The sequence below is a fragment of the Salvia splendens genome, chromosome 1, assembly GCF_004379255.2.
Source record: "Salvia splendens isolate huo1 chromosome 1, SspV2, whole genome shotgun sequence".
NCBI lineage: Eukaryota > Viridiplantae > Streptophyta > Magnoliopsida > Lamiales > Lamiaceae > Salvia > Salvia splendens.
This window is the reverse complement of record NC_056032.1, coordinates 14730799-14794482: the sequence shown is the minus strand read 5'-3', so window position 1 is coordinate 14794482 and position 63684 is coordinate 14730799. Positions and strand designations below refer to the sequence as shown.

The following is a 63684-nucleotide window of genomic DNA, read 5'->3' as shown; positions in this document are numbered from 1 at the left end:
TAAGAGATGGAGAGTTATTTTTTTGCCATTTTAGTCCGTCCACAAAATATTGTCCATTTTGTTTTTTTTTCCATTTTCGGTAAGTGGGCCTCACTTTTCACTAACTCAATGCACTCACATTCCATTATAAAACCAATATATAAAAGTGAGACCCACATTTTCCTAGCTTTTTTACAAAGTCAAACAATTTTTTTAAATCCGGGCCGAATGGAGTATATTAATAACACATTTGGCGGACGAAGGGAGTATAACAATAACAATATAACAACAGTGACAAGAAAGCAAACTATTGTCTTCTTCAAGTTGAGTCGAGGTATCCCTCTTTCTGCATACGCCCTAGCTAGTGCTCACGGATTGACGCAATATCCCAAAAGATGAAACGATTTTCCTCCTATTGAGTAGAAGCACCTCAAACTCATAGGCACCGACAAACTTGATTTGGAGGTGAGGATTGATGTGAATCAAATTGTAGTCCTCTATTGGATTATCTTAACAAACTTTTTAAGGTGAAAAATGGACTCATTTTAATATATTGTAGGACAAAAGACCAAGCTCTAAGAGAGAGATGATAAAGGAAAAAATGTTTGACTTTGAACAGTAATCAGCCCTCCAAGATTAATTTCAAATGCTTCTAAAAGGCCATCATTGCATTCATCTTCGAAAGAGCTTCGCGTGGATACCTCGCACGCCTCAATCGGAGTCTAGTAGAAGAAAATATGGTTGTTTTACGAAGATTGCGCATTGTAGTGAAAAAACGCGTGGCCGAGCGAAAATTGTCCGACCCGGCGATTTGGGTGCATATCGCGATACAGAAAAAATGCCCAGCTAGGCAAATGTGACTGGACATGTTTTCTAAGCCCTAACTATTTAAATAGTTAGGGCACGACTTCCAAAGTGTCTTTTGGCGGTTGGAGGTGATTTTTAGAGAGAGAAAGAGGCTTGGAGTCAATTTTTGGGAGGATGAAGAAAAGGCTTGAGGTTAATTCTTCTCTAATCTTGCCCATATGGTAGCATTTATTCATTTTCTTTTATTGTTGCACACTATGAGTGGCTAGATTTTATGGATTACTTCTAGTTAGTTAGGGAAGCTTGTAAATATGAATCTATGATTCTGTTTTGATTGATTTCCGTACTTTGGTTCTTGTCTATGTGTTTATTTCAATCCGTGTTGGGTTTTGCTAGCAAACTTAATCCGGTAATGGCATTAACTTCAATGTCTCTTTAACTTGGAGTAAGGAGCTAACATAGGGAAGAAATCCTAGGACTAAAACTGATCAGGAGATAGTTCGGGGTGGATATTGGGTGTTGAACGTTCGTAGAAGCCAATCCTGAGCTTACTACGCAACTGTAGGAGTGAGGGGTTGGTGGGCTAACCCGAAACCCGAACTTTTAGGGTTAGGGTTGAACTTTTATAACCCGTAAAAATCACAACCCGATTAGCCTGTCACACCTCAACCAACCCTTTGTCGTATATTCTAATTATATAAATATAAAATTTTTAAGCAAATAACCTACATGTAAAATTTGTAAAACATCCATATAAGATAAACTCAGAAATCAATATTAATTTGTTTCATATTTCAAAACATTTTGAACTATATTCAGACTCTCTCACCACTCTATATGTTATACATTGGTCTACATGCAAAAATGACGAAGATGCGAAAGGTTGCTATAATGCATCAGCCGCCAACCCTGATAATACGCGGAGTTTCTAAAACTCATATCAACCAAAACATCAGCGATATCTTTGCCTGAAAAATATTAGTGATTTATATGAGTCACAACTCAGTGTATATAAATTTCACCTTTAATTTCACGTCACAAAAATATCAAGCATATTCTTTAACTATAATATATATATAACTAGAAACAATAAATATCATAAACAATTTCATATTCATATGCATATGCCTTTATGATCCTTTTTAATATTATGTGACTAATAAATTCTGGTATCTGCCCGGGATTTCCATTGTATATGACCCGTAGGTCCCTTATATTTATTTGACCTTTCCATGAATGCCCCTCTTTGTATTGACCTTTCCACGAAGGCCCCTCTTTGCTATTTGTATTGATCTTTTCACGAAGGTCCCTCTTTGCTCTTTTGCTTGACCCGTAGGTCTATTATCATTGTATATGACCCGTAGGTCTATTGCCATTGTACAGTGGCGGATCCAGAAACCGAATATGGAGGGGGCGAAATTAAATATTAAAAAAATAATATAATTTTTAAAAATAAAATTAAATAATATATTAATTGTTTATTTAAACTCTATACAAGTAATAAGAAGCAATAAAAATTACATAAAATAAGTTTTTTAACTAAAAAATTAATAGTATAACAAAATAATATGTGTAAACTAATAAAACTATAGATTCATAAAGTATTTAAACAGTTTAATTTGGTAATGAGAAGTCATATGAATTGATAAAATAAAGAAAGTAAGGTTAAAAGAAAAAAAAAATGGTGTTATTGAGGTTTGATCCATGGACCTCTTGGTTAAAAGTCCAACAATATAACCATTAGGCTACTAACTATAATTCAACATTCATTGAAAACTCATATTTTTTTATGCACGGAGGGGGCGATTTTTGCTATTTTCGACTGGATTATAAGGGATATTTAGGCTCTCCGGACGGCCGGGAAGGGGCGGTCGCCCCCTCTTGCCCCCTGGATCCGCCGGTGCCATTGTATATCAGATACAGAGCAAGACCGCCACATATACTCTTTAATCTCATGATTCGAATAATTCAAATGCCAAACGTCAAACATATCCATTGCACTAATAACATATCCATATATTCTATCAATTAACTCCAATACTATAGATAAACATATGCATTACACAAATCACATATCCACATCATATTACACCATCAATATCAAATAACACATAACCATTTCAGTCTCACATCATATAATTCAAATTAACTTCAATTTAACACATGCCAATCAACCACATAAAAATATGTAAAATTAAAAATGTGATTACGATAGGTTATCAAACTAAGCTTCTGATTTTGCCTCCTAATTTACCACCCTCGATCCTATTATTACGAATTGCAAGATTTTGATCGGTGAAATATATAAATATACATAAGTACATAGTTGGTGATCAATTGTGAAAGTGTTGCGTGATCAACATAAAATATGTATGCGTACGTTTATATCATGAATCTACTCTTCTCTAACCCTCATGTATTTTCTGCTCTCCCGTTCGTCCCTTTTCTTTCTCTAATTTATACTCCTTTTTTCTTTTTCTTTTAATACACTCTTATATGTGTATATATATAAGTGAGCATGCTAAAGTCGGCTAATTATTTCACTTGTATATGGTTTCAAATAATCCACCTAGGTATAAGACATGCAGTAATTCATGGGACTACACGTGCCCTCTCCTATACCTATATATAAAATTGAACTTATTATTTTAAATTATACAAATAAAGCTAATTTACAAAGTCACACTTATCTACTTTAAATACACATTAGATACATGTAGTTTAATATAATTTTACACGACTCACCTTTCTTTAATTGGATTCATTCACATTCTTGAAGGTAAAATAGAATATTAAATATATCTTTGCCATAATTAATTTTACAAATAAGTTAAAATAAAAGTTATAGTAAAAAGATATTAGAACAATTACATAAAGAAATTAAATTTAGTTAGGCTATTAGTACGTACACTTATATACATACACGCACACATTATTACACATACATGCATTTAGATTTAATACTTAGTATTTAAAGCAAAATTACATTATATATGTAATTGATTTTATTTTTTAAAAATCTTTCAGGAATCATAACATTAACTGTTACTATCCATGATATCCGCTTAATATACTAAGACACATATAATTAACGATAATAAATATGTTAATATGCCAAATGATGCATGTCTCGGGTTAGGGATGTCACATAGCACGCACCCGATTGACCCACAATCCGAATAGGGTTGGCCCGAAATTCGGTGGGCTGGCCCGATTGACATCCCAAGACTCAGGTAAAAGACATGAAGTGGGTTAACCCATTATCAACATCTCAGAACTTAATGATAGTGAAGAAATAAGAGACTATCTAGGGTTACTATTTGAATAAAAAAATATCCCTCCAATTTGGTGTGATAGGTACCTTCATAGAGCAACGGTTTTATCAAGAAATTTACCTTGGACCTTAATTGAAACACAACTGACAAGAAATAAGATTGTCACGACCGATCTTTCTAAGGATAGAAAGCCCGGTTGATCGCGACTAGGGGGATAAAAGAAACAGGAAAGAAAGGGGAAAATGTGGCACAACTGAACATGAACTGAAATAACTTGGAATAAATATAAATCAGAGTGCATGATACAAAGAATGTAAACTAGATTTTTACATTGCAGCGGAAGAGTCAAGAGCAGACACGACACATCCAAGTACTATTCTATCGAAGAATCTTCATCGTCTGTGACCAACACCGCCCACCATCATCACTCCTCAACCTACACATTTTTAAAACATATGAAGGGTTGAGTACTTGGTGTACTCAGTGGACACGTGCCGAAATATATTTTACTAAAAATTGGTTCTTGTCAAGTCACTCCTGAGTAAATGGGTTTTATGTGAAAGATCCGAGAACACTAAATCATTTTCTTTTCCTTTATTAAAAGCGATCTGCCGATCTATTTTCTTGGAACATATGTCGTATCTGAACTAAATCCTGGTGAAATGAATTCATGAAACTCCTAGTGAAACGAATTTCACAAAACTCCTGGTGAAATGAATTCACGAACCTCCTATTGAAATGAATTCACGAAACTCCTGGTGAAATGAATTCACAAAACCCCTGGTGAAACGTATTCACGAAACTCCTGGTGAAACGTATTCACACAACTCCTGGTGAAACGTATTCATGAAACTCCTGGTGAAACGTATTCACACAACTCCTGATGAAACGAATTCATGAAACGCCTGGTGAAATAAATTCACAAAACTCATGGTGAAACATATTCACAAAACTCCTGGTGAATTGAATTCACAAAACTCCTGGTGAACCGAATTCACTAACTCCTGGTCTAGTAGGGACATCGTCCTTGCTAGACATTCAGATAGGCAAAGTTCAAAACAAAACCTGGCTTGTCATAACTTTCAAAACTTCATTTTTCTCGTAAACCTATTTGAATCAAAACTCATTTTTATGGGTCAAAGCCGAACACAATGTCGACAAAGGCTAACCGTTCATGTGTACTCGTTAAGTAACACATAATGTCACATAATATAAATAACATCACTCTCACTTTTTGTAAATAACTGCACATACTGCAAACAACTGAAATCATACTTCAAAGCTATTTTCTCAATTCTAAAATAAAGCCCATAATCATATATCAATATAGAAAGCTCGTAAAATACTTTTCGTAAAAACTGTATAGTAACTAGAAAGCCCACCTTATTTGCTTAAAACTCCGTAACTTGAATTTTCCTGACTCCACCCTTAACTCGCGGAGATAGCCTTTTGAAAGCAAACAATGTTCTAATAAGACTCGAGAAATTCATATACTTATAGGAATGCATGCCCCTAATTTATTTCTTTTATCATTTGTTCACCTTTAGAGAATTTTTAGAAACTTGCATATTAATTAAATCAGAAAATTTAATTAATAGCACTTCTTTATTAAATTTAATTATTTCTGTGACTTGAGAACGTCGTCTCCCTCTTTCTTTCTATTTCCTTAGCGGCCGCCTGAGGCGTTGCGGGCGATGCCGGCCGACCATTCGCGTCTCCAACGGACGATAGGTCATCGTCAGTGCCATCGTCTGCGGCATCGGGCACCATTGTGGGCTTGGCGGACGATGGGCGCGGACAATGGCACGCGTTTTTTTATTTTTTTTAAATGTTAAATTCAAAAATTTTGTATAAATACCCCCTACCACACATTCTTTTATAACATTTCATTTCACGATTCCACTCTCGAAACTCACATTTACTATGAAATGGATTCAAGTCCCAATAGTCCGATGTTAAGTGGTGATGCGCGTTGGTTGGGTACAGAACCCGACGAATATCGTGTAACTTTTGTATAATCAATGTAGTCTTCGCCGGTTTTTAGCTACTTGTTGTGTTTTTTAATTAGTTTGCATTAAATATTTGAAAATATTTAAATTAATTAACTAAACAATAGTAAAACATATAGGGCGTGTCATAAGGCGCGCCTTAGGGCGCCACACTGCAGGTGGGAGGGTAGAAGGATAAAAATGATGACGTGTCGGTGCATAGGGCGCGCCTAAGGGCGCTCCATTGCTAATGCTCTCATCTTCCAAACCATTCCGACTCCTTTTTCCCCCAATTTGATTTCTCTCTCAATCTCTCCTTCGACCACTGTCGAGCTCGTCGTCCGTCCCTCGAGTCGGCGCACCAGGCCGCCGGCGCCCTCCGTTCCCTCTCACTCCTTTCCTATTCCTCATAAGCAAATCTCTCTCATTTCCCCAAATCTGAAAATCCCTAATTGAAAACAAAGAAGCAGCAGCACCTCCTTCTTCTTCTTCCTCACGGCTCTTCTTCATTTCAATCTGTCGTCGGACTCTGCCGGCGAATACTCCTCTCTCTTTCCTCCGATTTCGCGGCGCACGGCGCCACCACCAGCCGCCGCACCCGCCGAGACTAAGCCGCTGTCACTCACGGCTGTCCTCGTCGCCGTTGTCCTAAAGCTAAGTTCTTTACCCTCCATCTACTTCTACATAGTCGATTACTACAGATTGTGTGTTGTTATAGTTTCAAGCAAGAAAAGATTGGGATTGTGTATCTAGTAAGCACAGCTCACTAGAAGGAGCTAAATCTTTCGAACTTAAATTGCTATTGCTCCTATGTTCAAGAATCAGCTCGTGAATAATTTGAGTATTGTTTCCCTTTGTCAGTTTCTGTTGGTGCTAAGTCCTATCTTAAGTTCTATATGAAATGCTGTTCTCGTAAAGGAGGGATTACCTTGCTTTGGTGTTCCCCTTGGTTTCTAGATTTCTCCGCTGATTGCTCCCACTCCTCACTCTTGCTTCTATTCTGAAATTTATGGTGTTGGAAAGTGGTGAAGGAGGAGTGGTGATTGTTTGCTTTTATAAGAGAAAAGTCTTGGTATTTTGTGGCTAATTTTGGATAAAGATTCCCTCATCTTTTTTGAATTTAGGCTAAAAGTTTCACTACCCATTTGGTGTAAGTATTGGGAAGGGTGCTCTTGTATTTCTAGCTATGGATTCCCTCACCCTTTAGCATGGTAAAAGAGCATCTTTCCTAATCGGTGTAAGGCATTGGGGAGAGTTAAGGAGATGAGCTCACCATCACTTGGTCCTTAGTTTCTATTACTTCTTTGAGAAGATATGGAAATCACCAAGCATCATTTCTCTCCTTTATTTGATGCATTTGTTGTACACTTGTGAATTTTGGTTGGGTAAAAATCTTACTATTTTTGTGTCTCATTTGATAGGTTGGAGAAGATCTTTGGCTTGTTGTGAGGGTGTAGGAACCGAGAAGGACATGGAAGAGATCTCCTCATAGATCAACTTCCTTTATCAATTGTCTTTTTCTTAATTTATCTTCCTATATAGGCTAGACTTTATAAAGTAGGAGTGGACCTTTTCTTAGTTGCACAACATATGTACCTAAGCATTCCAATTATGCAAGGTGTAGTCCTATAGGTGAAAAGTGGCTTCCATTATTCCCACTTGTATAAAATTCTTGGCATTCCCTTCTTCCAATAATTGTATTTCACAAAATTTGAAATTCCTTGCATTTTAATTCCATAAAGCAAAAGAACAAAACATGACTCAAGTCCTTCTCCTAAGATTAAATCCAACTTAACACGTACAAAATAAAGCCAATCGTCTCTTCGTCCAAAATTTTTTTTATACTCCAAAATCTGTGCACGAAAACTCGGGATGTTACAAAGATGACATACATCAAACACGAAAATATGATTGTAACACAAGGTAAAAGACCATTTTATTGCCTTTTCCATGTTGCGACTAAGGCCACCCGCAACGCGTCACGCGGGTGGCCCGTATTCCGTCACGGAGGGACGGGACGGCGGCGTGACGCGTTGCAGCGTCCCGTCTCGTCCCCAGCCCGTTCCGCGTTCCGTCACGGCGTGACGAGTAGCAAGACGTCTCGCCATGCGCCTAGGCGATGTGGCGCGCCCCGGCGCCATGCGTGACTCCCACTCGCCGGCCCGCGAGTGAGCATCGTCACGCTGACGCAATAAATCATTTTTAAAAAAATTTAAATTAAATAAAAAAAAGTTTAAAAAATTAAAAATTAAAAACGGTAATATTACCGTTTATAGTCGTTTTTCATTTTATTTTATTTTTTATTTTATTTTTTTTCTCTATAAATACTCCTAATTCATCCTCATTTCACACACAACTACACATCTATTCTTTCCAAATCATCTCCATTTCCTCTCCAATTTTCATCTAACATCTCATCACAAAATGTCCGGCAACGGAAACTCCGGCGGGTGGGATCTCAACGCGTTCGGCGACTGGGGGAGCATGTACAACACATTGGGTGGTTCCGGTTCGTCGACGCCGGTGGGGTACCAACCACCCAATTTTGACGTGGATGCATACGCCCGTCCCTCCGCCCCACGGTATTCGCAGGGATTATCCCAGATTCGGGAGGATTATTCCGTTGAACCCACTCCGGAAGACGGCCGAGGCGGGGGAGGAGGCTGAGGAGGTGGAAGCTCCAGGGCGGAGGCGGACGAGGAGGAGGAGGATCTAGGCCGGCATCCACGGCCCCAAAGAAACGTTGGCGGTGTACAACGCCTGGATCAACGTCTCGTATGATCCCGTCGTCGGGAATCAACAACCCCGGAAGTGCTTCTGGGAAAAGGTCACCGATGCCTACCACCAGATTAAGTCGAAGGGGTCCCGCCGCCGCACATATAAGATGCTCCGCGCTCACTTTGACCGAGTCGACAGAGAGGTCAAACGATTCTGCGCCATCCACAAGAATGAAGCGGCTCATTACCAAAGCGGAGCCACGGGAGCCGACATTCTGAGGTCGGCTTTGCGGGTCTACTACGACGACACCGGCAAACAATTCAAATATGTCGATGTTTGGGAAGTCGTCAAAGACGAGGAAAGGTGGGCCGGTGGTGTGCGGTCCAGCACGGGCTCGACCTCGAAGCGCTCGAAGCACACTGCGAGTGGGCAATACTCGTCTGGTAAGGGCGGTTCGGGCAGCGGGCCACAAGAGTTTGCCTCGTAGGAGGTTGAGACCCCAACAGACGATGCCGGGGGTTCCTCCCGTGGGCGTCGTCGGCCGCAAGGGAGAAATGCGGCGAAGGCGGCTAGAGGGAGGAGGGGTCGAGCCGAATCAAGCCAGGCGGGCTCGGGCTCGGGGGACCCCCCAACTCCCTTTGACCATGTACATGACCGCCACAATGGCGGACACTTCCCACATTACGCCTGCCCAATACCAAGCCTGGCTTAACGAAATTAAGTTTATGGCAGCACAACTTGGCATTCCGCCTCCTCACGGCTTCAGTGCACCTCCACCGCCTTCGGGGGATGATTCTCCGACGGAGTAGTTTTTTTATTTTTTATAAAATTGTATTTTAAATTATGTCATTTTTATTTTTTTAGGATTTTAATTATGTCTTTTTTTATTTTTTTGAATTTTAAGTTGTATTTTTATTTTATGTTGTAATTTTATTTTTTTGTTAATAAAGTGTGTTTTTTTTATTGAATTTGGTTGGAAATACAAATAAAAAATGAAATTGAATGAATAGTAATTTAAGGGACAGTTAAGGGACAGAGGGTTACAGGTTCTGTCCCTTAGTTAAGGGATGGAGTAAAAAAGTACAGTGGGGCCCGCGAATAGTAATTTAAGGGACGGTTAAGAGACGGTTTAGTGACAGCGTTGTGGATGGCCTAATATTATAGAATTTTCCCTAGATTTGATACACTTTTAATTATTTTATAGAATCATTAACGTGTCATTTATTTCTATAGGTAATTAGGGGTTTTCTAGACATAATCCCGCTTAACTTCCTTTCACCCACATAAATAAAGACGGTTCATTTTATAAAATAAGAATCTTTTACATGTAGAGAGTTGAGATCCAAAAAAAAAAATCTAAGATCTCTGCACTAATAGCATGTTGAAGATTGATCATCAAATTCATCCACCGGGGAATTAGTCCACATTTGTCATTTGTGTGTTTTAAGATTATACTATATGGTTTAAAATGTTAGCCACGCTTGACCAATTTATTCGGATTAATTCATTTCTTATGGTCTAATTTTATTTGTATTAATTTGTTCTAGGCTTAATAATTTAATAGTTATCTATAAATTGATGTCTATTTAACTCAAATTTGGGACCAATACATAAATTAAACACTTTAAGGAAAATACTATGTTCAAGGGGATAGTTTAAAGGTGGGTCAACATTGTTATACCCGGATTAGAAGTTAATTTGACATCTACTACGCATCTACGAGGGAATATGTTAATGAGGAGAGATTATGAAACATGTTCAACTTATCTTTGTCTCACAATCCTCCCAATAAGAGGTCTCCAAATCGAACCGAACCGGACGAACCGGCCCGGAACCGTCACCGGCGGTTTCGAACCGGAACCGGAACCGTCGGCGGCGGTTCGAACCGGGACCGGAACCGCCGGTTCCGACGGGCCAGTTCAGGTTTGCGAATTTTGAAGAACCGTAACCAGCGGTTCCGAACCGTCGGTCTCACCGGAACCGCCGGTTCGGCGGTTCCCGACAACTCCCGACACCTTTTCAGGCCTACTTCCTAGCCTTTTCAGAAACCGCTCCCGCGGCCGCCGGTTTGGGCAGAAACCGTTGACGGAAACCGCCGGTTTCGATCGAAAAACCGGCGGTTTCGGCGGTTTCGCCGTTGTTTTTAAAAATTTGAAATTGACGAAAAACCATCGGTTTCCACCGAAAACCGGCGGTAAACCGGCGGTTCGGCTGTTATTTTCAAAAATTAATTTTTTTTAATCACAATTTCCCCCTATAAATACCCCCCTCATCTTCATTTCTACTCACCCCATTCTTGTGTTAATAAGAATTTCTCTCTCAATTTCAATTTCTCTATTCTCCATCCTCATTCTCTCAAGTTGTTTACGTTATTTGCGCTCATAATTTACTCACGTTGTTCACGTTATCATCTTCACACAATCACACTACTCTCTATTCTCTACTTTCAATTTCCATAAATATTTATATCATGTCTTCATCTCGTCGTGGTGGTGATCGGGGCAAGGGAATTGCCCAAGATCAAAGTGATACTCGTCGTCGACGTGCCCCTTCTAGAGCACAAGTTGCGGAGGAGGTGGGAAGGCTAGCCGCTCTTCGAGTTCAAGTAAGCTATAATATGTTTTAATTTTTTGTTAATTCATTTTTATTAAATTCATAATTTCATTTTTCAACATCTATGTGTCTATGTGTTTTATTTTTGTGTTAGTATTTTTACTTAGTTGTATAATTTTCGTAGGAGGAAGAAGATCGAAATGCGGCCTTGTTACTTGCCCTCGCCGACGACGACCAACAAGGGGGGGCATTCACATTCGGCTTCGCGTTTCGAGTACGATGTGAATCTATCGTCGGACGAATGCGATGATGGATCGCATCAATTCTCCCCTTCTAGCACCGGCCAAGTTGGCAACAATGATGAGGAGGAGGCCGATGCTCCTCCTCCCACAGGACGACAAAAGAAAAAGATGCCTCCCAAGTTGAAATCCGAGATTTCACCAAACATTTCAAGAAGGTCCCGGTGGTAATTTCAAATCCTAATGATCCGACCACTACCGTGGAGACAAGGGAGTTCAAAGCATATTGCAACTATTGCGATAAAGTCTATCCATTTGTTATCGGTGGGGGATATGGTACTCTCCATCGCCATTTGAAGGCAAAACACCCCGTGGAATATGGGCATTCTAAGTCCCAAAGCCAAATAAACTTCCCCGCCGGCTCATCGTCTCAAACAGGTACGCCGCTATTTAAATATGATCCGAAAAATGTTACCGATGCTATGGTAAGATGGGCGGCAATGAAACATTTGCCGTTCAATTTTTTTAATGACAAAAAATATGAAGTTACTATGCAAACCGCTTTTAATGTTGTTACAAAGAGAATTCCCCCTCTACTGCTCAAAGATCTAACAACCGTCAGTTTTTTGACAAAAAAAGAGAGGTTGGAAAATTTCTATCCACCTTGGGGCACAAAGTTAATATTTGCTCCGATGTGTGGACGGATTCTTTCCAACGAAATTCTTACATGGGAATTTCATGTCATTTTATAGACAATAGTTGGTCTTTAAATAAACGTTTAATTGGTTTTAGACAATTTCCTTCCCCACACACCGCACAAACAATTGCATCTTTAATTATTCAAGTTTTGAATGAGTATGAGTTATGCAACAAGATATTTTCGGTTGGTTTTGATAACGCAACCGCTAACACCGCATGTATATCCGATTTAATTGCGGCTTGCTCCCCGGTGATAAGTGGTAAGTATTTTCACCAACGATGTATTTGTCATATTTTAAACTTATGTGTACAAGATGCTTTGTCTTTATGGCAAAGACATATTCAACCTATTACTACAGCTGTATCCTTGATCCACTGGAAGCCTCAAATTGGCAAGGCGTGGAAGAAGTATTGTCACACGAAGAAAATAAGGTACACAACTTTTACTTTAGACGTGTCTACTAGATGGAACTCTACATATGATATGTTGCATTCTACATTGGAGCATATAGAATATTTAGTTGATTTTTATAGAACTTACCCTGTTGATGATTTATATCTAACATCTTCTTGTTGGGATCAATGCATGAGCTTGTTTAAGTTATTCAAAGGTTTTCGAAATGCCACTATTGAGTTATCGGGTGTGTATTATTGCACATCCGTTCGTGTTTTAGAACATTGCATGATCATATCACTTGGTTTTAAAACTGCAATGAAAAATTCCACAAACAATCTTGAGTTAATGTGTGTTTTATATTACATGGTTGAAAAATGGCTCAAGTATTTCAACGAGATCCCCACGGTTTTTTTGCTTGCCAAAGTTTTGGATCCAAAGTGGAAACTAGTTGGTACTTTCAAAATTTTAGAATTTTATTACAACAATTTGGCTTCTATTGATCTTGAACCACTCCGAGCTTTGCAAACTGACGAGGACGATAACTACATAAACCTAGCCCAAACATTCCAAATAAACCTCCCCCACCTCCCAAGCCTCCAAAGAAGTTTTGAGTTCGACTTGCAGGCTCTCTTTCACGATTACGAAGCCAAGTACAACCGTACCCACCAAGTGAGACCTAGACCCCCCGTCAAACACATAACTTTGGCTTCTTCCAAGTTGATGACCCTGACGCCCAATCCCAATTGGCGGACCTATACGGCTTCAGCAGCGGGGACGGCAAATTCGACAAGTGAGTTAGACTTATATTTTAACTCACACTTTTCATTCAATAAGGAAGAAGGAGGTCTCGTTCCCCAATAAATCGACGTCCTAGATTGGTGGGGATCACACGAGAAAGATTTTCCCATCCTTGCATCAATGGACAAAGAGATCTTTTCGGTTCCGGCTTCCACTGTCGCCGTCGAGTCCGCCTTTAGTGTTGGAGGCAACGTCTTGGACGACAGAAGAAGTAGACTCACCGGGAAAAAGAGTAGGCGCACCGCCAATTCCTACGATCAAGCCAAATAGGTAAGCAAGGTAAGAGAACTACGTGAACTTTGATTCCAAAATGCAATTGAGCATTGAGGATACATAGGCATCTCAACTTAAATTTTAAATTTAGAGTGAACTGCACCAAATGGCCCTAACTTTTCGCTGTGTAACGGCAGAGGCCCCTAACCTTTAAAAATCCCACCAGAGGGATCTAACAAAATATGTAATCACAAAACGTGTATATTTTACTATTTTTCGGACGAAAATGCCCAAATGGGCTGAAGGGCAGTTTAGACCTTTTACGTACTACACCTGCTCCCTATGCCTGCACATAGTCTGCATGTGCAGGGGCTGTCTTGTCAAACAGTATAGTCGTCATAATTCCATTCTCCTATTTTCTTTCTCCTTTCCCTCCCTATCCGTTTCATTTTCGTCTTTCATATTTCCCTCTCTAACATAATAGGCGATTATATTTTGTTCGGCATCTGGTTCGGCATCTGTTCGGCATCTGGAAATTACGGGTTTTCATCTGGATTTCGCTGAATTTAAGGTATCCACAAGGGTTTAAGCGATTTCAGCTGGAATTTTATTTTGCAATTGGTGGTTGATTTTTTTGTTGTAGGGTTAGCATCTGAAAAACTAATTTGTAATTCTTGGTCGAATTTAATGGTTGTAGGGTTACAGTCGGGGCATGTGGAAAATTTTGCTGTTCTTGGTTGAAGTTTACAGTTGGGCGGAAATTTTAGTTTTTGTGCTATGTGCTATGTGCTATCTTTTCGATGAAATTGAATTCAGGCCGAGTTGAATTCTTGCATTGCTGATTTGAATTTTATATTGTCAAATTGAATTCAGGTCGTGTTGCAATGTCTTCTTCTTCTCAATCTTGCGGCTCAAGCTTCAATTGGAATTGGCCTCGTCCCGAAATTGTGAAATGTAATCACGATCTTGATGCTGAGCTTGTGACATCTAGGACGGCTGCTAACCCGGGTAGACGTTACTATCGCTGCCCAATATGGAAGGTTAAAACCATGTATTTTGGTCCTTTTTCCATTAATTTTCTTGGCATAAAGATTAATGAGGAAGTATTATGCAGGAAGATGATTGCAAGTTTTTTCGATGGGTTGATGCGAGTCTATCCCCAAGTCAAGACAGTTACTTTCAGAGAGTGAAACTTGAGCGAGACCAATTCAAATCTGAAGTTCGAGCCAAATCGGTACTTGAAGGTGTTCTGCAGGAAAAATTGTGCATAAAAACTGAGGAGATTGAAACCTTGAAGTTACAACTGGGCATGAAAACTGAAGAGTGTGACGATTTGGCGCTAACAATTGGTAAAACGGCAAAAACTCTCCGACGGTTAAAAATCACTATCTTGTTCTTATGTATTTTAATTTTTCTACTGTTATAACATAGCTATGTCGTGTTCACTCCGTCGTTATCTTCTGCTGTGGATTGATTACGCTTTGCAAAGCTTTGTTTTAATCTATGCCTGAAATTACGAATGAGGTTACTCTTACTCAACTATGACTGAAATCACAACTGATGTTAGTAAAATATGACCGAAATCACAAATGTCTGATGATGATTGTTTTCTTTATGCCTGAAATCACAAATGAAGTTACCCAACTATGATTGAAATCACAATCACATACTATGTAAAAAATGGATACAAACCGACGAAGTACTCTTATTAAATACCACCAAAATATGTCATGATATCATTTCTACCAAAATACTAGAGTAATTTGTTACAATCTAGTCTGTAACATACATAACATACATATCATATCATGACTGCCACCAAAATATACAAACTCGTAGTTACCATACACATCATATCAACACTGCCACTGTAAATTGTTCACCCATCCCAAACAAACACAAAGTTTTAAGATTAAGTAAAGCCCGTCAATCTTGATCACCGCAGCGGCCGCATCTCTGAGGCTGAGTCCTGGTCCGAGTGCTTGGTCCCGGATTCGAAACATTAGGCTGCAACACTTAACAGCATAGTAAGTATATACGAGAAAGCACTGTGTACAATTAGAGAATATATGTTTATTGCATATTACCTCTCGGCAACTATTTGACGATTCTGGCAAAGTACTCTCACCACGTTCACGCGACCCGTTGGGCTGCGAAGTCTCCCCAACCTGAGAACGGGCATCTGTCCGAGGATCATTGCTGCATGTCCTCCTATTATGACCTTCTTGACCGCATCGACGACATTTCATCACGAAGGTGCGACGCAATGACTCACCTCCGTCCGCATGAAGACGAATCTGGGGCTCCTCACGTCTCTGTTTCTTCGGCCTACCACGCTGTCGTTTTGTCCGCGGGGGTGCCAGTTCCAACGCACCAGCACAAGTAGACTTGGGCCACTTGTCCACCCCATTGATGGGGTAAAGGACATTCTCGTACAGCATGATCATTGTGGACTTCAAATAATATCGAGAGACGAATCGCATCACGTCGTCGCCATTCTTGTTGATTGTTGCGATAGCATGCGTGCATGAGATTCCTGTTAGCTGCCACAATCTGCAGGAGCATGTGAAATCACGCATGTTGACTACATATTGGCCAGACGGCCCAGTTACTTGGTACGAAGACTGTCCGTTCCATGTAGCCGTAGAACCTCAAGAAGATAATTGGCCGACATAATTGCATCCATCCCTTTTTCAATGGTCCTAGGCAATAGTAGAACCTCAGGAATCTGGGGCCCACGGCGCCAGAATCCCTCATATTCTCATAATGTATATTAATGTTGGAATCAGGGTGTGTCCGCTCCAATTCAGCTTTGTAGTAGAACAAGTTTCTGTATTGGGTTGCCGCAGAGCCGAATATGCCATCCAGTGCGTGCTCTCTGGCCCGATATGCCTTCATCCTACCTATCTTCAGGCCAAAATCTTCATCGACACACTGCCGTATAGCTGCAAGTGGAATGTGAGGGTTGACTTTGATCTTCTCCATATAACGCTCACCTAGCCACTTTGCCGTCAGCCACTTCGAATCCAACACCTGAGAGCATGTGTGCGCGTGATCGCGTTGCATATTCATCACAACGTAATCATGACCGTTGTGTATTTCGTGCTTCCTCAAGTATACATACCACTCACACCCTTGCCCTTTACAAATGGCTCGAAGCTTGTCGCCGTCATTTCTTTTCACGTGCACCCGCCTTCTAGTCATTATTGTGTACTGTCTCAACACGTCATAGAAGAAATCCCTATGCTTAAAAACATCACCCGGCTTCCACACCGGAAGCTCATTACTCTCGAGCTTGAACGGGGTAAACTTTATGCCGCTCTTCTTCAAACCCTCCAAACCCTCCAAATCCTCGAGGTCATCAACATCTTGTAACTCGTCCACAGCTTCTTCCTCGAAAAGTGGGTTGTCTGTCATGTTCCTCTTGTCCACATAAGGCGAATACTTCCTCCGCCGTTTATCCCCTGACCCCCCTGACCCCGGCTGGTCTTCGCCTTCACCCGGCTGGTCTTCGCGTCCACCTGGTTGGGCTTCGCCTTGACCTGGCTGGTTTTCGCCTTCAACTGGCCGGGCTTCGCCTTGACCCGGATGGTCTGCATTCTCTGGCTCCTGTCTCGCCTGTTGTTGGAAAATGGATTCGTAATATGAGGTGAAAAGCTGCTCATCTCGGCACATGTGTGCCAACGAGATAAAATGGTCCATCTCATCATCTTCATCATCAGTTGGCGGTCCCTCGTTATGTAGATGTCAGCCGTCCGGAACGTACTCAAATGATGGAATGTATACCTCCTCTTGAGGTTCTACTCCCGGAACATCATGTACTTCCGGAATACCTTGTACCTCGGGTCCAGCTTGCACTTCCGGTCCAACATGCACTTCAGGCCCATCATGCACTTCCTGTCCAGCTTGTTCCACATCACGTTCAAGTCCGGGCATTAGCAATTCATCCGGAATCTCCTCTATAATGGGAACTTCCGCCTGCAGTTGACATTGCGGTTCGGCTGAAAAATCCAGGGTCAGGTTGTACACACTATCGTCAACATGCTGAACATCTTCACTATTTAATAGATTGCCCCATCTGATTTAACATAAAATCACAAATGAACACCATACATACAAGCATAAATCACAACTATATTACAAAAGGTGTGCACTAACCTCTGCCACGCTATTAGGGTCTACAATTGCTTCATCTTCATGCAGGAGAATCTGACCAAAAGATGAATCACATATGAATACCAAACATAAACAATAAATCACAAACATATTCCACAGTGGTGTACTAACCTCTGCATGCTCTATAACTGCTTCAACCTCAACCTCAACCTCAACCTCAACCTCATGTTGTTTAACGTGTTCACCTTTGCTACCTTCATCTCCATCTTCTACCTCAATCTCATCTCCATCTTCGCATTCATGGACATCTCCTTGTCCAATAACTCCATCGACTGCATCATTCTCTTCAACCTCCACCACAACAGCTTCTGCTTGGTCTGCACTACATGATGCAAATGCATCCATCAAATTCTTACTTGCTGCATCATCTTCCCTCTTCCATTCGCGACGTTTGTCTTCTAAGCTTTTGGTCAAATACTCTTCAAACTCGATATCCCTGGGGTACCACTCAAGCATCAATAATGGTGCTGATGGTTTCCTCTGCTCCTCGTGCTGATGTTTCTTCCTTTTCAGTTTACTCTTACTCTTCGGCACAATTGGGTCCGGTTCGTCAAGCTCTTCAATGACCACAATGGTTTTTTTACAAGCGTTCACAAATTTTAGAAGCTCCTCCGCTTCTTGAGCAAGGCGGCCGCCTCTGTTAGCTCCACGAGATAAATGTGAACAAGCTTTGTGCTAGTAGCCGCGACTTCGAGAAAAGGGGCCAGATGTGGATCGTCCGTAATGGGCAGCAATGGACCTCCTATGTCCACGCCCATACAACCATAACTGTACATTGGATGAACGTAATAGAACTCACAGATGGTTTTCCTATTGTACCCCAACCGCAACACCATTGCGGAAAGATCTAAGAGCTCGAATTGGCGAATCCAGCAATAGTCGAAGAATGTCAATTGCCCCCCAACATACTTCTTCTGTCCATTGATTTCGAAGATTGACCCTCCGTGATGAAGAGCGACAGAAAACATCCCGACATGGTCCCCTGTTAGGGGGTTTGTATAGAATTAGAAAACTTCCAAATTTAAACCAAACAATTTCACATATAAAGTCCTAATTTCCCAAACGCGACGACATCAAAACAATTTCACAAAACAACCAATTTTCTGAGCCCTAAATCACAGTCAAAATCGCTTGCTTGGAATTTTAAATTTGAACTTACTATATTCGTCTTCCGGAACAAAGAAATCCAACCGAGGATCGCGAAGGCTCCACGTTTCTGGGTCTACGTCGATTATCTCCGGTCGACCCCTTCTACCGTATCCAGGTGATGCCGGGGGTGATGGTGACGCAGAAGATGGCGTTGGCGGCTTCTTTTTACCCCTTGAAGAACTACGGCCGGAACTTCGTCTCCGTTTTGGAGGCATTGATGAAAATGGCGTGAAAGGCAGCGGCGTTTTCCGAGAATTAGTAGAAAATTGTGGTGAGATACGGTTATGCAGACGAAAATGATGCAGTTAAAGTGGATTGGAGGGAAAAATGAAAGAGAAATCACCGCCTAATTGTTTTGGCGAAATGGCTACAAAATTGGAAATTACAATGCAGGTCCGAGGGTTTGAAAATAATAGGGGACAAGAACCATGCTTTGCAGTCACATCAAATCTTTTCGCAGGTCCCATCAACAGTCCATGCAGCAGTGGCGGCCATACAAAAGGCCGGTTTTGCCCTTCCAAGCCCTGAGGGTATTATGGTCCGAAAATACACGATTTGTGATTACATATTTTGTTAGATCCCTCTGGTGGGATTTTTAAAAGTTAGGGGCCTCTGCCGTTACACATCGAAAAGTTAGGGCCATTTGGTGCAGTTCACTCTTAAATTTAAGTTGAGCTCAAGTCATTTTCCTTTATTTTTTCCCCCTTTGTTTCGAATATGTAATTTGTAAATTGTAATCAAGACTTTAAGTCTTTTGTAATTTATAATTTTTAAGTTGTAATTTGTAAATTTTAAGTTGTAATTTGTAGTTTTAAAGTTGTAATTTGCAATTTTAAAGTTGTAATTTGTATCAATAAAATTACATTTGTACATCGCTTTATTCTAATTTTATTTATACAAATATATTTACATTTTTTACTTGAATTACAAATTCACAATGTATAAAAAAAAATTGAACCGCCGAAACGGACGAACCGGCCCGGAACCGGACATGCAACGGCGGTTCCGGCGGTTCACGGTTCAGGAACCGGAACCCCGAACCTTGGCCGGGCCGGTTCAGGTTCACTTATTTTTTGAACCGGAACCGGCGGTTCCGAAGCGTGAACCGCCGGTTCCCGAACCGTGGTGACGTCTACTCCCAATGTGTTTAGCAGATTTTATTTATGATCTTTAATTGCATAAATTTAATCTAGGGTTCAATTTGTTACACGTGTTGAAGTTTGGAATAGTTAGTGTTGCTTTGGTTTTCATATGGTTCTTGCTTATTTTATTCTTTTTAATTTATTTTCAAAATTTTACATGGGCACATTTGTAGAAATTTGTAACTAATTATTGGACTTAATTATGAAATTAATCCATTTACCTGTTTGAACACATGTATTTGTTTGACCATTACATAAAATACTAGCCCATGTTTATTTATTCCACTTATGAAGCCCATTTACATCACCAATTAAAGCTTAATTTAAAAGCGTCGTTCTCACTTCTATCTTCTTCCCCAAATATTCTGCATTTCTCACAAGACTGCAAGTTCTTCCTCCCAAACTACGTTTGTCGCCAAAATTGGACCTGGTATGCATTTCTTTTGCTCGATTTAAAAATAAACTAACATAGGGGGATATAAATGCAATTTCAGAAACTGAAAAAGCAATTTTGCGTTTGCTGCAGTGCAACGCCATATTTGAGTCATTAACGTCTCGGCCACCGCCACCGCCACCACCGCCGCCAACAAACAGTTCACTCGGTGACAGAATCACAAGCCACCTTTGCTAGCTTCGGCCATACTCCGGAGAGTTTGACTATGTGAGTATTAAGAAATAGCGGATTAAGATTTATGAACCACTGTTATGGATTAGGGCATTTATGACATTGTTCTGTAAAATTGTTGCAACGCAGCGAATAATGCTTCTAAGGAATATTCCAAAGCGTTGCATTTACACCGCCGCTGTATTGCCTGAACCGCGACCTTGGCTTTTCGTGGGTTTGGGCAATCCAGGCGACAAATTTATGGGCACCAGACATAATGTGGGGTTTGAATTCATTGATGCATTTGCGAAATCACATGGGATTGCGATGGACTCTGTGCACTGCAAAGCCATATTTGGAAAAGGCACGTTATATATGATTGCTTACACTTGTGCTGAGAATTTAAATCACTTTGATTTTGTAATTAGCTGGATTTGGTTTTCAGGTATTATAAATATGGTTCCAGTTTTCTTGGCAAAACCTCAGACTTACATGAACTTAAGTGGTGAATCTGTAAGAAATTCATTGGGACTTGTTAATGGATACTCTGTTTGTGTGTGTGCTGATGAACTAGTTAAGTTAACATTCTTTTTTGGTGGCAGAGTGGTCCTCTTGCAGCCTACTATAAGCTTCCCCTTAACCGAGTTCTAGTGGTATGCACGAAATTCGTGTTTCTTACTATTATTGGCTTGATACGTTTTCATACTGATGCCCAAATATTTCATTTTTAGCTTCATGATGACATGACTTTGCCCTGTGGAGTTCTTCGTCTGAACCCCCTTGGAAATCATGGAAGTCATAACGGGTAATATATAGATTTAGTGGTGAATTGTGCTAATTGGTTATTTATTTTCTTTCGTGCTGGATTTCGTTACTAATAGAGAAGATGGATGCCTTAAATTTCTCATCTTTCAACTGAATGTTTTAAGCCTATTCATGACAAACTTTTAGGTCTCTTTAGTAAGTAATTTACTACTTTGTTTGTGGCTTCCATCATATTGTTGTGCATATCTGAAGGCCATTTTTATTAGAAGGAATTGTTGGATTTTGTCTTGTGGTGAGTGGGACTTTCTTTCTGCTGTTTGAGCTTTATGATCCATCTGATTTTTCCAGAATGAAGAGTGTTATCAATCATTTTCGTGGGAATAGAGAATTTCCTCGTTTAAGAATCGGTATGTTGGTTTTTCCCAACTAAGGAATTTCTAACGTCTTTTCAACTGCAAATAACACAATTTCCTACGTCTTTTTAACTGCAAATAACGCAACCAAGTGTGATTCTGTTGTTTTATTAGGTATTGGGAGACCTGCCGGTCAAATGGATCCAAAAGCATTCTTACTCCAAAAATTTAATGTCAGAGCTCGAGAGAGGGTATGCCTATGTGCTCATATTTTCTTAAAGTAATATGTTTGTGCGCCTTACATGGTAGCCTTGATGCTCATGACTCATGCATGAAGGACTTTAAAGGAAGGAGAATCCGTCGTGCTACGAATGCATCTCTGAATTTTGAGCTCTATATTTGATAATGCTTTGCTTGAATAGCCTTAACATGGATAGTTTGTTACTATTTGTGAATGCATCTCTGAATTCGTATTAGTCAAAGGTTCATTAGCATTCCCCTTTTAGAATGGCAGATTGATGCTGCATTACAAGAAGGTGTCGATGCTCTAACGCAGGTGTTGTCCAAAGGCCTCGCAGAGAGTGCACGATGCTTCAACAAGGAGCAGAAATACAAACACTTGAGACTACAAACCAGGCCAGTATGACAGAAGTACTCGAGCCAAATTTCATGAATGTTGGTATTTTTTTCTTTCAAAACCTTTGAATTGGATATCAGTATGACATGCCACTTCTCATTTTTATATAAATGCATTCATCACGAAGCTGTGAGGTAACATTTCTTTCTGAAAGCTTTTCTATTTCATTATCTAGGACATTGAGTTGTTGGCAACATGAACACCATCGTTTCCAGACTTGCTGCAAACCCGAGGCCAGTGGAGTTAGTTCCTGTAGCATATTCACAACCCAAAGTAGCTGATGATCCCTCTCGAAGGAAAACAGCGCGTCGTGTAGCTTCACACTGAGCTGAGATGACTAATTAAAAATTCAAAATCGTGAGTATTGTTATTAAAAGGAATATTTTATTTGAACATATAAATGAACTCTTTTTAAAAAGGTGACTAATTCATAAGTGTAAAATACTACGAAATGCACCGCAAGAAAAGGAAGTTACCATAAAAACTAAACTACTAAATAGAAAATTGAAAACAAGTAAAACAAATAAAAAAATGATTTAACTCATCTATTTCGGTTCATTGATCTAAACTTGCTGAATAATTTTCTTTAAGATTCACGTTCAATTAATAATTTGCTCTTTATTCTTTAATTGAATAAAACTCGTTAAGTATTAAATGTGCTACCATAAATAATTTGACGTGTTTGCCATTAAAGATTCTGTTACCAAAAAATAGACAAGGCAAAATCTCCTTAATTTAGGCAGTAGAATAATTTGTGAATAATGAAATCTCCTCCTTATAAAAGCAGAAATAACAAACACGTTTCACACCAAGCCTCAATTGAAAAAAAAAAAGAAATTCGAAGTGAAGCAAAATGGGGAGGGCAAAGTTGAAGATGGAGTTGATCGAGAAGGAGAAATCACGAAACGTAACGTTCAAAAAGAGAAAAGAAGGACTAATCCGCAAACTGAGCGAATTCACAACTCTCTGCGACGTCAAGGCTTGCATGATCATCTACGGGCCGAACCAGACCCGGCCCGAGATATGGCCGCCTCAAAACCCGGAGCAAGTCAGGCGCATCATCGACCTCTACAAGTCGAAAAACAGCGGAAGCGTGAAGAGCTTCGGCGTGGTGAATTTTTTCAAGGAGCGGAAGAAGCAGATCGAGGATGAACTCAAGAAACTCAAGCGGAAGAATCAAGAGGCCAAATACCCGACCCGGCCCGAACTCCTAAACGTGATCAACGAACATCAACTCCGCCAACTCCACGCCGCGCTGACCAACAAGGCGCAGTGCGTGAAATCTAGAATCGAACTGCTCAAGATGAAGCAAACAGAGCAGCAGCTCATGAACCCGATGCTAATGGATCATCGCCGACTGCATCCTAACCCCATGATGATGGGGATTGGATCTAGTAATTCTGCTAATATGCAAATGCAGCGCCAATTCTACTACGAGTCTGCAACCGGATTTTATCAGCCGTATTCGCAGTACATGGTGCAGCCTCAGCTTCCGCCTCTGCCTCCGCAGATGCAGTTTTTGGGGAATCAATAGGAGATGATGATGATGATGATGATGATGAGAAATCAGACGGTCAGGGCTCACAATCTCAATCAGGATGGAGTCAAGTATGAAGATTTCACCACTAACAGGATGTTCTCTTGCTAGGGTTTTGATTTTTAATTTTGAACCAGTTTTGAATTTCGATTATTAGGGTTTAGATTTTCTTACACCTTTTCATATTTTGTTTTAATTCTATGGTCTGCTACAATTTTTGCTTCTTACTAAATTATTTCGTTACACGTTGATTTCTAGTTAATTTTTGTTTTACTTTTATCTTATACAAGTCAAACTTTGTATATAACGGAAATTTTAGTCTCCTGTTTAATGACACATCTATATATAAGGTTAAGTGAATGTTTGAAGATGAAATCATATTAAATGAAATTAAGCTATCACTAATTAATTAGGCCAGTCTTGAGGCATGTTCTAATTTATTTCAATTTTTGTTCACTGTTGTTTCTCTTTCTCAAGGAGGATGAGAATAAGCTGATCTATCTTTTTTTCAATTTTCGTTCACTGTTGTTTGAGAAGCTCTAATTTTTTTTTTCAATTTTCGTTCAATGTTGTTTGAGGAGGAGAATTTCCTTTAAAGGCCTTCACTTATTAATTGTTCCATAGTGATATGACTAAGCGCATCTCCAACCATTTAAACTAAATTCAAACCCTAAAAGAATATTTCCACTTACTTTATCTTTTATACTTTTCATTTAATCCTTATATATTTTTATCTAAAGTACACATTAACCCAGAAACATTTACTCAATAACTTAAATTAAATTAAATTATATATTTGGCTTATATTTTTCTATTTTAGAATTTCCATACTATGAAACTTTTTAATTAATAATGTTTTACTATTATTTTATTATATTTAATAGCATATGTAGTAATTTATTTTATTAATATAACTTATTTACTTACGGCAATATAATTTTAAACCATAGTTTGGTAGGTTTATAAAATTATCCTAAGTTAAATTATCATCCATATAAATTATCTTAATTAATGTGATTAATAGTTTGTTCTACACGTTCGGTAGATTATAGGAAATATTCCTTTATTTTTTACGTTGTTTGATACGTTTTTCAATATAATAGATTAAAATAGGTAAGGACAATATTATCCTTTTTTAATTAACTCCAGAATAATTAGGGTTACTTTCAAATTGGAGAAAAAAAGGCGTATTCTAGCCTCCATCTCCATTACTCCTCTCTCAATTGAGCGCAAAACCTAATTCATAAAGCAGAATTGTGCCAAGGCGCGGTGTGATTTATGACAGAATTGATCGGTAGGAAAAAATCCTCAAAATTATTGGCGTAGGATGACAGAATTGAGAATTGCGATTGTTTCGTTGCAGATTCATATACTTTTATTTTTGTCAATCTGCACATTCTTCGTCGTGGAGTTGAGATCAATTTTTTGTGAATGATGGAACAGATGTAGAGAAATAAAAACAAAGGATATTTGTGTAAAAATATTACGTTAATATGACGGTATTTGTGTAAGAATATAGATTTGTTAGGTTTCAAAAATGATGGAGATAAATAATTAGACGTTGGAGACCGGATAATTTATCTATAATATGAGAGTTTATTATATCGGGCCGTCCTTAATCATATCTAATCTACCGTTATCATAACTACCAAATTATACCTAAATGTACTCTTAACTAATCAATTAAAAACGTGTAATATACTAATATGGGCTAGCCCACTACTCAATAACTAACCTAATATTAGTAGAATTAATAAGGCTATTATTTCTTACTTTTCCTCTTCTTCTTTTTCCAGCGCTAGAAGTTTGCTCTGCATTCTCTCATGTAAGTTTTTTTTTCCATACTTTTTTCGTCTGGGATTTTTACTTCTCTTTCTTTCCTTTTCTTATTTGATAAATATAGATAGATTTAGACTTGAATGCAATCATAATCTAAAAAGTGTTAGCGTAATATAAATTGTTTTTTTCTGAATATTATTATAGTAAATAATTTTGCACTTTTTTTTCTTGTGTAAAGACGGATAAAATTCTGAGAGGGAAATCCTTTTGAATTGGTCAAAACCTAAAAGAGTACTTTTAAAGTTGGAGGTTGGTGGCTGCCTACAAATTAACTCATGTAGCAACTGAGAGGATGTAAATCATGTAACTATAACTGTTTTCTGCTCTCTCTCTCTCTCTCTCTCTCTCAAGTCAATTTATACAATATAGAGAAGTGTGCATCCAATTTATATTGCCATTTCCATGAGCCATATAAATTTCGATTGACACGTTATTGTTAATTAAAACATAAAGAAAAATAGCATAAATGATTGAATCAGGTCTTTGAATTTAATCTATTTCAAATCAATCAAAAGTCATGATTATGTAACCACCCAAATAAAGTATGGATTAATATTGAATGGAAGGTGAAGCTCCAAATATGGTGGGGACTTCTTTCATCATTGCAGCTTCTGCACGCTTGGAACTTAACTAAGTAACCAAATTTGTGCTCCTCTCAAATATTTTATTTATTTATTTACATCATGGCATAATAAGATATTTAATCAGCATGTAGACATGCTGGTGATCACCATATTTTAACAGCTACGAAAATATATAAATGCTGCAATTGAAAGATTTATGTGGCCCTCACTTTCCCAACTCATGATATAACAGTGAATAATGGATGTCTATGTCGATTCCATTTAGAGCATCCACAGTGGGGCGGACGATAGGCCGCCTGATGCCTCGGGCGCGCGGACGATGGCGCGGACGATGCAACGCATTTTCTTTAAAAAATGCGTTTGCCGGGAGTCAAACCCTGGTCTATTGCTTGGAAGGCAATTATCCTAACCATTGAAGTACAAACGCTAGTTGAGATATTTTGAAAACTAATTATTAAAAATGCTTAGTGTCTTACTAATTATTTATTAGCTTCGTCAAAGTAGGCCCATAAATAGTTTTAGATTTACACGAATTTATTCGCAATAAGGTTATATTTAATTAGTATGATTGGGAAAATGAATAAATAAATTTATGATTACAAAGTAGAATTTGTTGAAACGAGAATTTGCTTCTTCGAGTTATTAAGATGATTAATTTTATAAATGAAATGAAGGTTTTTCCCAATTTTTGTAGTTATTTAAATATTCAAATAAAAGAAAATGCTTAGGGCGTCCCATTGCAGGTGGAAGGGTAGGATGATAAAATGCTGACGTGGCGGTACATAGGGCGGGCTTTAGGGCGCCCCACTGTGGATGCCTTTAGTTAATTCTATATCGAGGTTTCAATTTTGAATTATGTTAATTAAGAAATTGGAGAGTGGAATGAAATTAATCCTTGACATAAAATTAGTGGTTAATTTTTTTTGTATGATCGATCGAGTTAGAAGTTATTGAACGACAAAATTATGAAAAATTGAAAAAGGATGAGACCGGAAAAGGATCAACGGCTCTAAAAATACGTCTTATTTATGAAAGATGGTGACCTTAAATTTTGACCAACACTTAAAAGTAGTTATCTTGAAAAACAACATGCATGCCCAATGAGAGACGGAGAGAGTAGGACTAATAAAATTTGAATATCAAAATAGTGAAAATAATAAATAAATATACACTACTACTATAAGGAATTAATTTGGTGGGAGAAGAAAAGTGGAACATTCTTTGACCCAAAAAACAATGATGATATTCTCAATGAGGCCCAGAAATGGACCCTAAAAAACTTTTGCATTTATCACTTATCATGCATACAAGCATTTATTTTTCAATAGAAAAAATAGCAGTGTTTGAGGGTAGGGTGGACCATATATTAAGTTGAGAGATAGAGACAGAATATAGAAAAAGGATCAAATGGTGAAATTCAAGAGGGTATGTGTTTTCTGTGGAAGTAATGTTGGATATAGAAAGATATTCAGTGATGCAGCTCTTGATCTTGGAAAAGAACTGGTAAGTGGTAAAACATGCATGCTCATCAATCTCTTTGGTAATATTTCATATTTATATATAGAATACAAAACAATATAGGTGAAGAGAAAGATGGATCTGGTATACGGAGGAGGGAGCGTGGGGCTGATGGGTTTGGTGTCTCAAACGGTCTACGATGGCGGACGCAGCGTTCTAGGGTAACATAGCCTACCTTATTTTGTTTAGGTCAATATGTATATACTTGAAAAATTAAGCTGATTAATTTGAATGTTTGTTTGTTTTTGGTAGAGTTATCCCAAAAGCTCTTGTCCCTGTGGAGGTAATTACATTTACATCATATACATAGAAATTAAGATGAATGAATGGTTGATGGATGTTGCAGATATCCGGTCACGCAGTGGGAGAGGTGATGGTGGTGGCTGATATGCACCAACGCAAGGCGGAGATGGCTAGTCGAGCCGACGCCTTTATAGCGCTTCCCGGTAGCCAAATAAGTTCATTCAAATTAACTTCTTATTAAAATCTCATACTATATATTTTGATTTATGAAAGGGGGCTACGGAACTATGGAGGAGTTGCTGGAGATGATAACCTGGTCACAACTTGGGATTCACAACAAACCAGTAATCTCTAACCCTACATATATCTTTTTTTTTTAATCTCAAATCATAAACATTGTACTCCTATTAACTAACTCACTTCTTCAAAACCCCACTACCTAAATAAATACTGCAAATCAATCTATTATAAACCTACTTAGGTAATTTCTAAGCATAATTTAATAATTTTATGATTTCATTATGTTTTATCGTAGTAACTTATTACAATAATCTTTTTATATTTCAATTTCTTCAAAATTTAATATGGAGTAATTAGTATATAGATATGCGTATCAAACTAACCTAAAAAAAAGACAAGGCAGAGTCTGGCAGCATGTCTCCTCTTTTTTTTTTGACCAAAATTCGAACATGAAACCTTTCGTCTCAGAAATTAACTTCTCTACTGTTTGGTCAACTCTCAGACAGAGCATGTCCCCTTCATATACTTTGACATAGCTAAACCTACGTGGTACTTGGGCCATTTAATCCTCAAACATTTTTAAAAAATATATAGGGGTATTTCATATTTGGTATTTTCGTGTTATATATATAAATTTGAAAATTATTATTATTGAATTAGCTATTTGATGATTTTGAGATTGATATCTTGTTAAACTTTAATCCCATCACCAATTCCTTAATTTGTTTATTCGTCTCTGCTCCAAAACTACTATCAAAATAAAATGTAACTTTTCAACTTTTGATAAATTTATTTACTATAACTTCTAGTATAATTTGTATTTTGATTTTAATTATAAGGGAGATGTCTTTTAGGCCCTCGATGTAAATATAAAATATCTAGCTGATCTAGCTCAATCCGGTTACCAACTAGCATAGTTAAATTATTAGGAAAGCCCATAATTTTTGAACTTCTAAATTTCATTTGAGAGCGTCTTTATCTTATGAATAAGACAAGAAAGCAAAAAATGAATGAAAATATGAATTTGGACTAGGCAACCACTCCACTACACTTGAGATCCCACCAAAACAATTTGGGTCGAGTTGAGCTGAGCTATGCACAACACAAATCCGACAGTGGAAAAAGACACGTCGATCAACAAACTAAAGCTTTGGATAATTGCAACTCTTAACTAATAATGCAACCAAGATTTGACTTTTGATACTGCCTCCTGATGCATACATTCCAACAAATTTGCATTCAACTGTGATTAAGACTAAAATGATGCTTAAATTAAATAAACATCTGCTAAAAATACACAATAGTCTTCAATAATTCAGCAATGTGAACATCGGGACTTTCTTTCTTTGACAAAGTTTGTGTTTATCTCGAGCAGGTCGGGCTCTTGAACGTCGATGGATACTATGACTGCTTGCTCGGGATATTCGACAAAGGTGTCCAAGAAGGGTTCATCAAACACTCAGATAGAAATATAGTCATTGCTGCTAAGACTGCTGGAGAGCTTATACAAAAGATGGAGGTACTAATTAATTTTCTAACTCACATCACTTCAACCATAAAAACCAAAAATCCCTAAACCATCAATGCAAAGAAGAAGGAAAGAAAGAAAAATATTTGCACAAGTAGCCATAAACAAGCTCATTTAAACCGAGCTGTATGTCAGATAAACCGAGCATGTTCTAGAAACTAGAACACGTCGTCTTATAATCTTACAGTCGAAACCACAATTTCATCTTATGCAGTTTAATTACTCGATGCCCTCTGATCAGAATTTGGAACTGATGTAGGGCCATGAACCGGTGCATGCCCAAGTAGCACCGAGTAGAAGTTGGAACGAAGAAGACCCTGAGCCAGCAAACTTATAGCCGTTGTGGACATTTCAAAGTTTTTGGTCTCACTAAAGCTTTTCTACTTATGGTACAGAGTTATGTGTGGAAGGGAGAGGCGAAACAGGGAAAAAAATGTGAATGAATTTTTCCCCTAAATCGTAATGTTCCTCTTCGTTGTTACTCATTTCTTCAAGAAACTAAATTATAATGGAAGTAATCATATTTGCACATAAACAGTGACATTTTCCACTAGAAATTAACCAAAAGTATTTCAATACAGCACAGATGTATTATGAATGACAAGATCGTTATCAAAGTATACAACAAAAAATATCTGTAGGCACAGAGATCCGAAACAAACTTTTTCTTGAAAACATGACAGACAAAAAGGATATGTGAAACAACATACATAAAGAACGGAATAAATGGAATGCGCTTTAACCTGGTTTAGCACGTATTGATCCCATCCTTGCAATCTGCGGTCAAGTTATAGAACGTCTCCACTCTTGTCTTTGCCCGGAAAAGGACCTCAGTATCCACTTCGACCCTCATGTAACCATCAAACTCAACCGGACGACCACCATTCAACAGAGTTGTCTCATTGTACCATTCACTCGTATTCCCCCACAAATGCTGGTAATCATCGAGCAAATGAACTTTGTAGTGGGATCTAAGCTTATCAAAGTAATTGTAGAAGGGTTCGTTCGTAGCAATGTACAAATTTCTCCAAGGTGCAACCGTCCCCTGTAGTTTAGCAACCAGGGCATCCGGTGAAGTATCCGCATCCAGATGAGGCCATAACTCCTTATTCTTCGCCTTCTCCCCTCGAACCACATGAACTGCATCAAAATCCCAATCCATACTCCCACTGATTGCTGAAACTATATTCATCAATCTTTTTGATTTCCAAAGCGCTTCCCACGGCCTCTCAATGTATTTAGCACTCGGCCCTTCACACACCCTATACCAATAATTCTCCGGCTCAGGAGCATCAAACTGCCTCCATATGATGGGAGTCTTATCTTTCCTTAGCTGCATCGGTGTCACCTTATAGCTAGCCACCTTCCTAACCGGGATTTTCCTCTTATGACTTCTGTCCCATCTCCTCCAGTCTTTCATGAACTCGCCTTCCTCCACGATTGAAGACACCTCTTTCAAATGTTCAAAATCAAAATAGAACCTAAAATCTTTCCCTTCCTCGTCCTTGTTGCTCTGTGTGTACGTAGAAGCTAAACAAATACTCAAATCCATCACAAACGTCCGGTTCAGAAACTGGGCCTCACCAAGACCACACAAGAAGCTCCAGATAAAGTGATTCATTCCTTTGCAATAATCCCCTCCCCTCGAATAGTACAGATACCTTCCCTTCCAAAATTCCGAATCTGATCCCAACACAGGAATTGTATCATTGATCTCCTTGTCAACCATGGGAGAAAACTTACCACTTTGCCCCCTCCCATTTCCTCTAGATTGCATCCATGGACGACGCGCATTCAATCCAGAATGCCAGCGCCCCGGACGAATCACCTTATAACTACAATCATCATTATATCCCAACTTGAATCTCCTAAAATCCCTATACTTCCTCCAAGATTTCTCCTTTTTGTTCCTAAACCTCCACGCCACATCACATTCATCCTCCTTAGAGCCATTCACCGGAGTCTGGTAATCCAGAAACGCAATAGCCTTAAACTGCCTCAAATTAAACCTCTGGATCGCAATCAAAACCCTAGGATCAGAGCAATTCACGACACTCAAATCCTCACAACCAGATTTCAAGGTCGCATTTGTCCCCAGATCCGACTCAGATTTCTCAATTGAAGATTCAGTAATCGGTGACAATGAGTCCTCAGGCGTCGCCACCGGAGAGGAAGCAATGTCCTCACCAGTTTTCAACACGGAATTATCGGCTTTAAAGGTGGCATTTTCGACGTCGGTGAAAATCTTAGTCAGAGCTCTCGACGACTCCCATGGATCAGGGGGTTGGTATGTGATGGCGATTACAGTGAAGACGAGCACAGAGAATGAAAACACAGAGAAACATACATTGCTAATTTGTTTTATTATGTTCTGCCCAATGGGATCTGTTGGATTGAAGTCTTTCATTTGTGCAGAACACTAATTCCACCGATTTACTTAAAGGGGACTCATAAAAGAGAAATCTTTACAGAGACTGCAGATAAATTGAAGTCGAAGAGATTGCGGAGAAAGAGAATCGGAGCTTACAGTAGAGCTGAACTGAGTGGTGTTCTGTTCTTCAATTTTTGAATACAGCCACCACCTCTGATTTGTCAATGCCTTGTTCGAGAAAACTGATTGATGGAAAAATTGGGATCTTGATTGACAAAAGTAGAAGATGAAGAAGAAGAGACTCTTGGGAGATAGAATTCGTAGAGAGAGAGGTGAAGCTTGGGTTGAGGTTTGATAATTAAGCAGCGATTTTACTGAATCTCATTCTCATTATCATTATCTTAGGGTGTCACTATCAAGGACACCCAAATAGCCCTGCCCCAGTTTTTATCCATAGCCTCAATTTTTGTCCATAGCTCCAAATTTTTGTTTCTGCCACTATAGTGGACACCAATAGCCCCAAAATTTTATAATCAATTTTTATTTTAATGTGTCAAGCAATTATGAATAAATTTATCACACTATACGTAATTAGAAGAAAACGACTATACGTGAAGAAATTAAAATTAAACACTAAATTTTCATCGTATTAAAGTACAGGAAAAATTATACAACGAAAATTTAATCTAGTGCAAATCACAAAGGTGTTCACACTGTGTCGCCACCTCCCCTACGTGCCCACACTTCTTCAATCAAATCGGCCTGGAGTGTGGTATGTGATGTGGTCCTGCGCATATCAGCGAAACGTTGGATCAAATATCCATTGCTCCGTAGTACGCCCATCTAGATCGGCGCGGAGGCAACACCGTGACTTGTACTTGGCAATCTTCCGGTGCCCAGCGCTCTGCCGCAAATCATTCATCTTTTATTATCATATTATGCAATATGATACATGCTAACATAATATTCGCGACATCATCTTCATGCTGGGCACCGTATAATGGCCCACCGCGATTGGAGGACACCAAAAGCCCGCTCAACATCCTTCCTAGCACCCTCTTGTTTGCGCGCAATATATTGTTTCTTCGGTCCAACCGGTTGGCGGACAGTCTTGACGAATACGGGCCACCGCGGATATATCCCATCTGCCAAATAGTATCCCATATTGTACTGCGTGCCGTTGGCTACGAAGCTGATTTCTGGACCCTCCCCCGACACTCATCGTTGAAGAGCGGCGATGACTGAAGAACATTGATGTCGTTGTTCGAACCTGCCACACCGAAATACACATGCCAGATCCGCAAACGGTAGTCGGCAACGGCTTCCAGAATCATCGATGGATGTTTGCTTTTGAATCCAGTTGTGAACTGGCCTTTCCATGCCACGGGGCAGTTCCTCCACTCCCAATGCATGCAATCGATGCTTCCTAACATTCCTGGGAACCCGTGGATCGAACCGTGCATATCCAGCAGGCTCTAACACTCATCAGGGGTGGGCTTCCGTAGAAACTCCCCACCAAAAATTTCCCGGATCCCCTTACAAAACTGCCTAAGCACCGTGAGGCTAGTCGTCTCACCCATCTGTAGGTATTCATCGAACATATCGGCTGGTCCGGCGTAGGCAAGTTGTTGGATTGCAGCGGTGCACTTCTGTTGCGTAGACAGCCTGATCCGGTCAGCGGCATCACGCCGGAGGGTGAAACACCGGTAACGCTCTGCCAAATTCGTCGCTATATGGTTGAACAGTCGTTGCGACATTCTGAATCTCCGGCGGAATATCTCAGGTGGATAACGGGGGTTATCCACAAAGTAATCAGCCATTAGACGCTGGTGCGCACCGACGTGGTCTTGTTGGATGGTCCGTCGATGAGTAATCGCACGAGGGATCGCAGCCTCCGCCTTCTCCGCCAAGCGCGCCGCATCCTCCTGGGCGGCCTGGTGTTGCAACTGTTGAATCAGAGCATTCCACGTGTCTTTCCACAAATTGTCCATTTCTGACCACAAATTCTAGTGAGAGAAATTCTGAGTGATGAAGAGTTGGAATGATGTGAAAATAATGAATGGAATGGGGTGCATCTATAGGTGAATTAAATTGAATTAAAAAAAAACACCGCCTACCGCCGCGTCGGGCAAGGCTCCACTATAGCAGCCCCGCCTATTCACCGCGTCCGCCCCGGAGTAGGTGCGTCCTCGCCCCAAACTCGCCGCATGCCCGTCCGCCGCCTACCGCCTCCATTTTCCTCGTCTGCCCCGGGGGCGGACAACACCTCCACTATAGACCACCCCCGCCAGGGCTATAGGCGCGGCGGTCCCATAGTGGACACTCTTAGTCCGTAGAAGATTCGGGGAACTAGATCCTGGAAGATGCAGTAAATGTAAACACAAGATAGAGAGAGAACGAAATAAATTTTCAATTCAGACAGGAAAGGTTTAATAAAGAGTAAAAGCTAAAAGTGGTCCTAAACATATGACGATTTTATGATTTTAGTCTAAAATATTATCTTTTAAATTGTTTGGTCCCGAACAAATAAAAATGGACCGGATTTGATCCATTTTTACGGAACCGTTTATTTTTAACGGTTGACGCACCCTTGGTATCCATCTCCGCCCTCAAAAGCCGCATCGGAGCCCTAACCTCCATCCCTTTCGGCCTCCAGCTCCTCCTTAACAATTCTCGTATCCTCAATGATCACCAGACCCTAATCATCGGCCGATCCGACCGGTAGTCCCAATTTTCTGAAACCCTATTTTGCTATTTCAGTATCAAATTAAAGCAAGATCGAGGCTTTACTCGATGACGTTTGGATGGATTTGGGAAGTTTCGGGTCAGGTCGTTGTTGAAAGGGGCGGCGACGAAGGCGGGGCAGAAGAAAACAAACAATTTTGATGCTTGCAGGGATATGAGTGGGCGAAGGTTGCGGCATGTGAACGTTGAGAAGAAGCTGGAGGAGTGGAGGGCGGAGGAGAGGAAGTTGGCCGTTAAAAATAAACGGTTCCGCAAAAAATGGACCAAATCCAGTCCATTTTTATTTGTTCGGGATCAAACAATTCAAAAGATAATGTTCATGACCAAAATCGTAAAATCGTCATATGTTTAGGACCACTTTTAACCTTTACTCTTTAATAAACCGAGATCAGTAGATCCCACAATTCGTACATTTTTATTGACACGAGTAATTTACTATTTTATTTTAATAACCGGGGAAGTAGTCTCTCTCAAGATTTTTTTTACCAGCAATTCTTACATTGATGATAGATAAGGGCATTCACAATGGTGGCTTTAGACCTGAAGTCCATCTCAGAGTCTATCTAGAGCCTATCTCATTTTTACATCATCATTATTTTATATTTTTTTATTTTTAATTGTTAGTGTGAAATAAAATGATACTACTCCCTCCATCCTCAAATAATATACACTTTGGGTTCGACACGTATTTTAATGTAAAATTGGTCAAATAAGAGAGAAGTAGAGAGAAAAGGTAATTAAAGTATTGTTATTGGAGAATGAGTCTCACCTCTTTAAAGAAAAAAGACTTTCCAAAATTAGAAAGTGCATATTCTTGTGAGACGAACTAAAAAGCAAAGAGTACATATTCTTGTGGGACGGAGGAAATATAAAATAATAATAAAAAATTATTAAAGACAACTCAATAAAATGACAAATTCCATACATTCTACATTTTAAAAAATATAGAAAAAAAACAAACTAAAATCATTGATAAAAATATTGAAAACATTGTGACTAGAGAAAATTAAAATGTAGAATGAGATAGAATGAAGTGGGATGTGTGAAAAATTGGTGGGGAATAGGGATATATATGGGGGATAAAAAATAAATTAATTAAAAAAAGAAATCACCACAATGGGGGCCGATGATGACCGATGGGGTGGCCGATCGCTCCGCGGTGGTGATCGGCCACCATAGTGAATGTTCTTAGTGTTGAGAAAATTCAAACTAGAGGATAATGTCAAATTCAAATTAGAGAATGATTTTTTTTTCTTGACAATGCTTCCTCTTCTTTCCCGCTAATGGAAATGGCGGGGGTGGTACATGATCAGGAAAGTTGTATGGGGACATGGGATCTCAGGTCCGGCTCAACTTTTTTTTTTCTTCTTGCATGGGTGCGCCTGATGCAACCGATCTTTGCTCTTGATCCGCCCCGTGTGCGAAGGTTGTGAGCCTTACACTTCGTCCATCTCTTCGTGCGAAATGCTTGAGCCACAAAGGGTGTTCTTATTAGGAGGAGGATGAAACTCTTTTCCGCTTTTCAAACTAATTAATGTTAAACCATGTCTGGGACAATAAATGCATAATGCTTCACAATAGAAGCAATTGTTTTAAAAATAACATGCATGATAAGAATTTGAAATAGAAAATAAAATGAATTTGAAAAGAACTGATTATTTTCAAAGTAAAATGCATAATTTTTATGAGACAATCAAAATGCACAAGAAGAATTAATTAAACAGACTAAAAGAGCAATGATTTTTTATTCTTTTACTTCCATAAACCAAAACATCATCGTTTGGTACATTTCTATTTCACATAGTTGACACATCATTTAAACAGGAGTACTACATTTAAGTGTCACCATTTTTAAAATTCATATATTAAAGTGCTGGAAATTTTAGCCGGGATGGTTGAGAATAATTAAACTTTGTAATTTGATAATTCGTTTTCAAACTTTATGAGATAGTAGATCAGAAAGCAATGCAATTTCCTTATTTAAATGACAATTATCCCATAAATTCTTACATCAAATTTGCAAGTTGCACACCCCTATTAGTATAATTAATTACAAGCCCAACAAAATAAATTTTTTTACTGGAAGGCATGATCATAGTCATGGTATATGAAAGTCTTGCGGATGAAATGCGAAAGCCATTTTGAAGCCACAAAGCACAACACAGCCATCGAACCCAAATAATACCTCGCAGCAACGGATATTGCACTCTGTTTGGCTGCAGCTACAGCTCCAACCGAAGCAACCGAGATAACTTGGAGGGCGATCTTTAGCACGTTGAGACGTTTATACGCTACGCTACAACTGCTGCAACTCACCGTGTGAGTCCAGTACCTGATTAGGCCATCCACAAAGTGAAGCAACAATCAATCTATTTCTATTTAGTCAGTAAACACTGGGATAAAAGATTGCAACTTTTCTAATTACCTGTCAAAGAGCTGTTCTCTTGGAGGAGTGGGTGGAAGCTCTCCACTATATTTATTTCTCCAATCAACTTGTGTGCCACCATACTTGTTTAGCCACCTTCTGAATGCTGCGGGTAAGGCATCTGCCTTTGTCGGAACGTAGCAAGCTTTATGCCAATTGAGAGGGCCAACATCCCTCAGCTTTCTTTCCTAATGGAGCATATATATATATGTTTCTCAAATAGACCTATCTATGAAACGCCTCTCGACTCTAGATATCATAAGTTCATAACCATTCTATACATTCAATAATACTATTAAAGATTTGACCAAGCTCTAATCACAATACTTGCTAACAGATGTCACAGAATTAAGTAAGCAAATTTAGTATGAGAGAGAAAAAAGAACAAGGTTAAGTCACCTCCACATGAAGAAGATAGAGATCTGAATCAAGAATCAAGTTGGGTAACATATGAATGACCCAGCGTGGAATAATCCAATCCAACCAGACAGCAAAGTTCCTAGGAGCTGCGAAGATCAGCCTGCTGCGACCTGGACTAACTGGAACGCAGTAGAAAATGAGCATAGATTTTTTATCAGAGGGAACATGTGGTAGTACCGTCGGGACAGGGGGTAATCCCACCTGCACAAAGGAAACACATAATGCTAAGATTATTGGGTAGATAAATATGAAACGTGACAAATGGAAACTGCTTACATCTTTTTTTCCATCTGATGATGTCTTTTTCGTGCTTTGATCATCCCCATCGGGAGAGTAATGGCCGTAGAATAGGCAAGGTGCAATGAAGTAGTTGTCCCCAAAGATTTGCTTTGCAGTAAAGCCATCTACATCCACTTTCTGAACACTAATCTTGAGCGGTCTCCCTCCTTCTCTGTCAGCCTTCAAGGTGCAGGATAATATGTTCTGTCAGCCATGTCAAACCCGTGAAATAATGCATGTTGAAAATTATGCATAGATTTACTTATCTCTCTGGCAACTCCCCTGTTTTAAACATGCCATAATGTGCATATGGAATATGAGCAGGATCCATAAGATTTTCAATCAAGATTTCGTACCTGAAAAAGTAAATAGATTAAATTTGAAGTCTTGATACTTAACCATCCCAAAACTCTTGGTCTGGTTTTGGATAGTGTGCAAGTTTTATGTAATACGACGCTGTTGTAAAAGTGGTTATGAAGCTTATGATGGTGTGAGTTAAGGATAGCTGTCAATAGCAGGGTTCCAGCTTCAGTTATGTCAAGGTAAAGTATACAAACTTGTAGTCATTGAGGCTATCTAATTGCAGCAAAGCATGATAATCAGAAGTCAATATAGTATCACGAAAGATTCAATATAAATGATAAAAGAGTATTATTAGCAAACCCGTAGCCTATCTCCCTTGAAATGATCATATTGGAATATGATGGGTCGTCAAGTTCTGGGATAAAATGTGGCTTCTTTGTTGAATGTATGTTCTTAAACTGCGGATCCGAATTAGGCCAGAACCATAAAATGCCGTTTTGAAGGCAACTAGGATAAACGGCTACACACGCCTTACTGGAGGTGTGAACCTGCAAGTTCAATTCCCTTTCATCGTTTCAAAATCTTGAAATATGAAAGTGAGGAATCCCAAAAATACATTACAATTACAAAGTCACATATCAAGCATCCAATTTGCAATACTATTATTTGCATCTAATGAGGCAATCAAGTTGTATTAACAAAGACGAAAATGTCGAGTGAACTCACGGGAGGGCCGTCTCGAGGGGCTTGAGGGATGAATTTGCAGTCACCGGCGCCACCAAAGCACCAGCCGTGGTAAACACACTGCAGCCTTCCCCACTGATCGATCCTCCCTTCTGAGAGCGGCGCCATTCGGTGAGGGCAACTATCTTCAAACACCTTCCATGCATTCTCATTCCTGTCCCACCACACCACCAAATCAATCCCAATCACTTTCTTCGCATGAGGCCTTCTCTTATCCAGATCACACTCCGCACACACCGGATACCACTGCTCGTACCACTCGAATTTCTCCGATTCAATCTCTTCCTCCGTTGAAGGGGTGGTTGGAGAAATGGCGGTGAAACTCCTAAAATTTGATTTCTGGATTGGGAGAATTAGTCGCCGAGATGATGAGATGTGCAAAATGGGTTTAGGGAAAGTGTATGTTGAGATGAGTTGGCGGTGAAGTGATGGAGCTTTTAGAGCTTCCATGGCGGATTCGTTTTAGCACTGATTCAATTTCATCAAACAAATATATTATATATAAACTTACACTGCGCATGCGAAACTAACAACTATACTATTCATGAATATGAATGCGGATACAAGTATTTTTTTTTTAAAGAAAAGATTGTACAGTAGAATTGAAGACTGCTTGTTGTCACTTCACGTAGAAAGCCAACTACTCCCTCCATTGGCGAAACGATGTTCATATTTGATTTACCACGGATTTTAAAAAATGGAAAGAAAAGTAAACATAAAAAGTTAGTGAAAAATTTGAGCGTAACGAATTACTCCCTCCGTTCCACAATAATTGTCACTCTTATTGTGGGCACGTGTTTTTAGAAATAAAAAAAAAGTTGATTGGTAAAATTAGTGGAATATGTGACTTACTATTTTATACTCCCTCCGTCCTGGACTACTCGCACATTTCCTTTTCGGCACGGAGATTAAGGAATGAGTGTATAGCAAAGTCAATAATTGCGGCTGTAGGTGATAATTTTTACTAAAAATGGAAAGAGTGCAAATAACTTGGGACGTCCAGAAAGGAAATAAGTGCAAGTAGTCCGGGACGGAGGGAGTATTAGTTTTATAATAAAATGTGAGTGAAGTGCGTTAGTGTAGTATGAAATCTACTGACCATTTATAATAAAAATGAAACGTGATAGTTATTATGGGACGGACTGAAACGGAAAATAGTGACAATTATTGTGGGACGGGGGAGCAATAGAATGTGGACTCTATGAAAAAAACTAAATGGATAGTACATTTCATAGTTCATACACAATTCATTTGAGTGACATTTATTTGTGTCGGTGCATGGTTCAAACATATGCTCATATATCAGTGTCAGTTATCAACCCTACTGGTAATTGATTATTAAAAGCACATTGAGGCGACAGAATTATTGCAATGTGCATTGCACCTTCTTTGGTTACAAGTTTACTCCTTTGCCCATTAAAAATGACTTTTTTTTAGTCTACTGGTAATTGATTATTAAAAGCACATTGAGGCGACAGAATTATTGCAATGCACATTTCACCTTCTTTGGTTACAACTTACAAGTCTACTCCTTTGCCCATTAAAAATGACTTTTTTTAAGTCTACCGGTAATGTATCCTAATCTAAAGTGCAAGTTTGATGAAAAAACTTCGATACCCTTTTTAGAGGAAAATAAAAAGATGAAATGTCTTTTATCTAAAAATATTTTTTGAAGGCAAAAACAATTAGACAAATAATGGTCCAATAAAACGCTAAAACACATTAAATAGTGCACTATCATTAATTTTTTTTATAATTAAGTTAATAAATTTATATATTAATTAGCCTTATATTTGGGTTAAAATTGGAATTGTGCTAGAGAGTTTAGTTTGTCTTCCAGTTATTTAAGTTAAAATTGAGATTTAATCCTTTATTGCAATATTTTTTTTCGAATTAATTCACGAGCTAAACGAACAAATATGTAATGTTTATAATTTTTATCCTATATTTACTCAATTAAAGTTTTTAATTCTTATATATTAATTTGCCTCTAATTAATTAAAAAATACTACTAAGTTTATAGATTAAACTACGGAATAAGATGAAATTATATATATTTAAAATTAAATCTAACTTACAAAGTTTGTACTTCTTAACATAAAGAGTAGTGTAAATTGTCACATTATTCAAAACAAACAAGATGCATAAAATAGTATCGTTGTTTTAAGTGATAATTTACTTTTTATACGTATATGTGGCGGGAGGTAAGAAATTTATTTCTTTCCAGTATAAAAAATTCATTTAGTCTTTGGTCATGTATATCAAGTTATGCTACGTTCTGAAATTAAACAGAAGAAATAAATAGTCAACTAAAATGTGATTATTAGGTAATACGAATTTTCTAACTTGACTTCTCAAAGAAGTTTTAAATTTTTATGATTTACATTATTCATATATTTAATGTGGGTATGTTTAATATTCCATATATGTTTTTCAATTTTTTTTAATATTAAGCTATTAAATTTATATATTAATTTACCTTTTATTTGGATTCATGGCGTGCATAACACTGTCAATAAACATATTTACTCACACATATTTTCTTTATTTTATATCTTATTCTAATTAACTCATATTCTTTGATCATTAATCATACATCTTCTTTTTGTCATTAATTTTATTGTTTTTACTCCACTTAGATTATAAATTAGAATTGCATAATTGTTTCATTCATTAGGGAATAGTAAATTTTTCATTTAGAGTAAGACAAGATAAGTACATTTCTATTTTTTAAAATCTTCACATTGCTTTTTTGAATTCTTATTTTCTATATATTTATTATATTTTGAATTCATTACGTGAAACTCTTATGCCCCGAGCTATTATATTTTGAATTCATTACGTAAAACTCTTATGTCCCGTGTATAGCTCGGGTGTAAATACTAGTTGTTTATTAAAAGAACATTGAGGCGACTGAATTATTGCAATGCATATTGCACCTTCTTTGGTTACAAGTCTACTCCTTTGCCCATTAAAAATAACTTTTTTTAGTCTCTTTCTGAAAAGTATGAATTTTCTAATTTTGAAAACTCATTTCTCCCTAATAAGGTGGTGAGATTCATTTTTTCACTAATACTATTTTAATAACTTTTTGTTTCCCTCTTACTTTTTCAATTATATATTAAAATTCGTGCTGAACCAAATATTTATACTCTTTTAACCATGAGAGTATTTAAATTGGGGACTCATTCCAAACCCATTTATGAAACATGTAGTGGTGGTAATGATAAGTGGTGGTTTTTTAAGTACTTATAACAATCATATTAATTCGTGTGCTATAACAATCATATTAATTCGTGTGCGCATCTATCATATTCTTTAACACAAACAACAAAGATGCATAAATAATGAAATTTATTCCAAATTTGGAGAATTGAGTATAACAGGTTCATGATCGATTAAACTCAATTAATTATCTCACTATGCATCGGATTCATTTCAGAGGAGATATCTCAGAAAAAAAAGACTTAACTCGCAAATCTTTCAAAATTTAGTTTAAATTTGCTCACCGTTCAAAATATAGAATTGTGACAAGTAAATCTTTCAGAATAAGAAATTTTCAAACTTTTATCTATTTTCTCTCCTAGTTACTTATTATTTCTCTCACAATATTTACAAATTGACCAAATTACCCATAATATTTCCACCACAATTATAATATTTTTCACTCCAATTTTATCCTCACCCAATTCTGCAGATAACCGCCGCCTCCACCCTTGTGGTGAAAATAGAATTGGAGTTATAAATATCAAAATTATAGTGAAAATATTAGGGGCAATTTGGCAATTTGTAAATATTGTGAGATAAGGAGTAACAAGTAAAAAAGAATAGAAAATAGATAAAATTTTAAAAATTTCTTATTCCAGAAAATTCTATGCTACGATCCCTAAACCCAAAAAATCAATGAATTTAATTTTAATTTTGAAAGGCCTACGAATTAAGTCCCTTTTTCTGAAATGAAATTCCCGATGGAGCTAATTAGCTATCAAATTGTTTGTAGGCACAGTGTTTAAATACCTACTTGCATAAGGAACTAATTAGTTTATCAAATTTTTTGTAGCACAGTGTTTAATTACCTACTTGCATAATTCTAGCAATAATAGTACTCCGTATATGTTACCCTCGTGTAAAGCTTATTTCAATAAATTTTCAAATGTCACCTTCTTTATTCACATGTCCTTTTTACGTGTGATAGCAATTTAATTTGGTTTTCTCTTTTAGGGGGAGAAGTCACACACCACCATCTACTTACATAAAACAATTAAATTTCTTCTTATTTTCAAATGTCACCTTCTTTACTCACATGTCCTTTTCAGAGTGGTTGTCAAGCCCGCAATAAATAGAGACGTGAGGGTTGTATCGCCCACGTGGGAAACCTTCTGCAATATAGGTTCAAAGGCTGCCAAATAGTTGTCCAGGGAACCGGTCTGACGGAGAGAAGCGAGGCGACCCACATAGTCTTCATAGAGGTCCGGGTCGAAGCGACGCTTGATGTCCATGAGGAAATCATCCCAGCAACGTCCCTCGTTGTTTGATTCCCAAAACCCGAACCATTCCGCTGCAGCATCGTCCAGCAGAAACTCGGTAAGATATAACCGATCAGCCAATGGTGTAAAGTTATGATTATAATATTTTTGGAGTTTCTTGATCCACATGTTGACACCCTCCCCATCGAAGCGTGGAGGATCAAACTTGAGTTTTGGCCAGGTTTCAGCGTCGAAGCCCACCGGCTTGACGGTTATGGAACGTGGTAAGGCCCATCCACGGCCAGTCGTTGCAGATGTCGGGGTCTGTACCGGGTCCGGAGGCTTCCGGGCTAACCCCTCAACAGTGGTAAGGAGGCGAGCTAAATGATCCTCTATGCTCAGATTGAGCGCTGTCTGTTTGCGCTCGAAGGATTCTTGTGCGAAGCGATTTGACTGAATCTTCTTCTCATCGTTCGCGACACGGACCGTGAGATCAAAAACCATTTGTCCAATCTCCTGGACCGAATACTCAGGTGGCGCATTGTCACCGTCAGACGTGTTCGAGTCGGCTGACATCGTGCGTTGGAGGGTTGCGGGGGAAGAGAACTCAATGTAAAGCACCAGATGATAGGACTAAGAATCCTATCGTAGCAGAGAGTACTTCGAGCAACCTATGATTCTCAAACTTGAAGAACAAAAGCGGCGAGAGAAGAGAGATATTGAAAATTAGGGTTGAGACAAAAAAGTATTTTATTACTTTAATTCTCAAAGGACTCGATCTATGGGAATTCTATTATATAGAATTCCCCCTGCTTGATTCGGACAATACGATTCGGGAAAGAATCAAGAAGAAAACCCGAAAAGATTTGACTCTATCTTGCTATAAAATAGTCGTTCCAAAAAAAGGCAAAAAAGAACATAAATAAAAGGAAATAATCAAAAACAAATCTTCATGCATTAGTGAGACACGTAATCGCGGTATTTCGCTGGCTTCGGTGCATTCCTCTTTGGTCTTTCCTTTGTGGGCTGCAAGGTTGGCTTGGTCTTGTTGTTCCTCTTGGGTTGGGGCTTGGTTTGTTGCTGAGTTGCTGCTGCTGATGCATTTGCCGGAGTCGGGGTAGACGCAGCAGGTTGCAAGGTTGGGATGTGTTATGGAGATGAGTCCCTATCAGATAGCAATTTACTTTTATTTTCTCTTTTAGGGGGAGAAGTCACACGCCACCATCTACTTACATAAAACAATTAAATTTCTTCTTGAAATTTAGCCCCGTTTATCAAACTTAAAAATTACTACTCCCTACATCCGCATTTAAATGTCACATTTTAATCCGATATGAGTTTTAAAAAATATAATTGAAAGTGAGTTGAAAAAGATTTTCCAAATTTAGAATGTGCATACACTTGTGGAACAAACTAAAAAGAAAATAGTGCACACTCTTATAGACAGAAGAAGTATATTAGTTTTATAATAATATGAGCAGAATGGGTTAGTGAAATGTGAGGTTCCAATGAAGCCTTGTACATGCACAAATGTAAGACATTAATGAAATAAACTTGAAAGGAAAATAAATTAAAAGAAAGTCATGATTGATAGAAGAAAATAATATCAAAACCACTTAATATTATTCAACAATTTTTCTCTGTAACTTATTAGTTATTACTATAATATATAAGGAAAGTAATTAACTATCAAAACAACTTAAAAAATTATGAAATCATAATTTACAGAAGGAAAGCAAATCAAACTACTTAATGTTATTGTTAAACATGTCTGCGACGATAGATGCATAATGCTTCACAATAGAAGCAATTAATTAAAAAATAAAATGCATAACATGCATTATAAGAATTTGAAATAGAAAATAAGAGAATTTGAAAAGAATTGATTCTTTTCAAAGGAAAATGCATAATTTTTATGTGAGAATCAAAATGCATAAGAAGAATGAATTAAATAGACTAAAAGAGCAATGATTTTTTATTCGTTTACTTTCATAAACAAAAAACATCATAGTTTTGTACATTTCTATTTCACATAGCTGATACATCATCTAAACTAGAATACTACATTTAAGCGTCACCTTTTTAAAAATTCATTTACTAAAATGCCGGAAAATTTAGCCGGGATAGTTGAGAATAATTAAACTTTGAGATTTGATACTAATTCGTTTTCAAACTTTATGAGATAGTAGATCAGGAGGCAATGCAATTTCCTTATTTAAATGGCAATTATCCCATAAATTCCTTGTTACAAATAAATCACAAAGCTGCACACCCTTACTAGTAATTAATTACAAGCCCAACCAAATAAAAAAATTTCACTGGAAGGCATGATCATAGTCATGGTATATGAAAGTTTTGCGGATGAAATGCGACAGCCATTTTGCAGCCACAAAGCACAACACAGCCATCGAACCCAAATAATACATCGCACCAACGGATATTGCACCCTGTTTGGCTGCAGCTACAGCTCCAACTGAAGCTACCGAGATAACTTGAAGGGCGATCTTTAGCACGTTGAGACGTTTATACGCGACGCTGCAGCTGCTGCAACTCACCGTGTGAGTCCAGTACCTGATTAGGCCATCCACAAAGTGAAGCAGCAATCAATCTATTTTTATTTCTCTTTAGTAAACACTGAGATAAAAGATTGCAACTTTTCTAATTACCTGTCAAAGAGCTGCTCTCTTGGAGGAGTGGGTGGAAGCTCTCCACTATATTTATTTCTCCAATCAACTTGTGTGCCACCATACTTGTTTAGCCACCTTCTGAATGCCACGGAGAAGGCATCCGCCTTTGTCGGAACGTAGCAAGCTTTATGCCAATTGAGAGGGCCAACATCTCTCAGCTTTTTTTCCTGATGGAGCATATATACATCTTTCTCAAATATGGCATCTAGATCATAATCATGCTATACGACTAACAGAACTAGCAAGATCAAGTAAGAAAATTTGGTACGTGAGAGAAAAAGATTAAGTCACCTCCATATGAAGAAGAAAGAGATCTGAATCAATTATCAAGTTGGGTGTCATATGAAAGACCCATCGCGGAATAATCAGATCCAACCAGCCAGCGAAGTTCCTAGTAGCTGTGCTGATCAACCTGCTACGACCTGGACTAACTGGAACGCAGTAGAAAATGAGCATAGATTTTTTATCGGAGGGAACATGGGGTAGTATCATCGGAACAGGGGGTGATCCTCCCACCTGCATAAAAGAAGCACATAATGCTAAGCGTATAGGGTAGTAGATAAGTATGAAATTTGACAAATGCCAACTACCTACATCTTCTCCATCCATGCTTTCATCATTCCCACTGGGAGAGTAATGGCCGTAGAATATGCAAGGCGCAATGAAGTAGTTTTCCCCAAATATTTGTTTTGCAGTGAAGCCATTTACATCCACTTTCTGAACACTTATCTCGAGCGGTCTCCCTCCTTCTCTGTCGGCCCTGAGAGTGCAGGATAATATGTTCCGTCAGCCATGTCAAACTCGCAAAATAATGTAAGATGAAAATTATGCATAGATTTACTTATCTCTCCGGCAACTCTCCTGTTTTCATCATGCCATAATGCGCATATGGTATATGAGCAGGGTCCATAAGATTTTCTATCAGGATTTCGTACCTGAAAAAAAGTCAAATGTAGTGAAATCTCTTGTTTGCGACAGATATGAGACAGAGGTCAAGTATACGTGCATTGAGGCCGTGTTTGGTTCTCTTGTGATAATCAGAAGATGATATAGTATATATGATAAAAGAGTATTAGTATTAGCATACCCATAGTCTACCTCCCTTGAAATGATCATTTTGGAATATGACGGGTCGTCAAGTTCTGGAATAAAATGTGGCTTCTTCGTCAGATGTATATCCTTATACTGCGGATCTGAATTTGGCCAGAACCATAGAAGGCAGTTTTGCATGTAACTAGGATAACTGGCTACACACGCCTTTTTGGAAGTGTGAACCTGCAAGTTCATTTTAAAAACTTGAAATATGAAAGTGAGGAATCCCAAAAACACATTACAAAGTCACATATCAGGAATCCAATTGCAGTTTATCATATATCAATGTAACATTATTTGCATCTAATGAGGCAATCAAATGTATTAACAAACACAAAAATGATGAGTAGACTCACGGCAGGGCCGTCTCGAGGGGCTTGAGGGATGAATTTGCAGTCACCGGCGCCACCAAAGCACCAGCCGTGGTAAACACACTGCAGCCTTCCCCACTGATCGATCCTTCCTTCCGAGAGCGGCGCCATTCGGTGAGGGCAACTATCTTCAAATACCTTCCATGCATTCTCATTCCTATCCCACCACACCACCAAATCAATCCCAATCACTTTCTTCGCATGAGGCCTTCTCTTATCCAGATCACACTCCGCACACACCGGATACCACTGCTCGTACCACTCGAATTTCTCCAATTCAATCTCTTCCTCGGTGGAAGGGGTGGTTGGAGAAATGGCGGTGAAACTCTTAAAATTTGATTTCTGGATTGGGAGAATTAGTCGCCGAGATGATGGAATATGCAAAATAGGTTTTTGGAAAGTGTATGTTGAGATGGGCTGGCGGTGAAGTGATGGAAAAGATGAAGCTTTTAGAGCTTCCATGGCGGACAATTGGTTTTAGCACTGATTCAATTCCATCCCAAGATATATAAATACTCCATAAACTTAAAGGAAACGACAACATACAAAACTAAAAACCTCTTGGTTGAAAGATTTCGATGATTTACAAGTATACTACACATGAATATGAATAAGGATGCAAACATTTCTTGTTTAGCTTTATTGGGCTTCATAAAAATGGAATCTTTATTGTGGAGAATCAATCTTGAAAAGAGTGGTGAGCTTACTTACACAGTGTAACTTAGTTGGCTGTTGTTGTTCACTTCATGAAAAACCAGCCACCTTTGTCGCGACGATGCCTTCGTCCAAGAAAAGTTGATTGATGAAGAAGAAGGAGAATAATTTTGGTTTTGAAAAGTGGAGCTCTCAAGAAATATTTGTATTTGGTAATGGTGGGTGGATATATGTAGACCCCACCAATTGATTGCATTAGCGTGTATGTTTATAGCAAAATGAATGACAATGTTACTAATATATTAGAAAGATATGCTATACTTTACTTGTGGAAGGCAGGATAGTGATCTAAGTGATGGTATGAGAGAGTTTATTTCGTGTATAATAATAGGGTGATCAGGTGATGCCTAAACAGCGCAGCATAAAACTGAAAAAATAGTAAAATATTATACATTTAATGCTAAATCAACGACGTTAGTGCATCTATATCAATATTTTAAAGACTAATATACCCTTACATATACAATACTCCATACTAGTATTATTTTTGTATTTTCAAATAAAAATGCATTTGTATCTAACCAACAATTTGATCATTCGGACTTCAACAATTCTCCATTTTCGACTAAGACCAAAAAATCAATATACGAAAAAATAGTTTTTCCTTTATTATAGTTATTTACCAATGCATACATTTAAAAAATTTTGAACCTTAGAGCATTAGCAATGGGGCGCCCTATGCACCGCCACGTCATCATTTTATCCTCCTACCCTTTCACCTGCAGTGGGGCGCCCTATAAGCCGCCCTAAAGGTCGCCCTAAGTATTTTCTTTATTTGAATATTTAAATAACTATAAAAATAGGAAAAAACCTTCATTTCATTTAAAATTAATACATTACAATACGAATTAAAAAAATACGCATTCTCAACGACGGCGGTTACGGGCACAAACTTCTTCAACCATGTCGTTCATGAGCTGAGCATGGTCTTGTTGGTTGCGCATTGAGGCCTGTCTAGACAGAACCTCATTGAAGCCCGTCGGTAATCCTCGAGCATGTGGCGCGGTCGTAGTGCTGGAGCTAGATCCACCTTCATCATCGGCTCAATCGGTGACGCTTCCACCTTCGTGTTCGACTATCATGTTGTGCAAGATTATGCACGCATACATGACATCGGCGATGACTTCCATGAACCAGAGACGAGTCGGCCCTTTCACTATTGCCCACCGTGATTGGAGCACACCAAATTCCCGCTCCACATCCTTCCGCGCCGCCTCCTGCTTTTGTGCAAATAAAACTCTCTTCTCACCCATTGGGCAGCTGATCGTCTTCAGAAAAACATGCCACGTTGGGTATATGCCGTCGGCCAAGTAGTACCCCATGTGATATTGGCGCCTGTTGGCAGTGAACTCGATGGCCGGGCCGTTGCCATTGCATTGCTCGGTGAAGAGGGTGGATGAGTTGAGGATGTTGATGTCGTTGTTCGAACCCGCTACACCGAAGTAAGCATGTCAGATCCAGAGCCGATAGTTAGCGACGACTTCGAGGATCATCGTCGGGTGGCTGCCCTTGTATCCACTAGTAAATTGGCTTCTCCACGCCCTCGGACAATTCTTCCACTCCCAGTGCATACAGTCGATGCTCCCTAGTATCCCAGGAAAGCCGTGCGCCGTCTCGTGCATCTTCATCAGGCCCTGGCAATCCACAACAGTCGGCTTTCGTAAATATGTGTCGCTGTAAGCCTCCAGAACTCCCCTACAAATTCTCTTCAGGCACTCGCGACCAGTTGTCTCTCCGACGTGAAGGTACTCGTCAAACATGTCGGCCGTGGTGCCGTAGGCCAACTGCCGGAGTGCAACCGTGCACTTCTGCAACGGCGTAAGTCCGGGTCTACCGATGCCATCTTCCCGATACTGGAAGTATTCATCACGTGACTCTAACGTCTGGACAATGCTGAGAAAAAGATAACGATGCATTCTAAACCGGTGGTGAAAAACAAACGGCCCCACCGTGGTTGCTCGGCAAAATATTCTACAAATAGACGTTCGTGAGCTATGGCGTGGTCGCGGCGGAAAAATGCCTGGCGTCGAATAGGCCTGGGGATCTGCTCCGCCGCCGGCGCAGTCGCCTGCTCCGCCGCCGCCTCCTCCTCGCGCTGCATTTCGGCTAAGCAATCCGCTATTGCGTCATTAACGACATCGAATAAGGCTCGCGTCAAGGTCTGACTAACGCCCTCCGAGGTACTCCAGTCGTCGTCGTGGTTCATTTTTATTTGTGAGAGATGATTGAAATATTCGTATGGAAAGTGAGAGATGGGAGAAATGTTCGTATGAAAAATAGAATGAGAAATGAGGTTTAAATAGACAAAAATTTGAAAAAAAAAAATGAAAACGCGTTGCATCGTTCGTGCCATCGTCCGTGTCGCCCACAGTGGGCGGATGATGGCGCGGACGATGTCCTATCGTCCGCGGACGATGCATCGGGCGGCATATCGTCCGTCCCATTGCGGATGCTCTTACACTTTAGTTACGTTACGTAATTTAACTATTTTGTTCAGTTTTAACAATATTAATTGTAGTCGAACATATACTATATCATATTAATTCAAAACTATATCATATTAATTCAAAATGAGTTACTGAAAATTATTTAGGTTATTAATATGTATAATTAATTTTGAAGCCATAATATAAACCCGCTCCTGATATATAAATTATATTATTAACGATTTTTGATGTTTAGCTTCACTTATTTAAACCTTATTTAAACTAATAAAATTACTATAAAATAACTATCCCTAGTATTTAAATAACTTGTCAATAAAATACATGTAAAAATATAACAATTTATTGATATTAATAATTCACTTTTAATTGCACTACTCCCTCCGTCCACTAATAATCTTTCCATTTTATCATTTTTATCCTCACACTAATAAATATCTCATTTTTTACTATTTGTTAATTAACCTCACATTCCACTAACTTTAGCATTTTATTACTCCTATTAAACTAATATGTGTCAACATTCCATTATCTTTTTCCATTACATTTTTTTAAATATGTGGCACGTCAAACTGAGCCTATATTATTAATGGACGGAGGGAGTACTGTTTAATTATCGATTCTAATGAAATAATTTAATTTTAACTAAAACAAATCTTTAATAATTAAAAATGAAGTAGTAATAATTATTAATTTGTCAAAATAATTCAGTTTTAATATATACTCCATTTAACCTTGGTATTGATCACAACATGCTTACTAATAAGGAAATGTAATGCTACAAATTTAAAATTGAATTATTACTATTTCTTTTTAAAATGATAGAGATTTAAATTTTTATTTTTAAGTAACTTGTAAAATTAATAAGTTAATGATGATTTTAAAGAATTAAAATGAAAGAATAATTTTAGATGGACTAAATGGGAATAGTGTTCAAAGATAATACCCACATAAGATAGTACTACTAGTCCAGCACAGTAATGTTATCTCTCCTTCTCACAAAAATAATTGCATTCTAATTATTTTTTCAATTGATCATTCATTGAATAAATTTGGAATTATAAAGTTTAATTAATGTTTTGAAAAATTGAATGTTTGAATTAAACTTTTACTGAATTAATAAATTTATTTAGAGTGAACTATATCAAAAGTCCCTAACGTTTCCATTTGTGTCACTGCAGGCACCTAACAAAAAAAATATCGTCAGACAACCCTAACCTTAAACATAATCACATATCGTGTTTTTCTGACTATATTGCCCTTAAGCCCTAAAAGTGCATTGCGGTCATTTCAGTGAACTTTCTGACAGTGGCGGCCTGCATCCTGCGACTTCTACTGTTCCTGACATGAGAGTTAATAGTTTTGTGTAGAGTTAAGCTCATAGTGGTAATACTTAATTAAATATTATTCTAGATTATTTGTAGTAGTATTTTATTTCTTTTGCTTGAAGTCCTAATTTAGAAAGAATACCAATCTTTTAAGAATGCGAAACATCAAACAAGTAAGGTTGAATAAGAGCACACACAACCGTGCTCTTACCAACGACTATGGTTGTGGGTCCGGCCCCACTTTTTCTGTCTGCTCTTAGGCAAGAGCACAACACCCACAGCCGTGCTCTTCGCAAGGACGAGCACAAAGGTCCCACCATTCCATTATTCAATTTAAATAAAAACATTTCCACAAAATTAAAATACATATACACATACCCGGAATAATATTACAAAATACATTAAAAATTAAAAATTACATAATTAAAATCCTAAAAATTAAAAATTACATAATTAAACTCCTAAAAATTAAAAATTACATAATTAAATTCATAAAATTTAAAAACCCACTACTCTTGGCCGAATTTCACCCACATGTGTTTGATTAGGTCTTCTTGTAGCTCAACGTGGGTTCGGGTATCGCGCATTGTGTGCCTTGTTTCGATCCTCTCACCCACCGTCAAATGCACACCTCAGCGAGGGGGAGACCTCGCGCCTGAGCTTCCGGCTTCATCCTCGTCGTAGAAGCTAGCCGCCCTCGATCCTTCGTCGGCTATAATCATGTTGTGTAAGATAATACACGTGTACATGATGTCGGCGATATTTTTCACGTACCACAGCCGAGCCGGGGCCTTCACAATGTTGAATCGGGCTTGAAGGACCCCAAAGGCTCTTTCGACGTCTTTCCGCGCGGACTCTTGACGCTGCGCAAAAAGAACCCGTCTCGGGTCTTGCGGGTTGCTGAGTGTCTTCACGAAAGTTGACCACCTTGGGTAGATACCATCGACGAGATAGTAACCCATGTGGTATACATTTCTGTTGACGGTGCTACACCAGTCAATACACCATTGAAGAGGGGTAAAGAGTAGAGCACGTTCAAGTCGTTGTTGGATCCGGCAACACCGAAATATGCATGCTAAATCCATATGCGGTAGTTGGCGACCGTTTCAAGGATAAGTGTTGGGCCGCCGCCTTTGTGGCCGCTTAAGTGTTGCCCCTCCGAGCAGTCGGGCAATTCTTCTACCTCCAATGCATGCAGTCAATGCTGTCAAGCATTCCGGGAAAGTCATGGACTGATTTGTGAAGACGAAGCAACCGTTTGCAATCATCGGTGGTGGGTGACCGAAGGAATTCATCACCGAAAGCTGTACGAACGCCCTCGCAAAAATTTTTAAGACAAAGGAATGGACTCACCTACATGCAAATACTCGTCGAAGAGGTCGGCCGTTTACCCAGTAGCGAGTTGTCGGATGGCACACGTACACTTCTGTAACGCTGAGAGACTTTGCCGACCGGCTGCATCTGGACTTGTTTGGAAGAATTCAACACGGGCGGACAATATGTTGACAATACGCATAAACAAGCGCTTTGACATGCGAAAACGGAGCCTAAAGTAATCTGTCGGAAACCGCGGGGGGTCGGCAAAATAGTCGGCAACGAGCCTTTCGTGGGCTCCCTCCCGGTCACGATGGATGTAGCGGCGAGTTGATCTAGTTGGTTGAGGAGGAGGAGCGGGGGTATTCGCTGCGACATATGCTTCATAAGCGGCACGGTGTTGTTCGTAGTATTCTTGTTCTTCGCGCTCCGCTTCCGCAATGAGATGGGTGAAATCCATTTGAGGTTTTGAGTGAGAGATGAAGGTGTAGATAAATTGTATGAAAAATATGAATGAGAGATGAATGAGAGATGATTTGATGTGAAAAATGGATGATGAATGTGTGTATTTATAGATTATTTTGGGGAAAAAATAAAAAAAAATAAAAAATACAGAAAACAGGCAAAAAACGGCCATTTTTTGGGTTTGGGAATATATATATATTTTTTGGGTATTATTTTCAATTTTTAAAAAAATAATAAATGATTTTCCAACGGATATGCCGTTGGCCAATCTCACGCTGCCACGTTGCCTGCTTGCTGGCACAGACGTGCTCGATGCATCGAGCAGCGCCGTGCTAGCGGCAAGAGCGCAGCGGCGGACAGCGGTACCGCGCCGCTGGTACGGACGGACGGACGAGCGCCTGCTCTCCGTTGTGCTTGCTCTAACTAAAATTGCTAAGGAATGAGAATACGTCAAGTTATAACAATAATTTAGCATATATATTAGATATATATCACGGTGAAGTAAAGTTTATACTATTTTTCAATGTTAGTAGTATGTTCTAAAAATTACTTTAATGATCAATTATTTCTGAAATGCAATAAAAACTACAGTATTTCTTTCACTTTCAAATTATCAATCAAACTGAAGTGGAAGCCATTATTATTTCACCTTTCCAAAAAGTCTTTTGAAGCCATTATTATTTCACCTTTCCAAAAAGTTGAATTATTTTCTATGGCTTCTTGCACAAGTTTTGTTACAAGGTTTTTGTAATTTTTATGCTCTTCTATAAAAATACTTTTGCCTCAATTCGGTGAAGAAAGTTGATACGATCATATCTTTTATGATCTTCCAATTATTTAGTTTTCTTTTATTCACCATATTTTTCCCATATTTGTTTAGATATTTGTTTCGTGTTCATTAAGTTAGGGTAGTAGTATTAGAGTATTATAAATAGGAGAGATTGTTATCATTTAATCAATCAATGAATTACATATTTTCCATAAACTTGTCTTGAGTATCAAGTATAATTTTCGTTCCTTATTTGCTGCCCAACGGAGAACGTCCGAGGACCGGCAAATCGTGAGCTTTCCTTCGAGCACGTCGAAGGTTTGGTCGCAGCAACTCGCGCGAAGATCGCCATCCGGTCACGTTACGGAGGACGTCCGTAACAACTGGTGCTTTCATCCCGTGCTCATCCTCCGTCTTCGTCATCCATATTCCCCAAACAATCACCAATATCAAAAAAAAAATCAGCCTACACCTCCGAACAGAAGCAAAAATTCTCTATTTTATACCCTCCACCTTCCTTCTTAACATCATCATCGTGACACACACCTAGACATGCACAAACCGAACCGGCCCGACGGTTAACCGCCGGTTCGGGCCCGCCGGTTCATGAACCGGAACCGGCGGTTTGAACCGTTCGGAGGGTTGCCGGTTAACACGGGCCGGTTCAGGGTCGGCAAATTGTGAACCGTGAACCGGTGGTTCAAAACCAGCGGTTCGGCGGTTTGAACCGCCGGTTCAACCGAATTAAAAAAAATTTATTTATAAAAATTGATTTTTATATTTAAAATCAATTTTTACAAACAAATGAATACAAGAAATTCGTAATAGCCCATATATATTTGATGGGCCTGCGAATTTATGAAACCATTCTTGGTTGTTTCTCTTTTATAGAGACATCCTTGAATGTTTTATGTTCCACTTTCGATGTGGGACAAAATCATTCTTGGTTGTTTCTCTTTTATAGAGACATCCTTGAATGTTTTATGTTCCACTTTCGATGTGGGACAAACTCATTCTTGGTTGTTTCTCTTTTATAGAGACATCCTTGAATGTTTTATGTTCCACTTTCGATGTGGGACAAACTCATTCTTGGTTGTTTCTCTTTTATAGAGACATCCTTGAATGTTTTATGTTCCACTTTCGATGTGGGACAAAATCATTCTTGGTTGTTTCTCTTTTATAGAGACATCCTTGAATGTTTTATGTTCCACTTTCGATGTGGGACAAACTCATTCTTGGTTGTTTCTCTTTTATAGAGACATCCTTGAATGTTTTATGTTCCACTTTCGATGTGGGACAAACTCATTCTTGGTTGTTTCTATTTTATAGAGACATCCTTGAATGTTTTATGTTCCACTTTCGACGTGGGACAAAATATGTTGAAGTACTTTCTTTTATAACTACATGTTTAGAGCATTCATTCATCTTTTTCCAATGTGGGATACAAAACTTTCTTTTGTCTTCTACTTTTCTTCATGTTTTGTATGATATATATAAATAAAATTATTATTCAAATATATTCTTGATTGATAAAAATAAAGAAATATTGAGATATATGATTTGTATATAGAAAATATTTATTTGTATAATAAATATTGTTAGGTTTATACAATTTGTATAAGAATTATTCTTTCAATGTGTAAAATATTATTTATTAGTTAACATTTACATAAATTTATAAACATAAGCAAATCATTAATGATAAATAACTATTGAATAATAGTTTATGTAATTATATTTGTTATTATTACATAAACTATTATGTCCTATTAAGTATTGATATTTTTTTAAGTATTGATAATAATATTGGACATAATAGTTTATGTCCAATATTATTTATGTATTTATAAACTATTATGTCCAATATTATTCTATAATAAATTTATGTATTTATGATCAAAGCAAATTATTCTATTTCATTAGTTATTTATGTATATATTTATAAAATATCAATACTTAATATTGGACATAATAGTTTATGTAATAATAACAAATATTATTACATAAACTATTATTCATTAGTTATTTATCATTAATGATTTGCTTATGTTTATAAATTTATGTATATGTTAACTAATAAATAATATTATACACATTAAAAAAATAATTTTTATATAAATTGTATAAACCTAACCATAATTATTATACAAATAAATATTTTCTATATACAAATCATATTTTTCAATAATTCATTATTTTTATCAATCAAGAATATATTTGAATAATAATTTTGTTTATATATATCATACAAAACATGAAGAAAAATAGAAGACAAAAGAAAGTTTATTATCCCACATTGGAAAAAGATGAATGAATGCTCTAAACATGTAGTTATAAAAGAAAATACTTCAACATATTTTGTCCTACATCAAAAGAGAAACATAAAACATTCAAGGAAGTCTCTATAAAAGAGAAACATCCAAGAATGATTTTGTCCCACATCGAAAGTGGAACATAAAACATTCAAGGATGTCTCTATAAAAGAGAAACAACCAAGAATGAGTTTGTCCCACATCGAAAGTGGAACATAAAACATTCAAGGATGTCTCTATAAAAGAGAAACAACCAAGAATGAGTTTGTCTCACATCGAAAGTGGAACATAAAACATTCAAGGATGTCTCTATAAAAGAGAAACAACCAAGAATGATTTTGTCCCACATCGAAAGTGGAACATAAAGCATTCAAGGATGTCTCTATAAAAGAGAAACAACCAAGAATGAGTTTGTCCCACATCGAAAGTGGAACATAAAACATTCAAGGATGTCTCTATAAAAGTGAAACAACTAACAATGATTTTGTCCCACATCGAAAGTGGAACATAAAACATTCAAGGATGTCTCTATAAAAGAGAAACAACCAAGAATGAGTTTGTCCCACATCGAAAGTGGAACATAAAACATTCAAGGATGTCTCTATAAAAGAGAAACAACCAAGAATGAGTGTGTCCCACATCGAAAGTGGAACATAAAACATTCAAGGATGTCTCTATAAAAGAGAAACAACCAAGAATGGTTTCTTAAATTCGCAAGCCCATCAAATATATATGGGCTATTACGAATTTATTGTATTCATTTGTTTGTAAAAATTGATTTTAAATAAAAAATATTTTTAAATTTTTTTTTTAAATTTCGGTTGAACCGCCGGTTCATGAACCGGAACCGGCGGTTCAGGCAAAAAACTGGCGGTTTTGAACCGCCCGGTGAACCGGCAGTTTTTTGAACCGGAACCGCCGGGAGGTAGGCGGGCCGGTTCAGGTTCAAACATTCCTGAACCGTGAACCGCCGGTTCATGAACCGGAACCGGCGGTTCGTGACCCTTGTGCATGCCTACACACACCTCTTCTTCATCAATCAACATATGGTTTGACTTTGATGAGAGATATTCCCGATTGGGTTTAATTGAGTTCTAATTTCCTCTGATGGCACTACTTTTGTGCTGCTGTTTATCTCTAGCTTCTGTATCAGTTCACCAGCTTCAGTAACTTTCAACCGAAAAAAAAGAAAAAAATCAGTCACAGGATCTGCCCGATCACCTCCCACTGTCTAGCTTCACCGCCGTTGTTCAACGTCATCATGTTATGCAACTACACTGAAGCAGGGCGTTATGAACAACTATTCGATCAATTGGATGCCGCTATCTCCAGGTTGGAAACACGTTGTGACAAAATCGAACGGCGTAGGACAAACTTGCTTGCGTCTAAAGCAACGTATGCACAGCAGGCATGCTACGATTCCCGCAAAGAGATTCGCACTCGTCCGCTGCCGGATCCATCGCCACAGCCGGGTCGGCATTATACCCAGCCGACGTATCGGCAGCCACAACACCAAAATCGGGACGGGTACCTGTCACATTCTCCATACCAGCCGGATAGACACCGTCCACACCACCTCCACCAGAGCCATTATCAACTGCCCAAGTACCATCAACCCTTCGGCGGACCGTCGCGCGCGTACAGTGAGTTCCCTCGTCAAATTCGGCAGTCGCAGCACGTGCCTGGTCGCCAGCCATCCTGCTGGGACCCACTGGGCACTCGGGTGCCGATAAATAGCCTCTCCTATGCAGAGAGCATATCCATATATAACCCTAATTTTGATTGTGACTCTGATGGATACGATGAGGACTTTGATGTTGGCTATTCGAGACAGCCATACCACCAGTAACATTCGGTGCCTCATCTCCGTCAAGCTGCTGCCTAGCTCGACCAGCCCGCTGCTCAGCATCAGCCTCTGCTCCAACTCCCGCCCTCCTGCTGGCATCCATCGAGTGGAACCCTTGACGAGGAGACCTGCTTTATGGATGACAAAATTGACTACCTAAGTGACGATGAGAAGGGGGTAGGACATGGGAGTATAACAGCAACATGGACGCTACCTGCCCCACCTCACGCCGCTGAGTCCCAATGCTTCTTGCATCTCCATCACGATCCATCTAGCCCCTCGCTCCCTGTCGTCGCTGCTGTCCCGCCTTCGATTTTAACTCCACCATCACCGTCGTGCTGCCCCAATCTCAGTAGAGATGAGGGTGAATTATTACACAATGACCCGCCCCTTCCGGCCCCAATCTTGCAGCTGTGCAACTCAGATATTAGTGAAGCGGAGGGGACATTGTTAGAAGATAAAGAGGAGGATGATTCTATTGGTGAAGTGGAGAAGATAATGGAATCGTTCAATGTTGCGAACACTAATATTCTTGTTGCTCAAATAACATCGAAGGATGTGGAGAATTGTTGGTTTAAGAGAGGAGGTGCTTACACTAGTGTAAGGATAATTGCTTATATCCATGTGGATTTCTTTGATGGCGATGTTCCAAGTATTGTTCATCGTTCGACATCACTCGACGTCGATGCACGATTCGTCCCTCCGCGCAACGACACGCCATATTTGAGCCTTCTTGGAGGTGATAAAGGGAGATATTCAGTTGTTCGATATGTGTTTGATCCAGGAGGAGACGCCTCGCCATAGCGTTTGCTTTCAACTCTCGTCGTTGCTTTGTGGTTTCCACCTTGAGGACAAGGTGGATTTCAACCGTGGGGGAGTTGATACGATCATATCTTTTATGATCTTCCAATTATTTAGTTTTCCTTTATTCACCATATCTTTCCCATATTCGTTTAGATATTTGTTTCGTGTTCATTAAGTTAGGGTAGTAGTATTAGAGTATTATAAATAGGAGAGATTGTTATCATTTAATCAATCAATGAATTACATATTTTCCATAAACTTGTCTTGAGTATCAAGTATAATTTTCGTTCCTTATTTGCTGCCCAACGGAGAACGTCCGAGAACCGGCAAATCGTGAGCTTTCCTTCGAGCACGTCGAAGGTTTGGTCGCAGCAACTCGCTCGAAGATCGCCATCCGGTCACGTTACGGAGGTTGTCCGTAACAAAAGTCATAAGTATTAACCAAGTTTCTTTTTCTCTATTAAATTGAGAAGCTTAATTGGTAAAAAGATCAATTAATTTAAAAGCTTTAAATATTAATATAATGTAATTATGAGTTATGAAATTTTATGATTAATAGTATTATTATAAATAATAATTCTGAAATAAAAATAATAATAATAATAATATAATGTTATTATGATTTATGATTTTCTTCGAAACACATGTCACGTTATTAATATGTCTATATTGTTAATTCAAGACTAAGTATCTAATAATATTAGTTAATCAATCGAAACTCCTATGGAGTACTCTTAATTAAGTTTCTTTTTATCAAATGGTAAAGAGAGAGCAAAATAAAACCAGAGATTACGGACATTAAATTAACTAGTATTAACCTCCGTGCTATGCACGGGACATAAGAGTTTCAAATAATGAATACAAAATATAATAAAAATATAGAAAAGAAGAACTCAAAGCAAGGTGAGATTTTAAAAAAATGTAGTTATCTTCTCTCACTTTAAATGAAGAATTTACTACTCCTTAATGAATGTATTATTTATATACAATTATAATTTATGATCCAAGTGGAGTAAAAATAATAAAATTAATAACAAAAAGAATATGTGTAACTAAGGATCAAAGAATATAAGTTAATTAGAATAAATATACAAATAAAGAAAATATGTGTGAGTAAATATCAAAGAGTAGAAATTGGAATAAGAAACGTATAATAACAGTATACTCATATTAGATAATTCAAAAAATATTTTAATTAATTAACTATACATTTTTAAATAAATATTAACTAAAACACTTTAAAATATATAATACATATAGAGCAAAAACACTTCAATGACATACTACAACTTCGTATAAAAATAGCAGTATTATTTTAATATTCAGTTAAACTCAAGAATAATTAAAATTAATTTATGTACTTTAGTTTAATATTAAATTTATTATCATAAAATTAATATTAGTGTGTAATATTAATTGAGAAATTAACTAAGTTTATTATATTATTCAGTACAAAACAAATTATTATTGCATGGTGTATATTTTATTAACAATTATTTTTGGCCATGGATATTGCTTAATTTATTAAAAATTTGACAGATATAAAATAAATTAATCGTCCCAAGTCCCAACAACCAAATTAAACCCCCTTCACTAAAAAAGAGAATATCAATTAGTATAAAATTATTATATCACTATTATTATTTATTATAGAAAATACATAAAAAGGCCTGAAATAAAGCCCAAATATTTAACTACATAAATTAATATTTAATCTAACCTAATACTTCTTCACACACAAGAGGCGCCCCCATTGCCCCCTCTCTCTCTTTCTCTCTCTCCAATTGAATCTGCTACTACCGCCGCTCCTTCCACCCGCCCCGACGCGCCGCCGCTCCTTCCACCCGCCTCGTCACTCCACCGCCCTGCATCGCCGGTTCATCCGCCGTACTTCACGCCTGCTTGCTTCTCACCAACCTCGGCCAGCCGCCGCCTCCGGCAGCTCTCTCGGTCAGCCGCCTACTGTTTTCCGCTGCTTTTCTTTTTCTCCTTCGTATACTTTTCTTCTTCTCGCCATTGTGTCATACCTCTCTCGGTTTCACGCCCCACCCCAGTTGTTGCTGCTGCGGCCCCCGACAGCCACTGCATTCGGTGGCTGGGCTTGCTGCCGTCACTCTCTGTTCCTTCATGCCGGCGTTGTCCTTGTTCATGGTGAGAAATCTTTCTCTTAATTATATTCATGTTTTACAGAATTTGTAAAATTAACTTGATATTTTGGTGTTCAAATTTTCAGAAACGGGTAGATTGAAAAATACTACCTTTGTCTATCGCCGGAGTGATCGACGGATTCCGGGCTGACTCACTCCCATGAGATAAGCTGCAATCAAAAAATTAGTTTACATTAGTTCACATGAATGAATAAATGCAGTCTCAATAGATTGTATACCTATTTATCAGGATTTCAAAATTTGCTTGGGAAGTCTCTGCAATGTATTTGATTGGACCATTAATTTGGCCACTGTTTTTTCTGTCCAATAATATGTGTCTCTTTTCTGTCCAATGTTGATTTTTTTAAATGACCATGAGGGTAAAAAAAATACCTTCACAATTTCCCGCCAAAAAAGACAATATTGATTTTTCATCAAACTGTCACTTTAGATTAGTATAGATTTTAAAAACCATAAATAAGTAATTGGTGTTTGATAATTATTGGAGTAGGATAAGATAATTTAATTTGAGGTTTGAGTGGGGCTACACAATCCAACAGCATTTTTGTGGGATCCATTTTATGTCTGTGCATGCGTGTAGCTACAAATCATATTATGCCAATTATCAAACTATACAGTATTATACACTTATTATATAATTTAATTTCATTTTATTTTAAAATATCATTTGCTTTTTTTAAATGGGGGAAACATCATTTTGACAATTATGTTTCGTTTGGTACAACTATGCTGCGGCCCAAAACCCCCAAGTGAGATAAATGATTTGAAGTGTGAGAAATGAAAATGAACGATACCTCTAAACCCCTTAAAATATGTATATATCATGAGAAATTTTAAATATGACATGACATTACAGAGGGTGGGTCTGCAAGGCAGTGTAGGTGTATAGGTTTTTGGTAAGTTGACTAAAATGCCCCGGAAGGCATTTAGGCATTTTGGTCCGAAAAATAGCTACAAATATACGATATGTGATTATGTTTAAGGTTATGGTTGTCTGACAATATTTTTTTATTAGGGGCCTGCAGTGACACAAATGGAAACGTGAAGGACTTTTGAGGTAGTTCATTTAACAACTAAATATTATAGTAAAACATTAAAAAATATTACGAAACAATGTACTCCCTATCACTACATATAATTTAAAAACATCTGAAGTGGATAAAAACTTAAGGTTAAACTTGAAATAATTTTTTTTAAATAAGGTGGCGAATTCACCGAAATAGCATCAAATATATAAAGTACATTGTACCCTCTAATATTTTTTTGACGTATATTTTTGCTTAAAACAAAACTACTTATGCAAAGAGAGATTAGTAAGAGGAAAGTGTAGTTCTCTTGAAGTTTTATTTTTGTTTTGTTTTATTTAAATAGCAAGAGAGATCGGAAAAAAATGAGTTTATATTTTTTGACTTTTTAGTAATTTGTTTTGTACTGTGTTAATTAAAAATTGTATTATCTCCCTCAACTAAAAATTGTATTATCTCCAATGGCGGTGAGCGGACAGGCTAGCCGATTCCCGGAGCTGGACGGTCCGCTCGCCGAACCATTGGAACCGGCGAGCGCCATTTCGGCGAAAAAATTGGCCAGCTCAATTTTTTTTTAATTTTTCGAAACACTATATATACGCGATTTGCAC

At 38.2% G+C, this 63684-nt stretch overlaps 7 protein-coding genes and 1 long non-coding RNA gene across 14 annotated transcripts; 4 read left to right on the top strand and 4 right to left on the bottom strand.

Annotated features, from left to right (window-relative positions):
- Positions 1–4315: 4315 nt before the first annotated feature.
- On the bottom strand, positions 4316–7757 carry LOC121743636. 2 transcript variants are annotated; one of them, XR_006038306.1, is made up of 3 exons: positions 6978–7757; positions 4789–5507; positions 4316–4497 (listed from the first exon to the last, which is right to left on the bottom strand). It is a non-coding gene; the product is annotated as an uncharacterized LOC121743636 (long non-coding RNA). The 2 variants fall into 2 exon arrangements; XR_006038307.1 differs by lacking the exon at positions 4316–4497 and having other exon boundaries at positions 4522–4966; positions 5444–5507.
- Positions 7758–20430: 12673 nt separating this feature from the next.
- On the top strand, positions 20431–22919 carry LOC121796515 (peptidyl-tRNA hydrolase, mitochondrial-like). Of its 5 annotated transcripts, none has more exons than XR_006049774.1 (10): positions 20431–20563; positions 20660–20794; positions 20888–21101; positions 21183–21250; positions 21340–21390; positions 21469–21542; positions 21851–21909; positions 22030–22106; positions 22362–22530; positions 22668–22919. XR_006049774.1 is itself a non-coding variant. In XM_042195356.1 (10 exons), the coding sequence occupies exons 3-9, from the start codon at positions 20894–20896 to the stop codon at positions 22499–22501; spliced, it is 627 nt and encodes a 208-aa protein (XP_042051290.1). In that variant the 5' UTR covers positions 20431–20563; positions 20660–20794; positions 20888–20893; the 3' UTR covers positions 22502–22530; positions 22668–22919. The 5 variants fall into 5 exon arrangements, 3 of the variants coding, with proteins under 3 accessions (XP_042051290.1, XP_042051283.1, XP_042051287.1); XR_006049775.1 differs by having other exon boundaries at positions 22362–22534; XM_042195356.1 differs by having other exon boundaries at positions 22412–22530.
- Positions 22718–24221, top strand: LOC121796507 (agamous-like MADS-box protein AGL82). Its single transcript, XM_042195345.1, has 2 exons — positions 22718–22849; positions 23280–24221. The coding sequence occupies exon 2, from the start codon at positions 23346–23348 to the stop codon at positions 24024–24026; it is 681 nt and encodes a 226-aa protein (XP_042051279.1). The 5' UTR covers positions 22718–22849; positions 23280–23345; the 3' UTR covers positions 24027–24221.
- Positions 24222–27677: 3456 nt separating this feature from the next.
- On the top strand, positions 27678–30524 carry LOC121743614 (cytokinin riboside 5'-monophosphate phosphoribohydrolase LOG8-like). Its single transcript, XM_042136949.1, has 7 exons — positions 27678–27955; positions 28034–28131; positions 28223–28253; positions 28317–28416; positions 28487–28557; positions 29829–29972; positions 30241–30524. The coding sequence occupies exons 1-7, from the start codon at positions 27860–27862 to the stop codon at positions 30316–30318; spliced, it is 618 nt and encodes a 205-aa protein (XP_041992883.1). The 5' UTR covers positions 27678–27859; the 3' UTR covers positions 30319–30524.
- Positions 29817–32705, bottom strand: LOC121743605. Its single transcript, XM_042136937.1, has 2 exons — positions 30725–32705; positions 29817–29943 (listed from the first exon to the last, which is right to left on the bottom strand). The coding sequence occupies exon 1, from the start codon at positions 32386–32388 to the stop codon at positions 30730–30732; it is 1659 nt and encodes a 552-aa protein (XP_041992871.1). The 5' UTR covers positions 32389–32705; the 3' UTR covers positions 29817–29943; positions 30725–30729.
- Positions 32706–34939: 2234 nt separating this feature from the next.
- On the top strand, positions 34940–35664 carry LOC121802591 (the record flags this gene model as incomplete). Its single annotated transcript, XM_042202307.1, has 3 exons — positions 34940–35073; positions 35182–35329; positions 35608–35664. Coding segments are annotated over 3 exons (339 nt in total), but the record flags the coding sequence as incomplete, so codon positions are not given.
- Positions 35665–37045: 1381 nt separating this feature from the next.
- Positions 37046–39917, bottom strand: LOC121743596 (protochlorophyllide-dependent translocon component 52, chloroplastic-like). The gene is made up of 7 exons (XM_042136927.1): positions 39251–39917; positions 38885–39072; positions 38488–38577; positions 38219–38408; positions 37922–38143; positions 37523–37710; positions 37046–37429 (listed from the first exon to the last, which is right to left on the bottom strand). Exons 1-7 carry the CDS (start codon positions 39716–39718, stop codon positions 37174–37176), a joined length of 1602 nt encoding a protein of 533 aa, XP_041992861.1. The 5' UTR covers positions 39719–39917; the 3' UTR covers positions 37046–37173.
- Positions 39918–45924: 6007 nt separating this feature from the next.
- On the bottom strand, positions 45925–48778 carry LOC121743581 (protochlorophyllide-dependent translocon component 52, chloroplastic-like). Of its 2 annotated transcripts, none has more exons than XM_042136917.1 (8): positions 48592–48778; positions 47870–48367; positions 47509–47696; positions 47267–47356; positions 47016–47187; positions 46713–46937; positions 46401–46588; positions 45925–46305 (listed from the first exon to the last, which is right to left on the bottom strand). In XM_042136917.1, the coding sequence occupies exons 2-8, from the start codon at positions 48344–48346 to the stop codon at positions 46050–46052; spliced, it is 1596 nt and encodes a 531-aa protein (XP_041992851.1). In that variant the 5' UTR covers positions 48347–48367; positions 48592–48778; the 3' UTR covers positions 45925–46049. The 2 variants fall into 2 exon arrangements, with proteins under 2 accessions (XP_041992851.1, XP_041992842.1); XM_042136908.1 differs by having other exon boundaries at positions 48596–48777.
- Positions 48779–63684: the final 14906 nt, after the last annotated feature.

Bases quoted from the DNA above. Each gene is read 5' to 3' on its own strand.
- LOC121796507 (XM_042195345.1), top strand. From the start codon at position 23,346: ATGGGGAGGGCAAAGTTGAAGATGGAGTTGATCGAGAAGGAGAAATCA.
- LOC121743581 (XM_042136917.1), bottom strand. From the start codon at position 48,346: ATGGAAGCTCTAAAAGCTTCATCTTTTCCATCACTTCACCGCCAGCCC. The intron at 47,357-47,508 runs GTATGCTAATAC...ACTTTTTTTCAG, and splicing joins TCAAGGGAGGTAGACTATGG to GTACGAAATCCTGATAGAAA. The intron at 47,188-47,266 runs ATAAGTAAATCT...ATTATCCTGCAC, and splicing joins ACAGGAGAGTTGCCGGAGAG to TCTCAGGGCCGACAGAGAAG.
- LOC121796515 (XM_042195349.1), top strand. From the start codon at position 20,894: ATGCTTCTAAGGAATATTCCAAAGCGTTGCATTTACACCGCCGCTGTA. The intron at 21,102-21,182 runs GCACGTTATATA...TTTGGTTTTCAG, and splicing joins CAAAGCCATATTTGGAAAAG to GTATTATAAATATGGTTCCA. The intron at 21,251-21,339 runs GTAAGAAATTCA...TTTTGGTGGCAG, and splicing joins TGAACTTAAGTGGTGAATCT to AGTGGTCCTCTTGCAGCCTA.
- LOC121743614 (XM_042136949.1), top strand. From the start codon at position 27,860: ATGGTGAAATTCAAGAGGGTATGTGTTTTCTGTGGAAGTAATGTTGGA. The intron at 28,132-28,222 runs GTAACATAGCCT...TGTTTTTGGTAG, and splicing joins GGCGGACGCAGCGTTCTAGG to AGTTATCCCAAAAGCTCTTG. The intron at 28,558-29,828 runs GTAATCTCTAAC...TATCTCGAGCAG, and splicing joins TTGGGATTCACAACAAACCA to GTCGGGCTCTTGAACGTCGA.
- LOC121743596 (XM_042136927.1), bottom strand. From the start codon at position 39,718: ATGGAAGCTCTAAAAGCTCCATCACTTCACCGCCAACTCATCTCAACA. The intron at 38,409-38,487 runs ATAAGTAAATCT...ATTATCCTGCAC, and splicing joins ACAGGGGAGTTGCCAGAGAG to CTTGAAGGCTGACAGAGAAG. The intron at 38,144-38,218 runs GTAAGCAGTTTC...TCCTTTGTGCAG, and splicing joins CATCAGATGGAAAAAAAGAT to GTGGGATTACCCCCTGTCCC.
- LOC121743605 (XM_042136937.1), bottom strand. From the start codon at position 32,388: ATGAAAGACTTCAATCCAACAGATCCCATTGGGCAGAACATAATAAAA.